Source organism: Homo sapiens, chromosome 1 (genome assembly GCF_000001405.40).
Source record: "Homo sapiens chromosome 1, GRCh38.p14 Primary Assembly".
NCBI lineage: Eukaryota > Metazoa > Chordata > Mammalia > Primates > Hominidae > Homo > Homo sapiens.
The window spans coordinates 238,609,395-238,681,483 of record NC_000001.11 but is presented as its reverse complement, the minus strand read 5'-3'; the positions used below and the strand labels follow the sequence as shown (position 1 = coordinate 238,681,483).

The window sequence follows — 72,089 nt, the reverse complement described above, 5'->3', positions numbered from 1 at the left end:
TCTTCTGGCTTGTAGGGCTTCTTCTGAGAGGCCCACTGTTAGTCTGATGGGCTTTCTTTTGTAGGCGATCTATCCTTTTTCTCTAGCTGCCTTTAACATTTTTTCTTTCATTTCAACCTTGGAGAATCTGATGATTAGGTGTCTTAGGGGTCATCTTCTTGTTAAGTATCTTGAGGGTGTTCTCTGCATTTCCTGAATTTGAATTACGGCCTCTCTAGCTAGGTTGGGGAAGTCCGCATGAATGATATCCTGAAATATGTTTTCCAAGTTGCTTCATTTCCTCCCATCTTTTTCAGGGTCATGAGTGATTCATAGATTTGTTCTCTTTACGTAATCCCATATTCCTCAAAGGTTTTGTTCATTCCTTTTTATTCTTTTTTCTTTATTTTTGTCTGACTGTTTCTCTCATATTGCAGAAAGCCAGTCTTCAACCTCTGAGTTTCTTTCATCGGCTTGGTCCATTCTGCTCTTAATACTTGCAATTGCATTATCAAATTCTTGTAGTGTGTTTTTTAGCTCTACCAGGTTGATTATGTACTTTTCTATTTTATTTTATTTATTTATTTATTTATTTTGTTGCGGGGGACGGAGTCTCCCTCTCTCCAAGGCTGGAGGGCAGTGGCACTATCTCCGCTCACTGCAAGCTCTGCCTCCCAGGTTCATGCCATTCTCCTGCCTCAGCCTCCGGAGTAGCTGGGACTACAGGCACCCGCCACCACGCCCAGCTAATTTTTTTGTATTTTTTTTAGTAGAGACGGGGTTTCACTGTGTTAGCCAGGATGGTCTCGATCTCCTGACCTCATGATCTGCCCGCCTCGGCCTCCCAAAGTGCTGGGATTACAGGCGTGAGCCACCGCACCTGGCCAATTATGTACTTTTCTATACTGGCTTATTTGTTTGTCAGCTCCTGCATTGTTTTATTGTGACGCTTACTTTCTTGGATTAGGTCTCAACATTCTCCTGAATCTCAATTACATTTTTACTTTTAATGTATTTATACAGGTTTCTATTTGTTATTGCAGAATTATTTCAAGTATGAAATAATTATGTATCCTTATTAATGTAACTCTTGTTTTAAATAATACTTGAGCTGTAAAAAAATGACAATTCAAGTATTATTTAAAACAAGACTATTTTAATAATGTTAAAAATCTGAGGTTTCCTTGTGAGTACATTTGTGATGATAAAATAAAATAATTTAGAAAACATGACTTGCCTAAAACATTGGATGATATTTAGTGACTTAAGGATACTCTTAATGGCAAATAGAACTGAGTATAGTCATGACTACTGTTTATAGCTACATTATTTTCATTTTTGACCTAGAAACATTTAAATTTAATAAAATTGGACATACAAATGAGCTAAAAAATTGGACGGTATTGGCATACTTAAAATAATTGTATAATAAGGTTATATTTTACCATGAAATATATATTAAAAAGGCACAAATTTTATATGAAATGCTGAAGAAATAATGAAATTTTGAAAAGATACTCATGGAAGCTACTAAAAGGATATTTTCTATTATCTTCATTAATAATTAATCCAACTGTAATGATCTTAATAGTAAATATATGTATTTAATTAATTTCTTAATATAATATGCATGTATTCTAAAACTCTGGTTATTTCCAGAGACTTTCTTTCTTTCTTTAACACTCAGGCAGCTATCACAATTGCATTCTATTCTATAATTTACTGCAAAACAAAAGTTTCCAAACTGTTCATCAGAAAGTAGAGAAAATGAATCACTCATTTTAAAAGTTTATTCAGTCCTCTTGATTATAAACTTTACTCAAATGAGTCTGTTTTGTTCTGTCCTATTTTTCCACAGAACTGTGAGTACCTCGCTATTTATAGTCCTATTCCCAATTTATTCACCTGCTGTTTGAGCACTTTAAAATTATTCAAATACTAGATTACATTTAGATATAATGCTAAAGATGATTTATGGCAGTTAACACTCAATTATAAACATCTCATCCTCTCAGGCAGACTTTAAAGGCTTAAACACTTTCTCATCTTATTTTAATTGATCCCTAACCCTTCTAAAAGGCAGTTGTTAAGATACTGTTAAAATTTTCTATGTGTATTTATGTGTCTATAAATGTATATATCTCATCCTATATTTTATATTTCTTGTTTTTTCACCTAATAAAATATCTCAGAGATTGAGATCTTGCACTGTCACTAAAAATACCTCTTTCACCATAGGACCAAAGCGAAGGACCAAAATAGGAGATGAGTTAAATATATATAATTGCTATAACCATTTAAAATAATCTTTCCACAATAATTTGTATTCTTTAGTATAAAACAATATTTCAGATGAGCATGATAAATGACTGTTGACATCTATGTAAAAATCTGAAAGTAAGAGGTGTTAGGAGACAAATTGACAGATGCCCAGAATTTTAAAATTAAGGTTTCTTCAAACTGAAAATTAGTATAGCAATCAACAAGAAATATAGGGCACTATTAGAAGAATATTTTGTGCATCTAGCTAAGTGGAGATTACTAGGATCCAGAATGTATTCCAGAACATATTCAATTGTCAGATATTTGATTTTGAATTCATGGTTCTGTATTTAATACATTAAATGCTGAGCCTGGCTAAGCATTTGTTAAATTTCTCATTGGAAAAAAAACCCAAAATGTGGTCTTTTTGACAAAACATTTAACTTAACAGAAAGATTGTGTTCTTATGAATTTCTTTAGAATATTAAAGGATAGATTAATATCAACATGAGGGTATCAAATAAAGAACTTTGTTTTTGACCTTGTTCATTTCAATGACTTAATTAAGAACTGGTTAGACAAGAAGGGCAGGAAACATAGTGACAAGAGGAACCAAAAAAAACAATGAGATCAAGAAGAAATGTACATGAAGGCGATCACATCAGACCGTGATTCACATAATGTCCTTTAATCTTATAAATTTTAGCCTGTTTTGAATAAATTATTTTGTGGCCCTCTCCTTACTTCTGCTAACAGTTTATCTTGTCAATTAAATGTTATTTCAAATAAGACTTTCCACATTAAAACAGCTCATGTTGGCTTGAAATTGTGAAGTAATGTATTATATTTTTCTGTTATTCTTGTGAAATGATTTCCCCAAATTTTGCACACACTATTATATTTCCTTTGAAGTACAGAAATACAGGAATGGTAAAAGTGAAAACTTCTCACTCGCAATTAGCAACTGATAATGCACCATATGATAGCTCAAAACCAATATCCACTGAAAATGGAAATCATCAAAGACCCAGCAATTGCACATTACCTTTCTAGATTTATATCCTATGCAGACTCTTGAAAAGTGCTACAAGTTATATGGATGTGCTCTGACTAACTAAAACACATGAGAACTGTTCTCATAATAGAAAAATATAACCAAACGGACAGAATATTGTATATTCATATAATCAAGTATTCCATAGCAATGGAAATGTAATAACTAAAATTGTATTTTAAAATATAGTTAAATCTGAGAATGGTGATAATGCATGAAAGTATCGGAATGCTTTACATAGATATGTAAGTTTTATATAAAGTTAAAATAAAGCAAAAGTAAACACTATTGTTTTGCTCATACACATGTAAGAGATAACACGTGGTAGTGAATACTATGGTGTATCAGCCAAAGCCCTCCTTTCTCCAGATGCAGGGATTGTTGCCCGTTGTTGGCTCACAGATTAGTCACTGCCCAGGGTTTTCCCTTAGCTGAAGGAGACTGTCTTACCCATGGTTGCGATCCTTCTTTCCAGTGAAGCCTGCATGCAAGGACTGGTTAATACAGAGGTGAAATGGTCTAGTCCCCTTGGGATCTCAACTAACCATTAGTGACAAAACTAACTTAAAATGTCATAATAATAAAATATAGAGGTTCATTTAACTTGTTTGAGATACTGTCTGATGGTTTTCAAATACTTCTTTTTTCAGGCTATAAGATGATTCACAGGATCTGGTTGCAAAGTATATGAACATTGACAAAATGGAACGTGGAATCCAAAACTGAGTGAATGAAGTGACAGTGTATTCATACAGTTCTAAACTTCTCTCATTATTGAGAGATAAATTAGAGAGGAACCAACACTTTCTTAAAATGCTTTCCTATTTAGACATCTGGAGGCTCTACTCTGTAAGCCAAGAATGAAAGTAAGAGATATCCCCATGAAGTTTGCCTCCTAATTTCAATGAGGATGATGGGTTTTGGAAGTAGCAGATATAAGTTGCAGCTCTTAACTGCGAGAGTCAAAGTTTATGTGTTTTCTATCATGGGGTGCAAAGTTGTCCAGAAATCATAATGGTGTGATCCTCAGAGACTTTTGGTGGCTGATGATTAATCATTATTTTCTGAGCACTCCAGGTTTGGGCAACATCCTAAAGTTTTACTTAACCCGTATAAATAAAAATGATTCCAATCTCTTTAATTAAGACTGCATTTGAGATTTATACATTTTCATTCCATTTCCCTATCAGAGCCAGTTTACAGATTTAGAGTGCATTAATGAAAGTAGGGTTTCATACTTATAAGGCAGAAATGTGAAACATTCTATAAGTAAATAAACAATACTCCCCCTAGCCGTCCTTTAAAAGACCAGTGAAAAGATATCACTATAACTCTCAATTTTGGAGATTTACTGGGTACTGACATGGAGGTGTTGTAAATCCCTGAGGATAGAAAGCTTCGCTGTCGTCCACTAATCAGAAATGGCAAAAGAAATTTTGTTCTAGGACTTTTTTACAGTGGGAATAGTGGATTGAAAGTCTCAAGCTTCATTTATTTCCACACAGGTCACTAATTTATAGTTTAGAAGTTTGAATAGAAATACTAAAAAAGGTCTACAGCCATACCACCCTGAACGAGCCCGATCTCATCTGATCTCAGAAATACTAAAAAAGACAAAGAAAAAGAAAAAAAAAGAACAATCTTTCCAATAGCTTCCTGACTAGTGGACGAGGGACTATTAATTTGGGAAAAAACGAGTTGGAAGGCCCTGTTCTATCATTCTCTATCACTCCTTCTCACCAACATGATAGGAGTTCCAATCACATTCCACTTAGCTCTTTTATTCATTTACTTAGTATATGCAGTAACATGGATTTTGGAGAAAAATAGCAGGTTATCATAAACTTATTCAGGTAGTAACTCTAATTGCAGCTTCTGCTTCAAATGAAATCTCTTTAGTGAAGTAAATAAATATAGCCCTCAACATCAGGTATACAGATATTGATTTGATTTTTTTTCTTTCTTTTTGCTGTAGTTATTAGCCAAGATCATCATACGCTGCTTGATTTTTACGTGTTAGGGACAGCAGTACTTCTTCTCCTTATCCCCTCAAGGCTATGCCAAAGCTTCAGTTGCTTGTCATGATCTACTCTGTAAGAATGATTACTATTTTGATATCCTACAGAACATTATGTTCAGCCACCACTTTGATGACATGCCAACGCAGTCTGGTCAAAGGGAGTTAGCAAGTGTGCACAATGCCTTCAAAGGCAACTTGCTTACCAGCTGGTGGGAGATTAAAAAGATAGAGGGGTCTACCTCATCAGTTACCTTTAGGGCATTTATTGATTTGAAACAGAGATCTCTCCCAAATAGCTTTAACGGCTTACTGTATTTTGCCCCTCACATTCCAGAAAAATAAGCAATGCTTGATGGACCTTTTGAGATTCTGGATATAAAAAATACAATGTCTGATTATGAGATGACTTGTGATCAGCATCCTAAGCTGTCAATCAAGACAAATCTGAATTATCAAGCCATACATATGTGGATATAAAGTAATAATCCATCCTTAGGTTTAATATGTGAAAGTTGTCTGAAAGAAATGGAATCACTTGTGTTAAAAACAAGAAGAAACTCTGAAAAATAGTGCTGAGAAAGGCCATGAAGGACTCTCATGCATAAATGACTTAGAATAAAAGCTGTCATAAAGGACTCTACAAAAACCACAACCTTGCACAAAGGTCATTGCAACCTTACACAAAAAATACTTCTCTGAGGACCTCTGCCTAGGAACTGCCTGGGCAACCACTGACTGGCACCACTCCTGTCATTAATCCTTGTAGTCACGGATAATTATCTCAAAGCCATTATGTAGTCCTTCTCATATTTCCTTTAAAAATCTTTGTCTTCCTTTACTTCCTTGAATACAGATACAGTTTACTACAGCATGCATATTGCCATTGCAATGCTCTATTGCTAAATAAATATCTTTTTCTCTTAGCCTCTTTCTGTTTGTTAATTAGGTTGACAAGCAAAATAAATAAGATAAAGTTCAAATAGAGCTAAAAGTGTAATTAAAATTGCATGCTCATCTCCCCTTAGAGATACATTTAAAGCCTCATGATGAGGCCCTTCTGGCCTGCTAAATAAGGAAAAAAATACAGTGGACTCTGGTTTATAGTTGAGTCTACAGTAAACATCACTAGATTTTGGACTGATACAACACAACCCTTCTCAAGATGCCCAGAAGTTACAGTGGAACAAATAAATCCACTGTTTGCAGGATTTTATGCGGTGGAATTGTTTTTTCACCTTGACTGTAAAGGGAGATGGTCTGACTTGAAGAAATACAACAATTAATAGGCAGTGTTTAATGTGTTGGCTGAGTGGTTTTCTTCCTGGGAAGACAAGATAAGAAGGCTGGTGACAGGGAGAAGTGGGGAGGAGGAATACGCAGCTCTAGAGGAATGACAGGGTCTGGAAATATTTTCATCCCAATCTATGGGAATATTTCATGGCCACATCCACTTGAATGTCATATGTAGCACCTTCACCTAAATTCCATTTGCCAGACCTCAGTTCTATGACACCAAACTGAAGGAAGTAATCAGGTAGGCAGTGTGACTAGCTGTGAATGTTAACTTTTTCCCAAGTCAATATAGTGATTGCTCAATGGGCTCATGACAAAATGATCATGGTAGCTGGGTTGAAGATTATATATGTAATCAACAACATGGGTTTTCCCCTCATCATTGTTAATCGTGCTCCTGTCACCATGGAGCACCTAACCTGCCAGTAATAAATCCCAATGTTGAGTCACCTCTACAGCATTTTTGATGGGGGGAGAGATGAAGCCAACCTCTTAGGAGAATAATGAGGTATGAGAATTTCTGTAAATGTAGGTGTGATAAGAATAAATGGATAAGAATAAAATATTAGAGTCAAATTTTAAGAATTTTAAATAGTGTATTATTTGCTAGTGCTGCCCTACTAAAATGCCACAGGCTGGGTGGTTTAAACAACAGAAATTTATTTTCTCACAGCTCTGGAGGCTGGAAGTCCAAAACTAGGGTGCTGGTGGAGTTGGTTTCCTCTGAGGCCTCCGACCTTGACCATAGAAGGCCACCTTCTGGCTGTCTCTTCAAATGGTGTCCTTCCCTGCATGCATACCCTGGTGTCTCTCTGTGTGTTCTAATCCCCTCTTATTAAAAAACAAAAACAAACAAACGAAAAAAACCAGTCAGATTGGAGCACGGCCCAGCCTACTGGCCTCATTTTAACTTGACTCCTTAAAAGCTCTACCTCCAAATACAGTCGTCTTCTGAGGCATTGGGAGTCAGGGCTTCAACACAGGAATTTGGGGGAATGCAATTCAGCTCATCACAAAAGGGAAGCAACTGCGAGTGAAAACAAGAATGAGGGTAGCCACTAGACTGTTTGATTGAAATGAATGAAAATAAAGGGTACCAGAGAAAGGAAGTTTTAAAGGAACTGAAAAACTAGAAAAGTTGCTGTGAAACTCTGGTGAGCATATGTCAACCCGAAGGTTAGTTTTAACATGCATTTAAATCACCTAGCCCTAGAGATTCTGCATTTCAACAAGGGTAACTGGTGGTTCTGAGAAAAGTTTATTATGGAAAAGATATTGAGAAATACTAGGTTATGATGTTAGATGAATCCAAAGAACACTGAAGTCACTTAGGATAACAGCAGACCGGGGTCAAATAGGAAAAGAGTGATCTAGAACCAGGTATTACGTGTTTCCGCTTTTGATTATCTTGCCTGGAAAAATTTCTAATGACTTGAATACTGCCTAAACGATAAGGAGGGAAATTACAGACTTTAGAATTTTGAAAAGTGTGTACTAGCCAGAGCACATTTGCTATATCATGTTCAGATATGGGTTTAATGTGTTACTAGTGGATGAAATTTTTTTAAGTGGCTGAAATCTTGAGAAAACAATAAACCATGGTATATAAATGATAAAGAAATTAGTAATTCTGTTAGCCTAGAAGAGAGATGAGTTCAGGTATGACAATTGTTTCGACTTTCACAGAAATATAAAGTAGAAGTAAATTTCTTTTTTTATTCTTTGTAATTCCAGAGGAGAGAACTAACATTAATGAATACGAATCATAGGGACATAAATTTTGACTCAATACAATAGAACTTTAAGATAAATAGAGCTTTCTGAATATGGAATGAATGACCCAATTTAAGCCCCCTATTTCTATCTCTGAATGTGTTTAGGTAAAATATGAATCATCACATGTTTGAAATAATTTTGAGGAATTTATCCAGGAAGTTAGAGACTGAATTAGATGGCATTTAAGCATCAGTTTATGTCATTTCACAAACTGAAGTTTTGAGAATTTTATTACTTTTTCAATTAAAAAAACACTGCCCTTGAAAAATCCGTAATACATTAAAATCTTAAATTCTTTCTTGCACCTCTTACAAATGCTGTGAACCATTTACTCATAGTTATCTGAAACTGAAAAATTAGTAAAATATGGTTAAAAATTATAATTCCTTAGAATTGAATAAAATGAGCTTTACATAGAAAATTTTAAAATACTTACAAACAATAGACATGGAATTCCAAGGAAATTGACTAGGACTTCTTATGGCAAATGTATTAGGTAAAGGTGGCGGGAGTCTAGCTGCAGTAAACCCTCTAATCCTTTTCCCTGTTGGAGTTTTCTCTGCTATCTTCTCAAGTAATCCCTGCTAACAATCAGACTGACAGGAATGAATATTTGAGCTCTAAATGCTAATCTATCTCACTCCCTTGCCAGGGCCCCACTTATCTCAGCACAGTGAAAAGCAAAATCTCCCCTCAGTCTCTGCCCAGACAGCCAGTGCCAACTTCTCCAGATTTTAATCAGACGTTGGCAGTTGGCCCTTAGTGATTTGGCATCCCGGGAACTTTCTATGCAATGCAAGAGAGTTAATCTAACCCGAGGCATAGTTTATCATAATGTTCTGTTATTGGCTTATACCTGCCTGGGAAGAGTTGTTACTGATAACTCTATTCATAATCATAGATTACTAGAAACTTAAAATGTGTATGAAGTAACAAGAGCCACCTTCTGCCACACCTAATCAAGTGTAAAGAACTCAAAAAAGCCTGCACAATCTTCTTTCTCATGTCTTCACAGAAATACCTGCAAAACAAATAGAGGCTTTCCTTATGTCATAATTTATATTTTCCTTTTATTTTTAGTTGACTGTAATAACTGTACATATTTATGGGATACAGTGATACTTCAACACATTTGTACAATATATAATGACCAAATCAGGGTAATTAGTATATCGATCAGCTCAAACATTGATTTTTTTTTTGTATTTGGAACACTGAAATTTGTCTTTTAATTTTTGAACATATACAATGAATTTTTATTGACTGTGTTGACTCTACAGTGCTGTAGAACGCTAGACCTCATTTCTCCTATCTAGCTGTAATTTTATATCCACAACCTCTGCCTGTTGTCCCCTCCCCACAACCCTTTCCAACCTGTAATAACCATAATTACATTCTCTACTTCTATAAGAGTAGAAATTGATTAAGCTCCCAAATATGAGTGAAATCGTATGGTATTTGCCTCTCCGTGTCTGGCTTACTTCAGTTACCATAATGTTTTCTCCAAGTTCATCCATACTGTCAAAATGACAGGATTTCATCCCTTTTTTATAGCTGAATAGTATTTTTTAGGGTGGTGCAAAAGTAATTGAGGTTTTTACCATTAATTTAAATGACAAAAACTGCAATTAGTTGTGCTCCAACCTAATCTTATGCATATATAATAATTTCTTTATTCATTTATCTGTTGATAGACACACTGATATCATATCTTAGCTATTGTGAATAGTGCTGCAATAGACATGGAGGTGAAGATATCTCTCCAATATACTGATTTGCTTTCTTTTGGATACATATCCAGTTATGGGATTGCCGGATCATGTGGGATAGAAGGAACATACCTCTAAATAATAAAGCCATATATGACAAACCCACAACTAATATTATATGAACAGGAAAAATCTGAAAGCCTTTTCTCCAAGAATTAGAACAAGGATTCCCACTTTCACCACTCTTATTCAACATAATATTGGAAGTCCTAACCAGAGCAATTAGGCAGGAGAAAGAAATAAACGGCATTCAAATTGAAAAAGAGGAAGTCACTTTGTACCTCTTTGCAGACAATATGATCTTATATATAGAAAAACCTAAAAATTCCACCAAAATCCTCTTTGAACTATTAAAAACTTCAATAAAGTTCTTGGATACAAAATCAACCTACAAACATCAGTAGTGTTTCTATAACAATAACAAAACTAGCTGAAAAAGAAATTGAGAAAGCAATTTCATTTATAATAACTACAAAAAATACATAAAATGTCATAGATTACTAAACATTTCAGTTCACATTTTCCTTCTATATTTAGAATGCTATGACAATTCCCTTATAAATGCCTTGCTTGTAAAAAAAAAAAAAAAAAAAAAAAGGATATCTCAAATACTTGCTCTAAGGTTAAAAGAGATATTGCATTTAAAAGGCTCAGTGTGTTTTTATCTACTTTTTTCCCAGAAAAATGTTTAAGGAAGGAAGAGTGAGGCATACGCTAACATTTTACTGTCAACTACTGCATTCAGCTTCAGTGCTTGATTTCCATTGAGAGATAGCAAGTATCCATACAACCAATAATCTTTCTCAAGACAGAAAAATCTATTTGACTAATAGGATATGAAGATGTTTTAGAGGTGCTGATTGCATAAAACTCATACAGTTCAAAATTAAATAACAAGCTAGTACTGAAAGGTATATAAATCTGCAGCAATAGATCCACAATATATCATAATTTTAGAATGAGAATTAGGTTTCATTTTCATTTTATGTGTCCCAGGGCTTTACATATTTTCTGAAAAAATATTTTTAAAAATTCATTTAAAATAAATGAATCCATTCTCCTGTCTGAGAACGAGTGAATTCTCCTGTCTGAGAATGAGTGAATTCTTCTGTCTGAGAATGAGAGAATGCTAAAAACATTTGACAAATAAAACTAAGGAATAATTATTGATAACCCTCAGGTATAGTATTATATATGTTTTCCATAATTTAAGTAGTTGATTAACAGTGTTCTTTATGTGTAGAGGTATATACATATACATGTACATAAATATATATATGCTTTTATGTGTAGATATACAAGCATATGTATATATATACACATACATATATATCTTGATTTAATTTTACTAGTTGAATATTACTAGAAAAACTATAAATACATCGGTTTATATGAACATGTTTTAAATAATAAAAACAGATTTTATTTGTTTCAGTGCTTAAAATTAATTTAAATATTCTATAATTGCATTATTAAATATGCTGCATATTTTATAAAATTCTGAATATATGATGTTCTTAAGAATTATGTTCTCTTTAAAAATGAAGATATAATTTTCTCAAGGATAGTAATAGATCATTTTCAAATGCATTGTTCTCCTTCTAAAATTTTCTTTTTTTTTTTGAGACGGAGTCTTGCTCTGTTGCCCAGGCTGGAGTGCAGTGGCATGATCTCGGCTCACTGCAAGCTCCACCTCCTGGGTTCACGCCATTCTCCCGCCTCAGCCTCCCGAGTAGCTGGGACTACAGGCGCCCGCCACCACGCCCGGCTAATTTTTTGTATTTTTAGTAGAGAAGGAGTTTCGCCTTGTTAGCCAGGATGGTCTTGATCTCCTGACCTCGTGATCCTCCCGCCTCGGCCTCCCAAAGTGCTGGGATTACAGGCGTGAGCCACCACGCCCGGATACATTTTTTAATTAAGTAAATAAAACATTATCAGCTTACCTCACCTATGATTTTAGAGAATGAATACCAAGGCAACTTAAAAGGTTAGTAAGGCTTTGTGACCTTTTTACTTTCCCTTGCCCCAACCCCCTCCCTGGCTCTGTGGTGACCTTGAAGACAAAAGCCTGTGTTCCCAGTATGGGATGCTCCTCCTTGTTCTGGAGATACCAGAGCAGGCCTTATGTGTAATGAATTGTGTTTGTTTTACTCTGGCATTACTTGAATGGGTGACACAAAGAGCTTGTCTCTTTTTGGGCTAACTCCTAACCCTCAAACTTCAGAAAAGAGGTGGACATTTTCCAAAAACACACTAAGACAACCAACTTACAGCTATCTGGGGCAAAATATTGCAGTGAGGCCAAGAATAGAGCACCAAAGCTTGGCTGGAAAACCTAGAAAGAAAGTTTATTTGAGATATAAAAGTACTCATAAGATAAATATACATACATATATAGCTTGATTTAATTTTACTAGGATAACAATATTACTAAGATAAATAAAACTAAGGAATAATGATAACTCTCAGGTATAGTAGTACATATGTTTTCAATAATTTAAGTAGCTAATTAACAGTGTTCTTTATGTGTAGGTGTATATACATATCCATGTACATAAATATATGTATGTTTTTGTGTGTATACATAAAAGCATATGTGTATATATATACATACATATATATCTTGATTTAATTTTACTAATTGAACAATATTACTAGAAAAACTATAAATACAACAGCTTATATGAACATGTTTTAAATAATAAAAACAGATTTTGTTTCGGTGCTTAAAATTAATTTAAATATTCTATAATTGCATTATTAAATATGCTGCATATTTTATAAAATTCTGAATATATGGTAATTTGTCTTTGTTTGTCTTTACTGTGTATACTGGGGAATTTAGAAATCACATGCATATCAAAAGCAGGACACACCAGAAAACAGAGCTTTTAAACAATGGCTGATCTTGGGCACATTAAAAGCACGAATTTAAAGCTAAAGGCAAAGTTGTAAATAGATTGGCTAAAGGTTGAAGGAGTGGTCTAGCACAGAGCCAATTTGCAAGGACTAGAGCGGTTTTTATTTTATTTTCAAAAATTTTTTCTCTATCTCCATTTATTGATCTATTTTTATCATTTTTTTTGGCCTCTCATGTTTAAAAAAATCTTTATCAAAACACTAGCTGAGGCCAGGCACGGTGGCTCACGCCTGTAATCCCAGCACTTTGAGAGGCTGAGGAGGGTGGATCACAAGGTCAGGGGTTCGAGACCAGCCTGGCCAACATAGTGAAACCCTGTCTGTACTGAAAAAACAAAAAATTAGTTGGATGTGGTGGTGGGTGCCTGTAATCCCAGCTACTTGGGAGGCTGAGGCAGGAGAATCGCTTAAACCCATGAGGCGGAGGTTGCAGTGAGCTGAGATCATATCACTGCACTCCAGTCTGGTTGACAGTGCAAGACTGTCTCAAAACAAAACAAAACAAAACAAGAACACTAGTTGAGCACAAGTGTCAACCTGAAGTGATTGAAAGAATAACAATCCGCTGTTATTCACGTAAAAAGCTGGGAATAGCCATTTGGGAGACACAGAATCCAGAGAGATAGGGTCAGTGTTCCAAAATTCAAAGTTAATTTCTTGCTTGTATAGGCAGAAAACAAATACATCTCACAGGATTATGACATTTTCAATACAAAGCTAGTTTAAGAGCAACAACAAATTAACTACAGTTTGTATTTCCTGTACAGCTTATTTTCTCTTCTTTACAGTAATTTTTCATTTCCTTTTCTATTTAAAAGTCTTAAATTATTATTCCATCTTAAAATAATATGATAGCCACGCACAGTCTGTGTGAGAAAGGCAACAAAAAAGTTAATCTATAATGAAGATCAATTGTCAATAGTAAAAATGTCTTCTCTGGCACCTTTCAGTAATTTAACACATCTATAAAACAACTCAGGTAAGGACTAAGGCTAATCTATAATCAGAGAAATAAAGGTTACAGTTGCTTAGGTTACAGCTGCCTATTGTTGACTCAGGCTCTGTATTCACATTGCTTTGAGGCTCAAAATAAATTTCAACAGCTTAGATTTTGAATCACTTAACTTCATATAAGTTAAGGAACATAGAATTGAGAGACTATACATGACAAATAATACAGATTTACAAAAATAGTTTAGAAACAGGCACAGAGCAAAACAAGAAATAAGACAGACTGTGGGGATAATAAATTATCTGCTTTCCAGAATTACCACATTATAATATTCAAAATGTCTGTTTTTCAACAAAAAATTAGGAAGCATGTGAAGAAACAAAAAGTATAGAAATATAGCTCATAAAAAAAAACAGAGACTGTCCCTAGAAAAACAGACATTGTACTTACTAGTCAAACATTTCAAGTCAAATATACACTGAATGACTGAAGGAAGTCATGGGTGAAGAGTTAAAGAAAATTAGGAAAATGAGGCATGAACAAAGAATTTCGTTAAAGAGATAGAAACTATAAAAAGAAACTAAATAAAAAATCTGGAGTTGAAAGTACAAGAACTAAAACGAAAAACTCACTAGAAGTTTTCCAAAAAAGATTTGCATACATTGAAGAAAGAATCCATGAATTTGAAGATAGGTCAGTTGAAATTATATAGTCTGAGGCATAAAAAGAATGAAGAAAAATCAATAGAGTCTAGGAGACCTCTGGAGCACCATTCACATAAAGCAACATACACATAAAAGGAAGCTCAGAAAGAGGGGACAGAGAAAGGACAAACATGAAGTAAAAGTAAGACATTCCAGATAAACAAAAGCTGAGGGAGTCTGCACTCCCAAGAAGAATGATAAAGGAAGTCCTTTAGGAAGAAATGAAAACAAACAAACAAAAAAACACTAGATAGCAATTTGAAGCCATATGAAAAAATAAAGAATTATGATAAAGTTAAATACAGAGATAAATATAAGACTAGTGTTATTGAATTTTTGGTTTATAACTTCTCTTTATATTACCTGTACACTTTTGGAAGATAAAGAAGAGATGGATAGGTTGATCACTCAGCAAGCAAAGTCCTTTTACAAGAAAAGGAAGAACATGCCACAGTTATGGAAAGAACTATTGATAAATTCAAGTTCCTGGACCTTAATTCATGAAACTTTGTTTCATTTGATTTTGGGTGGTGTCTAGGAACTTGAAAGCTTTTTGTCTTTGCGAGATTATGTGGTTCTTATGTGCAGATAATTTCTCTAAGTGATACCTTCTTTAAGAATTAATTTTCATGGGAAAAATACCGAGGTCCAATCCAGGAAGTTTGGGCTTGGTTTTGTTGATGCCTTGCTCACAAGTTTACAAAATGCTAATTCTACACATTCTGGTGATTGAAATAAAAAGAAAGAAAGCAATTTTTATCCCCAACACTTCAAGTTAGCACAGGTGACAATGATGTTTAGATAAAACTCTTTCAGCAAACAAGAAAGACCTAATTCATAAATGAAAAAATAATATATATATATCCATTTATTATCAGAGGAGAAATTTTCTTATATATAACAGAGAAAAAATAATAAAAACAAAGATCAGCGTATTCATCTACTTCCACAGCGTGATTTTGTATTTTAGAAGAACACAAAAAGTTATTGAAAGAAAAAAAATTACATACATTATTACTTAACAGCAGAATTAACTCTCTAGTTCTTCTGAGAGCAATGAGATGCTCACTATAAAGTAAGTATAATATTTTACCATAACCTCATTTCCAAATCTGTTGAGGCAAATGAAAGTGTTAAGGTTCATTGTCAAAGCTAATTGTTGTGAAGTTCTAATAAATGTTTTTCAGATATAATGTATCTAGTTAAAATTTTTTTCCTATAAGTAGGAAAAAAAACTGGTGTCTCATATTTACATATGTATTTGTAATTTATTTTTTATGTTAAATTTCAATTTACTCATAAACATGATTCTTAAGGATGTCTTATATGAAACTTCTTGTAAGACACAGCTTCAATTTAGCAGGACTGCATCCATGGAAGCCCTTTGAAAGGCCAGTGCATATTGGATATGGCCAATGCATTGGCCTCTCCCAGTGTGTTGCACCTCTCCCATTACCACAAGGACATTGGCCATATCCAATATGCATCGGCCTTTCAAACAACTTCCATGGATGGAGTCCTGCTAAATGGAAGCTGTGTCTTACAATAAGTGAGTGACTAGTAGTCATTTACCATGGCTAGACAAAATTTAATAATGAAAGATTATGCTATCTTTAATCTACTTTCAATTGATTCATCAGAAAACAATCCTACAGATGAATACAAAAAGAAATCAGTGTGGTGAAATGTTAACATTTGCACATCTAAATGAGGGATATATATATTATATATATATATATATATATTCTTCTATGCTTGTAACTTTCTGTAGGTGTCATTTTTTAATCACAATTAAAAGTTGGAAAATAAATGAAATAACGTATTAACCCTCCACACATAATCATAATTTTTTAAAAAAAATTTAAATTTTTTGAGACGGGGTCTCACTCTGCCACCTAGGCTGGGAGTGCAGTGGTGTGATCTCAGTTCACAACAGCCTCAACCTCGTGGGCTCAAGTGATCCTCCTACCTCAGTTTCCCAAGCAGCTGGGTCTAGAGGCATGCACCACCATACCCAGCTAATATTTTTTGGCATTTTTTGTAGAGACGGAGATTCCCCTTGTTGCCTAGGGTAGTCTCGAATTCCTGAGTTCAAGGAATCCTCCTGCCTCAGTCTCCCAAAGTGCTGAGATTACAGATGTGAACCACTGCGCCCAGCCAAAAAATTTTTTATATAGCTGGACACATTCCAGTTTTAACATGCCATCATGAGTTAGCACACAGTTTTGGAGTCTGTATCAGTTGTCTTTTGACTGATACAGTTAAAAGGAAAAAACATTTCCTTTTAAGAAACTAAACCAAACCCTCGTGGCATTTAACAAGCAGTGTGTATTGGGCACACTGTTGAGTCAGCTGACAGTTGGCTATGTGAATCTTCCTTGTTGATCTGGCTTACAGATTTGAAGGCTGGATGGCAGATGGCTGATCAAAGCCTTGGACTGCTTTCTTGCAAATCTCCCATTACCACAAGGACATGCCAGAAGTAGCCTGCAAGAGAGCCACAGAGGAAGCAGAAACATCCCATAGATGTCTTAAGTCAGAACTACACATCATCAGTTCCACCGAGTATATTAACTAAAGAAAGCCACAAAACCTGTCCATATTTAAAAGGTAAGGAAATAGACTTGATCCCTTTAGAAGAACTACGGAATAGTCTGGCAAAAATACAGATACAGGGAGAGATAAGAAATTGTGGCCATCTTTGCAAGCTAACAGACTATCTTTCTCAGATCTACTAAAAACATAGAAAAGTCCACACCTTTTTCCTTTAAAGAGGTTTTACTGAGACAGGAAGAATGCAACCCTACACTATCATGAAAACATAAAGTTTAGAGAATTTAGCATTAGCCTACACTATGTGTCCTTGTTCAGAAAACAGTAAATAATAAGCATGTTATTAACTCAACCCCAAAATGCTGTTTTTATACCACAGCATAATACATAATAATAGTAACAGAATAAATAACACTAATATTATTATCAGAGAACATGCCACCTCAATGTAGCCTCCAGTTTATGTTGTAAGAAAAAATTAATCCTCATTTTATGAATAAAGCAATTGGAGTTCATGGAAGTTAAAGAATTTGTTCAAGGCTTCCCTTCTAGAAATGGTAAGACTAGGATTGGGCCAAAGTGTATCTAAATCCAAGGTTTACAGTACAATATCTGAACCTTCCTAATTGAATCAGCTCAACTTATGGGTTTAGAGGATATTGAAAAAGAAAAAGGAAAAAGCTCTTGCTGTTTCCAGTATCTTAATAAATTAGATAATTAGTAAGCAAACATTCTGTTTACTATATTCTCAGTATGGTGATAAGAATTATATAGAGTGAAAAGTCTGAGAGTTTATGGTCTACTTGAAAAATAAATCTATAAGGAACAATAGTGGCAATTTGGGCACATAGTACATCGTTGATTAATTTTAGGTCCTGCTCTTCTTACTCCGGTATTTAAGAATTTGTCTTAAAGTTATCCTATTACTACATGCCAAGATTCTGGTACATGTGTTGTCACTCTAAACTTTTTAACCCCTAACCTGGCACTTGGCACATAGCTCTGATTCTTTTCTTCCCCTAATAAAGTGGCTTGAGCATAGTTGATGCAGTGATTTCAGCCATCTTCATAAAGGAAAACAAAACGGTCTTAGAGTTTCTGGAACAAACGTGAGAATTGTGAACACTTTCCTTTTAAATATATGGTGAGTTGGTTATTTCAATAGTATAAATGCGGTCAGCGTTTCAGAGGGTGCATCTTATAGTAAATTTTTATGTTGCTTTCAAGGGAATCTTCATCATTAGAATGTGAAGTTGATGAGATCCAAAATTTAAAAGATTGGAGTAAGCATTAGGAATTTTAAAAATATAAGACTACAAATACTGATTAAGCTTAAAGGAAAAGGGCCAGAACTGTGAGGGTGGCATTCAATGAAGAAACCTTTAGGACATGTTCGAGCAAATGTAATTATACATTGGGGAAAATTAGCCATAGATCTTCCTAGAATATATTAGTGGGTGAATTTTTAGAGCTTATGTCTTCTACATCTCTATTGGGTAATATTGCCTCCTTTTTACTAATTCTTGAGTATTTTCTTGCATAAAGTATTTAATATTTATATTGTTTTAAATAGCGGTATATCTGCTGTTACTTTAGAATAATTATACTCACATAAAATCAATATGAGAAACTGCAAAAGAAATTGAAGTGCTTAAGAAATCCATAGAAGCTTGATTCTGCTCATTTTAAAATAACCATAAAATTTTCTCTTTTGTACTTGACTGACTTTCCACGATAGGTGCTAGACTTGCATCTTCTTAGGTTACTTTCTGGTAATTTTTTAGATAATTAGCAGTGCCATTAAAGAACCAAAGAAAAATAACCATTATCCAACAGACTAAGTGAAATACATTAGGCTAACTTAGATATCTGCAAAAAGAAATAATTTTACAATATATAAGGAAGTAGGAATTTATATTTATTTATTTATTTATTTATTTATTTATTTATTTATTTATTTATTAAAGACGGAGTCTCACTCTGTCGCCAGGCTGGAGTGCAGTGGCGCGATCTTGGCTCACTGCAACTTCCACCTCCCGAGTTCAAAAGATTCTCCTGCCTCAGCCTCCTGAGTAGCTGGGACTACATGTGTGCGCCACCATGCCCAGCTAATTGTTGTATTTTTAGTAGAGATGGGTTGTTGGCCAGGATGGTCTCAATCTCTTTACCTCGTGATCCGCCTGCCTCGGCCTTCCAAAGTGCTGGGGGAAGTCGGAATTTATATACACAAATCTGCATAAGCATAGTCGAAATTTCAGATTTCAGATAGTGTCCTGATTAAATGGAATGATTAAATATAACCAGTTCAACATAGGGAAGCCTACTATATAGTCTTACAATCAATGTATACTTACGATTGTCTTGAAGAACTAACAGATAAAAAAAACAAGCTAAGCTAAAAACAAAATTCTTCAAACTACAAACATAAAATCACAGATGTGCCTGCAAGAAGAAAAAAACAATCACCATTTGGAGGGGGACTATTGTCTATAAATTCACAGATACTTCCCTTTGGATCACAGATTTTTTTCCACTTGCATACCAAATGCATTACAATTTTCAAGAAGTTCCTGAAAATCTGAACAGTATTTCATTAAAAAATATTTCAATGGGCTTAAAAAAACAAAATTAGGTGTAATTGGAATTTTTAAATTACCTTTAAGTTTGTAGCTGTTATCATTAACTAACTATTAGCTTTGGTCAATGGTGCTTTTAATTCTTTTAGACCGTTCCATAGTGGATACTTGCCATTTCTTTTGTCTAGTGAGCATCTGAATTTACATTTTCCAAATTCCCCTTTTTGTAAGGTGGACCTTGTCTTCCATTGCAAATGTTGAAGAAACCAAATCTCACTTTCCCAGCATTCCTTGATGCTTTATCAATCACACCTATATCATGTGACCTAAGCTTTTTCTATCATATGTTCTTCCTCCAAAATTTGAATGTATACAATGAGGCAGCCACTTCTTGTCATCTTGCATGGTGCCTTCAACTACTTCAGGTTCCCATGAGTGGAAGAGACAGAAATTCTGGAGCAGCTCCCATTAGCTGTGTGAACAGAACCACTGTGGTGTTCCTGGCCAAAGGGGATGCACGTAGTGTTTTCACAGGACAAGTTCTCCAGAATAGAACAGAGTTTAATTTTTGTTTTTCTTGGCTACATGTATATGAACTGTGATTCTCCATTTTCCTGGCTATTTGGAGCAATCAGTGAGGAATGATGAACTCTGACTGATAAGAAGCTTACAGCATCTTGCCTCTGATTAGTAATTATAAAAGCCAGATGGTTTAGTAAAGATGCCTCTGCTTACAAAAACTAAAAAGCAGGTGAAAAAATAAAAATCACATCATTCCTCTTCATCTCCCACTATTATTAAAGCAAGAAGCCTCTTTAAAAAATCCAGTCTGAATAATTATTTTCCACTCTTTCCATATCAGCAATCTTCATCATATTAATCTTCACTTTATCCCTGATTAACCAAAAACTGAGAAAGGGGTTTAGCTTGGAGATTCCACATTCTTAAACTCTAAGTTTGATTAATATTTTTATATTATACAGTGTTTTATATTACAGAAGACATTGTTTTTAAATTTTATATTGGATAGTAGAGTGGAAGATTTATCAAAATATATATTTTACTCATCAATAGTCTATATGTATATGATTAAAGAATCATTCAAAATATTCATTTATTTAATTTATAATAGGGACCTGTAAGAAGAAAGAAGTAGATGATTACCCAACTGAGACAAAATGTTAAGATATTCAAGAACATTGTATTATACATTCTTCTGAATTATCAATTACTTATGCATCAACAGAGCCATGTAAAATCAGCATGTCATTTGGAAAATTAGACGGGAAAAGCAAATGTATTTTTCCCCAAGCAACATGATTAAGGAGATGATTTTCAGTGACTGAAGAAACAGCATTTTTTTTTTTTTTTTTTGCCTTGACATATTACCCTCACCATTTTCTGGAAGCTGCCATTTGTAATGATCTTATAAATTTACTTTGCTTCACAAATCACTTATTCAGCATCACCAATTCTCCCAAAGGAGAAAATTATTTACACCTAAGGAAAAGCAAATGTTTGACATTTTTAAGAAATGGATACATTTCGTGCATTGTGTGAGGAATTATTTTCTCAGGATCCAGGACCATATGTTTACTATTTTCTTTAAGTATTTTATCACAATTTAAAATAGTGTTTACCACGGACATCATGTATTTAAGTAGTTGAAATTCTGTCATGAAATTGCACTTTAAAATAACACAATTTGTATATTTACATTATATTAGAAAAGACAGCTTAGCTTTAAAAAAAGATAGGCCGGGCGAGGCTGCTCACGCCTGTAATCCCAGCACTTTGGCAGGCCTAGGCGGGCAGATCACGAGGTCAGGAGATCGAGACCATCCTGGCTAACATGGTGAAACCTCGTCTCTACTAAAAATACAAAAAAAAAAAAAAAAAAAAAATAGCTGGGCACGGTGGCGGGTGCCTGTAGTCCCAGCTACTCGGGAGGCTGAGGCAGGAGAATGGCGTGAACCCAGGAGGCGGAGCTTGCAGTGAACCAATATTGCGCCACTGCACTCCAGCCTGGGCGACAGAGCGAGACTCCGCCTCAAAAAAAAAAAAAGATGGAGTACTACTTTCTGTAATGACAAAGGGCCTCATTTCAGAAACCATTATAAACTTGGAGAAAAACCATAAAAATCAACCTTATGAAGAGTTAAGAGTGACTAAAAGCAGGCAAGAACGGGAAGGAAGGTACCCCTAAGAGAAAGGAAATATACTAGGTAAGACGTATTTAATTGGTAGTTCCCTTGAGACCTCCGCAAATTTGGTCCATAGAGAGATGAAACTGACACAAAAATCAGCCATCTTATTCCTGAAATTGGTTACTAAGAGAAAAATTTCTGGAAAGAAGGAAGTCACTGTTTGATGTAAACTAAAAATGAAGTCTAAGCTCCCTACTAGCTGAAAATGGACCCCCTCTTGACCAACACAAATCTTGACAACTAAATTTTCAGCCATGATTGTTTAAGGGAGGTTGGACATGCCCCATGATATCCTCTTCTTTTTGGAGTTTAGGCACAACTGACCAGTGCTCATGTAAAACGGAGATTATAACACTGACAAACACACTCCTTATGGCAATGAAATTCCAAATTACAAATAAGACCCAATGCCATGCAAGGCAAAGGTTAAGTCAAGCCTGCTGGCCATCAATCTTGCTACATAGCACTGTTATCTTAAAACATTCCTGTCTGATGACTCCAAGTTTTAGAGAGAGTCTTACTACTTTAACCAACTGCAAATTAAAGAATCTGAATCCACCTAAAACTTGGGGATTCCTGCTTCAAGATATCCTGTCTTTTTGGGCCAAAACAATATATACTTTCCATGTACTTATTTATGTCTTTGCCTGTAACTCTGGCCTCTGTAAAATGTATAAAACCAAACTGTAATCCAAACACTTCGGAGACTACTTACTTAAGGCTTCTTGGGTTTGCGTTTTCCCCAGGCTGCGGTCACTCATAATGGCTCAGAATAAACCTCTGAACTACTTTATAGAGTTTGGATTTTCTCTGAACAGTAGTATAGCAAAATCAGGTAAAAAAATTCCATCACATTCTTAGATGACCTCAAAATGCACATGAAGCTGGATATGGTGGCTTTTTGCCTGTAATTCTGGCACTTTAGGAGGCTGAGGTGGGTGGATCACTTGAGCCCAGGAACTCGAGACCAGCCTGGGCAACATAGCAAGACTCGTCTCCACAAAAATAAAAATAAATTAGCCTTACATGGTAGCTTGCGCCTGTAATCTCAGCTCCTCGGGAGGCTTAAGTGGGCGTGTCATTTGAGCCCACGAGTTTGAGGCTCCAGTGAGCCAAGATGGTGCCACCGCACCAACTCCAGCCTGGGCAACAGAGCAAGACTCTGTCTCTTAAAAAAAAAGAACAAAATGCACATGAGCAAGCTAATATCCCAAAGAAACCAAGGGAAATTAACACTTAGGGAAAGTCTTGAATACTCTCTGTTTACCTCTGCTGTGTTTTCTAGTTTACCTACTGAGGCCTTCACTCTTCTGGGATATGATCTTTGATAGAGGAATCTCAGATCTGAGCCCCAACTCTTTAGTCACCAGCCTTTGTCTTTTGAGTCCCAGATTAGTGTTTAAATCAAGTTTTCTAAGCTATCACAGGTAACATCAGAGTATTCCTGGGTTCTATGCTTATTTACCTCTTCGTCCCTTCCCCCTCCCTTCCTCACCCCTCCTCTTTCCTCCTATCCACTTCCCTTCCCTTCCTTTCTTTCTCTTTCTGGTTTCTAAGAATTGCTTCTATTTTTTTCTTTACCAGTTAAATTATCCATTTAAATAGTTAAACCTATATATATATATATATATAGGTTTTTTTGTTTTTGTTTTTGAGATGGAGTCTCACTCTGTCGCCCAGGCTGGAGTGCAGTGGTGCGATCTCGGCTCACTGCAAGCTTCGCGTCCCGGGTTCAAGCCATTCTCTTGCCTCAGCCTCCCGAGTAGCTGGCACTACAGGCACCTGCCACCACTCCCAGATAATTTTTTTGTATTTTTAGTAGAGACGGGGTTTCACCGTGTTAGCCAGGATGGTATCGATCTCGTGATCCTCCCGCCTCGGCTTCCCAAAGTGCTGGGATTACAGGCGTGAGCCACCGCACCCGGCCAGTTAAATATATTTTTATCTAGAATTCTAGGTAATCATTACTAGAAAGACTTCTTTGAGTAATTCACCTGCTATATTTCTTAAAAGAGAAGGTCATTTCACAGATATAACAAAGTATCGAGAAGTGTATCTTCTTGACTGGAGATCAAATCAATTCTGTCAGATGATTGGGTCAAAGGTTTTATGATTCGATCATTAGATTTTTTTTCTTTGTGAAATACTCATCAAAGGAATTTCACTGTGAAGAAAGTTGACTGATGATGCTACTTATCTTACAACTCAAACTTTAACTTTTCATGACATGTAAAGGAGCCTCAGGCAATCAACCATCTAACACTCAAACTTAATTTTTATTGCTATGATGTTGTCAGGTGCAATTTAACAGTGAATTTGCAAAATCATGAAAAAGACTTAGATAAATTTTATATTAGAGTAAGTCACAGCAGTTGCTTCCCATTTCCTCATAAAAAGCTCCACAAATACTTATGCATGTATAAATCACTGATTAAAAAAAAACTTTATCATGTTTACAAGAACACTGATTTTTTCACATTGTGGAAACCTGAAGTAAATGCCTGAAGGTAAGCTGTTGTAAATGCTGTTAAAACGTATTCATACTTTTCCTCACAGTATTGGTCCAATCTGCAGACATATCCCCATATTATCTTTAAATTGATTGAAAATTGAAATCATTTAAAAAAGTGTTTACCATTGATTTTACATTCAAGCACTCTATATAAGATATATCTTCATTAAGGATCTGTAAAATTGTCTGATCACTAACATAAACTACATAAACTGAAATCTATTATTTTCTTTAATAACCAGTTTTTTAAATATATCTTTGGAATACATTAAAAAACATTCCAATAGCAGCATTCAGTAAAATAATATATGCATTTTAAAATTTTCAAATTTTTGTTTATTACATTTAACATATCTATATCCTGAAGTTTCACCAGCTTTTCTTTTATTGTGGTAACATTATCTAACAAGATGTTTTTATAACCTATCTTGTAGGAAATAACATAAATTTTCCTATTTTATGCTTATTGTATTATTAATAAGTCTCCTTTTTAGCCAGAAAAAAATGGATGCAAAGCCAAATTATCATGTTTTATAAAAAGAATTTGATATTGAGTAACATATTTGAATGATTAAAAAATAATAAAATAGAACTGAAGGGTACAAAAATAAAAATAAAAATGGTATCCCAATACAATTCTCCATCATGACCCTTTAAAAGTAACCACTTTTAAAAACTATTATTTTAAACCTATTGATGAAATTTACATAGCGTACATCTATGCCCATTTTGTAATTACAGATAATATTTATTTATCATTCAGTGACCAGGAATTTAACTCATGAAAACTATTTCCAATTCTTCATTCACTGTTCTCAAATTTTATGTGTTCTGAAATTGTTTAATCTATGTGAGATATTTTATAATTATTTCTCTTTCTGTAAGTATTAGAAATTATATTTTAATTTTCTATTAAGCATGACAATGGAATGTATATGTCTACTGTTTTCCTTCCTCTGCAATCTCCTCTTCACTTCTCAGCTACTGTTTGTAATACTGTTTCAACAACATTGAAAAATTGTATAATGTTTACATTATCATCAGTAACTGCAATTCAATTTTCTCTCTTTTTTCTATAAGTTTATTCTAAAGGGAAAACTACCGAATAACATTTACACTATTGTAATTTTGTAAATATTAATTTATCCTAAAAGGTGAAATTAAAAGAGCAGAAAAGAGGATGTAGCTAAAATATACTTAATCTGTTATTCCAGATTAATGAGTCAGACGGAACTTTTTAAACTGGCATTCATCAATCCAAAATTGTACCATAGTATGTTTGATGTATAATTGAAGGATTATTTAAAGTAAAATTTTATTTTTCTGGAGTTTTCAATTGTTATTCTAATTTTCTTTTTGTCTTAAGCTATGACACCATTTGATTACTAATAGTATCTATCTAATAGAAAAAACATACATAAGTCTATGTTTTTTCTAGGGGTTCCTGACCTTTTCTCATTTCAATTGATTGCATGCATGCTCACCTTGCTACTCAACTGTCAACTTGATGCTTGTTTTTCTTCCCCTCTAGAAAGAAATTGTCGGGGTCTATATCTAATATTACTATTATTTTGGATCTCTTTATTGTTTTGAGGAAATATATTCCTGAGAATATTTTTAAAGTTTGGAAAACAGGTTAACCTTTGAATAATATAGCAATATATATTTTGGCTATTTTTCTTTGGTCTGAAATTGTGTTTTCATAATCATGTGCCCTTAGAAATCTGAGATATTGATCCTTTTGCAGTCAGTATTGTTAATGCAATGTTTGATTCCAATATGATTCCAATTTCTTGTAGCTATCCTGCTCTTGGCTTCTTGAAACTTTAAGCATCCTCTTGTCTTTATTAACTCTCATATGTGCTTCAATTTGGTTATCTTTTATGTGCATTGCAAACATTCACCATTTTGTTTTGTAGTAACTAAGTGCAATTTCAACCTTGATATCATATATGATAAAATGACAATTTTGTAAGTCAGGCTCTAATATTAGAATAAATATACTTGCTCAGTATTTCTTTGCTAAAGAAGGCAAAAAACATGCTAAATAATTAGTCTTGAAGAATGACATGAAGGTGACATATTTAGGTTGTCATACTTCAGGGTTTTTAGCAAAATTGGAACTGGAATTTATTTTCATTTCAATAAATACACAATTAAGGTAAACATTTGAATATGTTTTCTATCAAATATCTTGGTATACTTTGATAATGCTTTTGCATTCCTTGTTGTCAAAGTCTTTAAGAGTTACATCAGGAGCAATTCCATACCTTTCATAGTCTTAATTATTTCTTATCTTTACATTCTCAAATGTCTTGTGCACTTATACTGGCGTCATGAAAGCTTATGCTTCAAACTTATACTTTTAAGATATCTACAAAACAAACTAAAAATAAAAAATATTTACCAATCAAAATGGAGAAAATGGCTTATGATTAGTTTATTTATATGCATGTGTGGCAAAGCATTTGGAGAGTATAAAAATTCAAAATGTTTCTCTAAATATTTGAGTAAAATTAATTTTTCAGCGAAAATCTCCATATTCCATATTGATTTTCTAGTTTCCTGCATATGAATGTAATTCCAGGTACCCTTCTTTCGAGAAGCAGGGAGGCACATGAGTCAGAGGGCCCATGAAACAAAAGTAATCCGATTGCCATGAGTAGCTTTTTTTTTTGATGCTTGGGTTCAAGAGATATTTCTATGGTGATTCATCATTGGAAAAACAGTTATGTAGCATAAATGCAACAAATGTGTTAGGGAGGTTTCTTACTCTATCTCTCATTGTATGCTTATGGCATATGGCCAAAAGGCAATTCTGTAAATTCTGTTGTATTAGGAGGTGGCAAAATTCTGTGGTCTAGGTGGGTGGTACACTTGTACTATGGATTAATTTATGGGTAGCTATTAAGAGCATTCAGAGAATGAGTGCACTGCTTACCTTTCAGAAACTTTTCCATAAATATTGTGCCTCTCAGCTGAGCATTTCATAAATATTGACCAGGAGTAGATTTGAGGTTATATACCCTGACAGCTAATTGAATTGCAACCATTCTATACTGATGATTCAGTACAGAATAACATTCACGATGGTCAGCTGAGCTGGCAAAAAAGAATAAAAATGACTTGTGAAAGCTGAGGTAGCAGAAAGGAAAGATACCACAATAGAAAACAATACTAATGCAGCACTGAGGTTGCCCTAACAATAACCGAAGGACAGGTCTACATTTCTCTGTTTAAGAAAATTACAGAGGAAAGACATCTGTTATCAAGATTGTAATAATCATACCAAAATTTCAATGAGCACAAAACGTTTGCTCCTAGATAAAACACGTTTTGTGTTTTTTATGTTAACATACTGTTTGGGAGTGGGGATAAAACAGAAACACTTAAAACGAGAAAATTTCACAAAAAATCTAAAATGTCTAGCTTTCTTAATATGACAACACTAGATTTGCAATTCTGAATGATAGCATTTAGTTGGAGCTACATATAGGTTGCCTCATTTCTAATTTAGATGGTCCTTGTTACATCGCTGGCCCCTGTAGGTATTCCTACCAAAATTATGCTAATATGTGCAAGCTGGGGAGATTTTTCAATTGTTTAAATTGATGCATAACATGCATACAATAAGTTGCATATATCATAAATCTAGAGTTTCGTGAACTTTTACAAGGTAAATAAAGCCATGTAACCATATAGGACATAATCAATACCCCAGAAGCTTCTCTTATGGATATCAGTTATTAACTTACACACAAAAGTAAATAATATTCTGAGCCCTCACATTATATAGAATAGTGTGTATATATATATATATATAAAATAGAATAGTTTTGCCTGCTTAAATTTCACATACTTTATATAAAGCACATACTCAGTATTACGACCAAATAGCAGTAGTATTAGTTTTCTTCTTCATTGATGTATGGGATTCCATTTTATTAATATATTAAAAGTATTTTTCCATTTTAGTGTTGATACACATTTTAATCAATTCCAGATATTCGTTGTAAATAAGGAAGCCAATACAAACATTCATGTACATGGCTTTTGATGACTTATGGCCGCATGTCTGTTGGGTAGATTCCAGTAAGTGAAACTGTTGAGTCATAGAGTATGCTTTTGTTCAGTTTAGTGAATACTGCGATTTTTTTCCTGCCCAAATTTGTACTTCAGAATATTTGAGAGTATTAGACGCTCATTATTTAGTGTCAATTTATTTTGCATTTATTTTTAGTCTATTCCATTAGGTATAAATGGGTATCTCATTTTGGTTTTCATTTGAAAATTATCGATGACAAATGAGGCAAGCATTTTCTCATAGGATTATTGAGTGTTTTCTCATAGGATTATTGGGTGTTTTCTCATAGGATTCTTGAGTATTTCCTCATCATCTTTAGTCAACTGCCTATTCAAGACTATTTTCCATTTTTCTCCGTTTTCTTTCTTTCCTTTTTTTTTTGTTTTTTTTTTTTTTGAGACAGAGTCTCACTCTATCACCCGGGCTGGAGTGCCATGGCACAGTCTTGGCTCACTGTAACCTCTGCCTCCTGGGTTCAAGGAATTCTCCTGCCTCAGCCTCCCGAGTAGCTGGGATTACAGGCATGCACCACCATACCCAGCTAGTTTTTGTATTTTTAGTAGAGACGGCTTTCATCATGTTGGCCAGGCTGGTCTCAAACTCCTGACCTCAGGCGATGCACCCGCCTCAGCCTCCCAAAGTGCTGGGATTACAGGCGTGAGACACCACGCCTGACCAATTATTTTCCATTTATTTGAGAGGGTTTTCCCTCTTTTCTTATGGATCTGAAGGAATTCTTCATACATTTTGAATGCAAGTCTATTGTTTGATATATGAAAATTATTTGAAAACAAAAGTTCTTAATTTTAAGGAAGCCGAAGTTATAAAAACTGTCATGTCTGCTTAGTGGGCTTTCATTTCCTTCAACAAATCTTTGTTTGCCCCAAGATCATGAAGATAATCTATCGTGTTATCACTAAGCAGTTTTATAGTTTACCCTTCACATTTAGGACAAAACTCTGTCTGGAGCTGCTTCTGTCTTTGTGAGGTACTTTTTAATGTGTTTTTCTCTATATGTATCAAATAAACCTAACGTCTTTTACTGGAAGACTATTGTTTCATTCCCTGTATTTCAGTGACATTTAGGTAAATCAAATAACTATATGTGTTTAAGTGTTTCAGGAACCCATTTTTCTTCCATTGATTGATTCATCTTTACTTTCGCCCACATCAAGTTGTTTTACTTGTTATGGCATTATAGCAAGCCTTGATATCCGGTAGTATATGCTTTCCAAATTTTATCTGTTTAAATATTGTAGAATCAGTTTTCAATTTCAACAAAACTGCTTATTGGAATATTTATTGGGAATATATTAACTCTATAAATGGATTTATGAAGATATAAAATATTTACAAATTGAGTAATTTAAACCTTGAACATGGTATACCTTCCATTTATTGATATCATCAACAATTTGTCTTGGAACCGTGAGGCACTTTTTGGAGTCACTTAAACAATTTTAGTAAATGTTTTCTTGGTATTTGATGTTTTCTGATGTTATTTTCAGTGGTTTCCTTTTAAATTACAGTATTTAATTATTTTTTACTAATATGACCTATTTTGTCCATTTTTTCAGTGGACTTATTAAACTTATGTATTCAATTTAATATATTTATTTCCAGATTTTTGAATATTCTGTATTAAAACAGGAAGTAACAATATTATAATTTCTTCCTTTTAATACTTTTATTTTTTTAAATCCTGTCTTTCTATTATGTGTAGAGCTTTGACCCAATTTCAATAGAAACTGTAATAGCGGATTTTTTTCTCTCATTCTTCTTTTCAGGTGGAAAGCATTCAATATTTTATCAGTAAGTATAAGTTGCTTTGTTGCTTGTTTTTAGATAATATTTATCAGATTAAGAATATCCATTTCTACTTATGCATATTTTGAAAATAGCTATAAATTGTGATGTGTTGTTTTCAGGTGCATTTGCTGGTTTTATTGAGAGGATAACATACATTTTTCTGTTTATTCCATTAATTAAAGAACTTCTTGCAGTCCTGAAATCTGTCACAGTTGGTCAGATTTCCACATTTTAGATTTTCCTATTTTACATATTGCTAGATTCCATTTACTAATTCTGTTTAAATTTTACATATATGTTTATGGGAGAGAGTTCCTTGACATTTATTCCATCAAAGCCTTGTCAGGTATCACTATCAACAGGTATCAGTATCATAATCCTGTGGGCCTCATGAAAGAAATTATAAAGTGCCTTCCATCTTATAATTCCCTGGAGAAAATTTTGTAAGATTAGTATTAAATCTTTTCTAAGTTTACAGAAGTCATTGATGAAGCATATAGGCAGAGATCATTTATTCATTTATTTCGTGAAAGAATCTGACATAAATTTAATTTCTTGACTAGATAAAGGGTATCCAGATTTCCTGTCAGTTTTACATTTTTCATTTCCAAGGAATATGCTTATTGTACCTATGATTTCAAATCTAATTGAATAAAATTGCTTCTATTATCTTCTTTCCTTCTTAATAACTATGGGGACTGTAGTGATGCCCTCTTTTCTTTTCTGATACTGTTATTTGTATTTAGTTTCTCTTGTTCTCTTGCTCTCTTTCCCTTATTAAATTTTTTAGATTATAAATTTTATTCATTTTATGAGAAGAAAATTTTGTCTATTATGCTTATTTTTTCTTTTTTGTATCTGCTTTCTATTTCATTGATTTCTGCTATACATTCTTTTGTTCTTTCACTTTATTCTGGCTGTAATATAATCATTTTGTATGGCTTCTGGAGGTGGGTGCTTAAGTCAGTGACCTTTAGGCATCTATGTATCTAGTTATTTACCTATCTACCTGCATTCAAGGGCATGATTTTCACCTAAGCACTGTTCTAGCTGCATTTTGCATATTATGTCTTTTTTATTACATTCAGTTAAATATTTTTTAAAACTTATAAAAATTATGTTTGTGAGTTATTTTGAAGTGTTTCCTTTAATTAACATTTGGACATTTTGTATTTTTGTGTGTGTGTGTTATTGAATTCAAAAATTCATCTGTGGCGAGAGAATATACTCTGCATGAGTCCAATTATTTGAAATTGGTTGAAGTTTGCTCTCTGGCTCTTATAGAATATGTTTTCACATTCTTTTCATGCATATGTTTTGAAATTGTTTTCATGTATAATTGCAGTTACTGGGTATTCTTGTTAAGCTGAATTTCTTAATATTACAATTCAAATATTCAAATTATTTTTTTATTTTTTGGTTTGCTTGTTCTATGAGTTACTGAAAAATTATGTTAAAAACTACCATTTTTATTTATGAATGTATTTACTTCTCTTTTTTTGTTTTGTTAGCTTTCACTTTCCTTTCCTAGGCAGATAGAGTAAGAGACAGATTGCTTTCTTTTAATCATGTATTGACCCAACCTGAGGTAAGGTTGCACATCTGCTAAGCCTTAGTCTAGCTCTAATTAATCCCCAGTCTTAGGACTTAGCTAACAGGAAAAGTGGTCCAACTGGGAGACTGGTGCAATCAGTAGGGTGTTACCCACTGCAGGGATCTGGACCCTAAGTCTTCAGTGCTGTTATTCAGATAACTTTTGTTTTGTCTCTTAGCTTCATGTCCCAAATAATTTGTGAATTTGACAAATATTTTGAGGGGCAATCTGACAGGCCAGAACTTCAATTAATGACTCTTCGTAGTAGAATTCTGGTCTCTTAATGTGTCATTGTTATAATTATTGTTTTCTTTCTCGTTTATGTAACAACCAAAAGCCCTGCTTCTTTTTTCACCTTCTGTTTCACATGTTTGTCCAAATCATGGGAATCTCAGCCCCCTACTTGTGGTCTGGTTTAAAAAAAAAATAAAAGTGACTGCAGAATGCTGGCTAACCTCGCTTCACGGAAATGCCTTCTCCAGCATTTTGTCCCTTTAATTTGCCGTTTCCCAGCAGTTCTCTGATAACTTCATATGCATAATTTGTGGTTTTATGTAACTTTTTCAGTTATTCTCAGCAGGAATTTTAGTTTGTCATTAGCAATTCCCTGGTATCAAGAAGCTTAAGTAACTCTCAAAATTTTAAATAGATACATGAGGAATTGAATTTTCAAATCCAGGTTATCCTCACTTCCAAATGACCCTTATACGTGCTCCACAAAGAGCAACATATATGTGAATATGTGCCTTCTACATTTGAAACATTGTATAACAAGCTTTCAAATATGTGATCTCATTTAGCAATGGTCATATCACCTTTATTATTATAAATGAGGAAACAGCAAGAGGGGAGTTAACACTGAAAATTAGAATACTAATAAGTGGTAAAATCAAGACTCAATTTGAAACTACCTAACTTCAAAGCACTATGGAGACAGTGACAAAATGAAAATAAAGAAGGTTTATAAAATGACTAACCAAATAATTTACACTCCAACTTCACACCATAGTTATGGTGACCCCACAATTTTAGCAGTGTGATCCTATTTAACACCAATTAGGTGTATTAAAAGTTTGAACTATTAAGACGTAGATCCTAGTTACTTTTTCTGTGTTAATACCTTAAAACAATCATTTATTATCTCTCAGACTTTCTAAGGGTTAGGAACACAGCATGGCTCATAAGGACCATTCAGGTTGAGGAACTCTCATGAACTCTCATTTCAAAGGCTTTTTCACTCCTATTTGAATGCGTGGGCTGGAAAGACTCAAATAGCTCGGATTCCTCAGGCAGCTCCATCTGTATGTGGTTTCCCTATATGGTCTTCTAAGTATGGCAGCGTCAGAATAGCTGAGTTTCTAACCTGATGACTCATGGCTCCAAAAGGCACATGAGCCAAGAGAAAGATTCTAGCCAGTAGTAGGCTTGTTGCCTTTCATGATCTAGCCTCAAAAGTCATGCACTGTCCTTTTCTCTGGATTCTGTTGGTCAAAGCAGTTACACAAGTTCATTCAGTTTCATTGGGAAGAAACATAGATGCCCCTCTCAATAGAGAAATGGGGTTGGAATATGTATTGGTGCAGCCATCTCTGAAAAATATATTTTGCAATATCTATGCTGTCATAGATTAAAAAAATAAAAATATAATGTTTTCTAGTTTCTTGAAGCTAGAAACTATGTTGACTAAGTAGAAAATAACATTTCCATACAAATTAAGTAAAAATTGACTTACCAGTTGAGGATGTATCACTTTAAAATAAAAATAAAAGCAAAAGTTTCCAATCTTAAATTCTAGGGCTTTTATCAAGGTACAGCAACAGTAAGGGATCTGTGGCAGTTGGATTCCCTTTGGCTTTAGGGAGATGGTAATTTATCAAAAAACATATATATAAAATCTCCCTAAGATTATTTATTTACGTGTGTCTCTGAGTCTCTGAATTTTCCCTACTGTCTGAAATAAAATTTCCTCTTGCTGACAAGTAAAAGAAACACTAGCCAGAACTAATCAACCTTAAGTGGACATCTGTGAATAGATCCTAGCTGTAGATTTATACCCTGTCACATGGCCATTAGCACAGTTACATCTTACTATTTATGAAGCATTTTTCACTTAGAAATATCTATCCTCAGCAGCTAGCAGAATATGTGTAAGTCTAGCAAGCCTGTGTGTGTGTGTGTGTGTGTGTGTGTGTGTGTGTGTGTGTGTGTGTGTGTCCAGCTTAAATTGCAGAATCTCATGAATTATTCTCCTTGCTCTAATCAGGATAATGAGAGAGAAACCATCATTGCTTAAGTGAGAATGAAGTTTCCAGAAAACAAGATCTACAAAACAGACATTGCTTCAAATTTGTCTTCTGTTTTCACTCTCTACCTCGCTGCACTTTTCTTCCAGGGTTGCCCTTTTGACTTGCTATTTCGTCCATCTTTAATTCATTTTTCGGTTCTACAAACATCATGTGACACTGTCAGCCTTCATATAATCCTTCCTTTTCTTTTTGTAAAAAACCTTGATGTACTTATTTCCTATAAAAATCAGCGAATGTTATTTTAAACTAATATTATTTTAGGTTAATATTAGAATAAAAACTTCCATCTTTTAGGTTTATTTGTGGCAGGTTTTACTCTAGGTGCTTGTTATATATTATTTCATTTGAGTAAAACCACTCTAAGGGATAGGTATTATTGTGCAAATGGTAAAAATAAAGAATCTAATGCCCAAGTAGGTGAAATTAAGTTTATCTAGCTAGTAGAAGAAGTGGATGAAATCAAATCTAGTATGTCTGTTTAATAAAACCGGCATTTTTTAATGGAAAATCGTCAGAGATTTTTCCAAAACATCTCCGTTTTCTTTTTAGATGTCATCCTTTTCAGTTCTAGAACTTCCATTTAATTAATTTTCATGGATTACAGTTCTCTAGTTAATTTTTGACATCTTTCTACTCCTTTTTCCCCTTTTGTCCTCTGTTTTCTTAATCATCCTTAATTATAATTCTCGTCTGCTAATTCCATTATCTGATCACATGCAGCTTTGCTTCTGTTGTCTGTGGTCTTCCCTCTTGGAATACCTACTGATTTTTTATTGCATATTGGACATTGCGTATAATATGCCTAAAGCTACAGATTAAGTTTTACTTCAGCAGAGTGTGCTTCACCTCCCTTTGCTAGGTAAGTAGAGTAGTGGCTAATTACAAGTTTAATAAAGCTCAGTCCTTCACTACTATTCTAGCAGCATGTATTAATACATCCAATCGGCTCTTAACTAATCGTTTCCTGATCTCAGCTCTGGTTGTAAAGAGATGTCTAGCTTATATATTTTATACTTAAGCCCTATGTAATTTCAGAATTTGGCAGATGTCTTAAAGACAAAACCAACTACATATGATTAGATTGCTTCAAGTCTTCAAATGTGTCTCTTCAGCCACGAGGTCATCCAGTGCCCCAGCAGCAGTCCTCTAGGCAAAGTGCACATTCTCCCAGTCTCCTGCTTTTTGCAGTCAGTAAGCACCCTAAGGAAAAGTGGTTCCAGAAGTTAGCCCGCCTCTTGGAGGCCCTTCCTTTTTGCAATATAAACCCCATTGGTTCTCCATTGCATCAGCACCTTGCTGATGCATTATACAGACAATTTGTATATTTTATCTAATTATTCTGTGCTACAAGCAATTTTGTCCTACTGTATCTATTTTACTTTATTTTTTGTTTTTACTTCATCTAGGTTAGAATCTACTACATTATGTTGCTGTTCTCCCTTCACTATATTATAATTTCCATCTCCTATTTTAATACCCGTCCACCTCCTCAGATATGCATTGCATTTTTTGAGAGAATACAAAGGACACTTTAGTGATAATAAAACCTGTTCTTGACTATAAATAAAATTTAAAACAATAGGACAGAGTCCTGAAACTACATCAGCCAGGAAAATACTTACAGGAAATTGTTTTAAAAGGGCAAAGCAGTAGGCTATGTTCTAGGATGAATTCAACATGATTGGCCCAAGAGGAAAAGCAGTGTTAAAATATATATATATATATATATATATATATACACACACACACACACATATATATACACACCCATATATACATATATACATATGTATGTGTATATATATATGTACACACACACATATATGAGAAAAATACATTGATTTGTTGGGTCCCTTATAAGTATATCTCCTGCTTTGATGTAAAACTTACTAGAAAATAAAATTAATTATCATTTTAGTTCTATATTTGAATGATCTTGTTTCTTTGTGGTCAACATTTGTGAAAAATGAAGAAGAGACACAAAATATCCAACAAAAAGTGCATGCAGCTGAATATAAGAGTGACTCAGAAACAAAGGAAAATTAATGTTGTCTAAAGTCCCCAATTTCAGGGAGAATATGAGACTTAAAAGAACTATTTAGAATTTTACACAAACTGAACACACAAAGGAGGGAACACTAGATAAAATACAAAAAGAAAAACTGGAAACTATAATCTCAGATTGATCTGAGTACACAAACTTGACAGAGCATGTATGAAGTGAGAAATGACATTTTTTGCTATATTATTGGATTGCCAAGAAGCAGTTTTCTAATTTTATTGAAAAAGCAGTTGGTCATATTATATTAACACTGGTGCCACAAGACTAACATAATTATTCTGCATTCCTCCTTACACAGAAAAAGCTACTGTTTTTCATACACATATAGGTTCATATAAGCAACTTCATAGAATAAGAAGACATGAGGCCGGGCACGGTGGCTCACGCCTGTAATCTCAGCATTTTGGGAGGCTGAGGCGGGCGGATCACGAGGTCAGGAGATCGAGACCATCCTGGCTAACACGGTGAAACCCCGTCTCTACTAAAAATACAAAAAATTAGCCGGACATGGTGGCGGGCGCCTGTAGTCCCAGCTACTTGGGAGGCTGAGGCAGGAGAATGGCGTGAACCCAGGAGGCGGAGCTTGCAGTGAGCCGAGAATGCTTCACTGCACTCCAGCCTGGGAGACGACCGAGACTCCGTCTCAAAAAAAAAAGAAAAAAGAAAGAAAATATGAAATGATACGTGCTTATTTAGGGCATTTGTCAATGTTCTGGGACTATGTTCGTTTAAGATACAAAATTTACCCTTGAAATGTTTGCTTAAGGAAAGAATGCCTCCAGAGACTACATCCTAACTTTTTCTGCATATTGGCAATGACAGCAGCAATACTAACAATAAAATATGTATATTATTTTATGAGGGTATGTCTAGATTGTGAGATGAGAAAAATATGAAGAAGGTCGTACAAGATTGATATAAAGAGCAACTTCAAGTATATGTCTTGAAAGAACAATTCCATAAAATTAGAGCTGTCAAATTAAATGACTTGTCCAATAAATGAAAAAAAAGTTGCACACAAAGTATGAATTGGGAAATACACTTCACTAATATTTTTTACAGTTTTAATAGAGCTATCAATTTACATATGTGACATAATATTATACAAAGTAAGTAAAACAGACATGACCATATCTTTGATGTATAATCTGAGACAGAAAATTCATTTATATAATTAATTTCTCTGGATATACTATTTATCTTTTTATATTTATTTTGGATTCATTAGAATATCTTTAATTTTTTATCTGAAATTTAAAATAAGTTACCAATACATTTTGATTGGCAGGTAGGTGTTGATGGTTAGCATTTTGATAACCAAATCTCATTCATCTTCATTTTGCATAATACCTTATTCCACTTCAAGAAACTTTCCCAAGCGTATTATTTTCTTGGTTGATATGTTAGCATAGTGATCTACAACTTTTAACATACAAAATTAATTAAAAGTGCTAATTTAGTTTGATTCAATCCTAAAAAAAAGTTTATGTAAAACTCTAGTTTCTTCTCTCATAATCTGCAGTATTCCTTTTCTTTTTGAACACCGTAAACTGTGAAAACAGTCACATTGTCAAATCATATTCTTAGAAATTAACTGAAATCAGTCATTCACTAAACACATATTTAATTAAATGCGTTATCTTTCTCAGTGCTATTTATAGTCTGGCTCTTGTTTGAAATTTAATATCCTTTTATAAAGGACCCTGGAGAATAAATGAAGGCGTGGAAATCAATTATTATTACTTTGTAATGACAAATCTTATTGTTAAAACTCTCTTGTTTTTTAAAATAATTTCTACCCCCTATCTCTAGTTTCTCTTGTTGGAGTCATGTTAGTTTAGGAAATTTTAAGTTAATTTCTATATAATAGCAGAGGGAAAAAAAAAACAACAGTCATTTATTGTGATAAATAAGCTGAACTCTTGTTTCCCAAAAAATGGCTCAAGACCTGAAATCACAAAGACATATAGAATCCAAACTTCCAGGTAAGTCGTGGGATTAATGATTAACGCTTTCATTCCAGTTTCTATAGCGTCTATAACTGTTCCTTATATATTTCTTCTACCTCTTCTCTTTGTTTCTAACATAGAACAGTCAGAGGAAAATATCTGCATTCTACCATTGCCTCTATTGGCTTCAGTTATTCTTTCTCAATTTGTGAGTGATTTAAGAGTGCAGCCATATCCCAGAAAACAACTTTCAAGTCTGCTTTACGTATTTTTGGTCAATAATAAGCTTCTAAATCCCATTCTTCACAAAAACTCTGAAAGTTGAGCCATAGAAAGTAACTACGGAGTTGCTGGTTTAGAATACTGTTCTGTTTGGCATCGAATTAATGGGGACTTGCTGGGATTAACTGTGGTGATGAAATAATTGTAGCAAAAGAGAAATCTAAGGGAAGGAAAACAAAGGACATTATTAACCTAGCGCCAACCCTCAGGCTTAATTTCTAGTATTATAGAGTTTCGGTTCAATCTGTTAGTAAAAATAAATTAAACTCTTATAAATGAAATTTTAGTTTTTCACTCTTTATCTCCCTGTTAATGTGAGCCATTCCACAGAGTGGAAATAAATCAGTCACTAGAGGACAAACTTAATCTCTTGGCAACCAAACAGGAGCTAAGGGAACGCAGTGCCTCTTGAATGGAAATATTTTTCAAATGAGCAGTGGACCAAAGTAATTCACATGGAATGAATATAAATTTTCTTTTCCATTAGCATACAAAGCTATTTTCCCACCACCCATACAAACCACAAATCACAATTGGTTTTTTAGACTTATCCATATGACACATTGTCCGGTTTTAGTAATATTAATTATATCACAATTAATTGTATTATATAGTAATGTAAGTTAGAATATACTATAATAGTAATATTATATTATATTAGTATTATATACTATTATATTATTATATACATTATGTTAATATTATATTACATTAATATTATATACTATTATATTAATATATTAATATTATATACTATTATATTGATATTATATTATATTAATATTATATACTATTATATTGATATATTATATTATATTATATACTATTATATTGATATATTATATTATATTATATACTATTATATTGATATATTATATTATATTATATACTATTATATTGATATATTATATTAATATTATATATTAATACTATATTATATTAATATACACTATTATATTAATACTATATTATATTAATGTTATACGCTATTATATTAATACTATATTATATTAATGTTATACGCTATTATATTAATACTATATTATATTAATGTTATACACTATTATATTAATACTATAATATAATAATAGTGATATAATTATATTATATTATATAATAATTATATTAACAATATAGTAATAATTGACATATTAATAATATTATTAATAATATAGTAATAATTAATACATTGATAATTATATTATAATCATTGTATAATTGCTATAATGATATTATATTAATATTATTAAATTGTATTATAATTATATTGATATTGTTATTATATATTATATTTCATATTAACATAATATACTATATTATATTTCATATTAACATAATATACTATATTATATTACATATTAACATAATATAATATATTATATTACATATTAATATAATATATTATATTATAATTAATTATATTATATTAATATTAATTTAATATTTGACAATTTGTCAGATGACTACACAGTAGCCCTCATAAATGTGAGCACTCAGCATGGATATAAATTTAAACTTTTGATATAAACTGCATAAAGCTAGCAGACCAATCTCCATGATCCTGCCTACTATATTTCTATTGATATAATTTCATATGTTAACTTGTTTTCAGCTAAGTCAACTTTAACTTTTTAATTTACCTGATCAAACCGTAAGTACCTTTTACACATAGCATGCTGGTTGCTGAATCTATTCCATGATTCCACAGTTCATTTGCTGCACTTAAGTACAAAAATATATATGTATTGCCAAAACTGATTGTCTTATTTACCCCCTTTCTCTAGATTATGAGGGTAATTTTTTAAAAATAAAGAGTGGTCTAAAAGAATACACAGAAAACAAAAATAAATAAAACACCAATATAAGAAAGATAGCCTTGCAGAAAAAGAACAGAGTCATCAAACACATATGGTTAGTGAAATTTGTTTTAGCAATAAGGATGCGATGTATTTTTTAAATGAATGAGATTGTTGACTACTCATTGAGAATGAAATATGCTAATAGTATACCTAGCTCAAAATAATATACATTTCTGATTGAAATGCACAATATCTATTTTAGATTGATTAAATATATGAGCACTAAGAAAATTTAAACGCGTATTGTTCATAAAGTTACAATAGAGAAGGTCTTTCTATGCAGAAAAAGCTTTCTACCAAAAGCAGAAGACATAAAAGTGACAGATGTGACTTCACAAAAATTCACCATAAAGACAAAATTATCACCAAATGATGAACTGGAGGATTTGCAACATAAATGCATTTATGAGATAAATTTCTTTAATGTACAAAAGACCTTACATATTATTACACGGGCAATTGAAGAAAAGAGGGTCCATGTATATTTTACACATATAAAATATATAAAATATGAAATATATATAATATATAAATATATAATATATACTGTAAAATGCTTTAAGTCACTAATGGTAAAAGACATTTAAATTACAAGAAAGAGAGAAATTAAAATATTTAACCTATCTATATGATTGGTATAATTTCCACACTTTCATTTCTGATTTTACTTATTTGAGTCTTCTCTTTTTCTTAGTCAGTCTCGCTAATGGCTTGGCAATTTGGTGATCTCTTTGAAAAACCAACTCCATTTCACTGATTTCTCTATTATTTTCCTATTCTCTATTTTTTCAAGATGTTGGACATTACTCAATAAAAGACAATGATTCATAAATGACAGGAAATAAAGGAAGCAAGCTCTATAATGGCTCCACTGTTCTGCTTTCAGAGAGTGGGGAAGGTCCATATGCTGTGTATCTACTCCTTTGTTGAGCCCTGGTATACACACAGAATTTATACATTAGAATGTATACCTGTGCCCCTGTGAGAAGTGACTTTACCAACTAGACTGTGGTGTTTATGGACTGTGCCTTTTGTTTTCACCTTAAAGTTTTGATTAGAAAACTATTTTCCAAAGTTAGTTTCATCAGTCCCTTTTTGCTCCGACTGCTTTGGTAGGACTCTGCCCCACAGTTGTAGTATAATTAGCTCTGTTGTTATGGCCTGTATTTTATCCTGGGACTCCCTGACTTCTCAGTTGGTAATTTAAATTTGCAAATATTAAAGCTGTCTTTATCAATGCTGCGACGTTCAGTGGATTGTGACAGTCATAGCTTTTCTGAGCTTTCAGTCATAGATTTCCTGGGCTTTCCACCACCACAGTGCCATATACTCCAGTGCCACATCAGCTCCACTGACCTAAAATATCCCGTTCTTCCTCTAGTCAAATACGCTCCTTGCTTCAACCCCCTGGTGATCACTGCACTGTATTCCCATCATCACAGTTTTGCCTTTTACAGGATTTCAAATAAATGGAATCATAGAGTAAGTAGGTTTTTTATCTGGAATATTTCTTATAATGGAACAAAACAGAAAGCCCAAACAAGCATCATCAGTTGATGTTTGACAAAGATTTAAAAGAAATGTAATGGAAAAAAGAAATCTTTTCAACAAATGTTTCTTGAACAATTGATATCTATATGCAAAAAGTGAACCTCAACACATATACCTTATATAATAACAAAAACAAAAGAAGCTCTATGATGTAGATCATATGTTAATATGCTCATATGCTTATTTTCCCTAAATATGTCTTCTTTAATGAGGTGTCTGTTAATTTATTTTGTCTATTTTTAATTGGGCTGTTCATTTTCTTAATTTTGAGTTTTAAATGGTTTCTTTAAATGTATTCCCAATACAAGTCCTTCATCAGATATGTGGTTTGCAAGGATTTCTCCTAACCTTTAACGTCCTTTTTTTGTCTTAACAGTCTCTTTCGCAAAGTAATAGTTTTTAATTTTTCTAAAGTCAAATTTATTAATATTCATTTACGAATGATGTATTTGGTTTTGTATTGAAAAAGTCATCACCAAACTCATTGTTGAATAACGTTTCTTCTGTTTTCTCAAATAAGTTTTATAGTTTTTGTGTTTTTCATGTAGGCCTATGATCCATTTTCTGTTCGTTATTGTATAAGGCATAAAATATGTGTTGAGTTTCATTTTTTTGCATATAGATGTCCAGTTGTTCAAGAACCATTCGTTGAAAGATTTCTTTTCTATATTAAATTTCTTTTAAATCTTTGTCAGAAATAAATTGATTATGCTTGTTTGGGTTTATCTCTAGGCTTTCTGTTTTGTTCCATTGATCTATGTGTCTAAACTTTTGCCAATAAATGGAACATTTTTCACTTTATCCTGATTTTATATCTGGGTTTCAAAACATTTTCACCTCAACAGAGAAAGGCAGAGAATCTCAACTGAACTGTTATTTGTTGCAAAGGAATGGTGATACATGGAATGTGAGTTTTATGAAAGAATTAAATTTAAAGATAAAATAGTATATCTGATATAATATTTTTCTGATGTGTTAATGATTCATAGCTACAGTCTTAACATTATGACTAAGAGATATATTTAGGTGGAAGACATAAGAAAGGTGGAAATCTTTCCTTTTTTAGTATGTTTAATGTCTATAGTAGATTTATATTTTTATTATGTGCATACAAACTAACTTCTGATTTTCATAATAAGGAATTATGAAGAACTTAAAGACTGTCTGAATTTGACTCTTTTTGCAAGAGAAAGGGAGAGATTGAAATATAGAGGATGTAAACCATGGTTAGTTATTTTAACATCAATTTCTTTAATAAATACTATTGGTTTCAGAGGTAACAAAGGCTTTCTGTAAAGTGTATGGACTACACTTAGGTTCAATACCATTCATGAAAACACCCTAATATTTGATTTACCAACTGGAAGATCAACATCCCTGTGAGCCACAAATGTGGGTAATTTAAAAAAATTCTTATAGACATGTGGCTAGTTAAGATTGACCTTATTTTGCCCATTACTTGGTGCTTTCACATATTTAACAAATACTGAGCAAATGTAATAATCCAGGTCTAGACACTGGGGATACAAAGATGTGTATCCACAAGTTTGCTCTTGAGTACTTTCAAACTTAAAATCGAGACAATATTTTCAGTTTTGAAACCAAACATTAAAGAACAACAAACTAAAAGAAAAAAATAAAATCTAAATTTTATAAAAAACATTTTGTCATTACTATATGTTGTGGCCTAGAAGAAATATAGTATGTCTTCAGTTTCATAGCTCTGGAAAAAAGTACACATTTTAATCTCATAGTGAACATGATTGGTACATATGAAATGACAAAACAAACCCTTTTTGTTTCTGAAAATTTTCCATCAAAAAAAGAAATTTTCCATACGATCTTCTTCAATTTTTATTTGACTAGAACAGAATTTGTAGAAGCAACCTCACTGTCATATGAAACAACAAGATCATTATTTCCAAAGAGTCTTCAAAGGTCCTTCAGTTACGGAACTGTGTTCAAAATATCTGACAAACTTCAATTTTGCAAAACCGATATGTATGAACATGTTCTGCTTCTTGCCTCCTGACAGTCAGTTAATTCACTGACTAAGTGTTAATACCTCATTGTTAATACCTCAGTGTTAACTTAGGATTGTTTGATAGTAATCTGTTTGTGTAATATTAACCAATGTACATATCTGTTTTCTCTCTCAATTTCATATTTATAAATTAGGAATAATGATAGGTCTAGCCTTTGGGTTGTATGAAGTAATGAATATATTTATATGAGGATACTTCAAAAAGATCTTGGAAAAATGAGATTCAAAGATAAAAATAAAAGATATTGACTGGGCATGGTGGCTCACGCCTATAATCCCAGCTCTCTGGGAGGCCAAGGTGGGTGGATCACGAGGTCAGGAGATCGAGACCATCCTGGTTAGCACGGTGAACCCGTCTCTACTAAAAATACAAAAAATTAGCTGGGCGTGGTGGCGGGCGCCTGTAGTCCCAGCTACTCTGGAGGCTGAGGCAGGAGAATGGCGTGAACCCGGGAGGCAGAGCTTGCAGTGAGCCGAGGTCGCGCCACTGCACTCCGGCCTGGGCGGCAGTGCGAGACTCTGTCTCAAAAAAAATAAATAAATAAAATAAAAAACAAAAGATATAAACTTTATTTCTCAACATAAGCTCCACCATGCTCAAGACATTTTTGTGATGATGCCAGCTTTTTACTTCATCCCTGAAGAACAAAGAATCCTAGAGTCCTAGGAATTTAACCATAATGACGCAGTCTTTTTTACATTATTACCTGAAGAAAAAATGGGTGCCCGTTACACATATTTTTAAGATTAGGAAACAAAGAGAAGTCAGCAGGCACCAAGTCAGGACTACAAGGTGGATGCCTAAGATTTTCTATCAAAATTCTCAACTAATTGCCCTTGTTTGATGAGAGGAATGAACAGGAGCATTGTTGTGTTGGAGAAGGACTCTTTTGTAAAACTTTCCTGGATGTTTCTCTGCTAAAGCTCTGCCTTAACACTCTCCAAACACTTTTTTTTCTTTGTTTTGTTGTTTTGTTTTTGAGATGGAATTTCACTCTGTCCCCCAGGCTGGAGTGCAGTGGCATGACCTCGGCTCACTGCAACCTCCACCTCCCAGGTTCAAGTGATTCTCCTGCTTCAGCCTCCCGAGTAGCTGGGATTACAGCCACGTGCCACCACACCTGGCTATTTTTTTGTATTTTTAGTAGACACGGGGTTTCACCATGTTGGCCAGGCTGGTCTTGAACTCCTACCTCAGGTAATCCACCCACCCTGGCCTCCCAAAGTGCTGGGATTACAGGTGTAAGCCACCACGCCTGACCCCGAACACTTTCATAATAAGTGGATGTCACCATTCTTTGGCCCGCCACAGAGTCAAGAAGAAGAATGCCTTGAGCCTCCCCAAACACTGTTGCTGTGATTTTTCCTCTTGACCAGTCTGCTTTTGCTTTGACTAGACCACTTCTACTTCTTGGTAGCCATTGTGCTGATGGTGCTTTATCTTCAAGATTGTGCTGGCAAAGCCATGTTCTATTTCCTGTTATAATTTTGCAAATAAATGCTTCAGGATCTTGATCTCACTTTAAAAATTTTCCAGTTCTCCACATCCTCTCCAGCACCTGTTGTTTCCTGACATTTTAATGATCGCCATTCTAACTGGTGTGAGATGGTATCTCATCATCACTGGCCATCAGAGAACTGCAAATCAAAACCACAATGAGATACCGTCTCACACCAGTTAGAATGGCGATCATTAAAAAGTCAGGAAACAACAGGTGCTGGAGAGGATGTGGAGAAACAGGAACACTTTTACACTGTTCCTGTAAATTAGTTCAACCATTATGGAAGACAGTGTGGTGATTCCTCAAGGATCTAGAACTAGAAATACCATTTGACCCAGCCATCCCATTACTGGGTGTATACCCAAAGGATTATAAATCATGCTGCTATAAAGACATATACACATGTATGTTTATTGTGGCACTATTCACAATAGCAAAGACTTGGAACCAACCCAAATGTCCATCAATGATAGACTGGATTAAGAAAATGTGGCACATATACACCATGGAATACTATGCAGCCACAATAAAGGATGAGTTCATGTCCTTTGTAGGGACATGGATGAAGCTGGAAACCATCATTCTCAGCAAACTATCGCAAGGACAAAAAACCAAACACCGCATGTTCTCACTCATAGGTGGGAATTGAACAATGAGAACACTTGGATACAGGAAGGGGAACATCACACACTGGGGCCTGTCATGGGGTGGGGGGAGCGGGGAGGGATAGCATTAGGAGATATACCTAATGTAAATGACGAGTTAATGGGTGCAGCACAGCAACATGGCGCATGTATACATATGTAACAAACCTGCACGTTGTGCACATGTATCCTAGAACTTAAAGTACAATAAAAAAAAAATAATTTCCATTGAAAGCTCTGCTTTTGTCTGCAGCTGACGCGGGTGCAATAGTTTTGGCACCCATCAAGTGGAACGTTTGCCTGTCTTTAATTTTTCAGTTAGAATTGTCTAAGCTGAGCCAGCTGAGAAGTCCACGATGTTGGCTGTTGTTTCTGCGGTTAATTGTCTGTCTCCTTCAATTAGGGCACAAACAAGATTACTTTTTTTTCCTTGCAAACTGATGTGGATGGTCTGCCACTGTGGGCTTCATCTTCAACGTCATCTCTTATATTCTTAAAACGAATTATCCATTTGAAAACCACTGATTTCTTCGGGGCATTGTCCTCATAAGCTATTTTTTTAAGCGACAATGATTTAACCATTCTTCCATCCAAGCTTCACTATAAATTTGATATTTGTTCTTGCTTCAATTTTAGCATAATTCAGGTTGTTCTGTTAGGAATTCTTTTCAAAGTGATTTCTTATCCTTCTTAATGCCTTAAACTAGATCTTGTTCAGACATGTGTAACAACTTAACATGAGCTTGTTTTGGTGCAGAAAAAATTTTAAATTTATGCATAGTTTTTTTCAAAACATAAATTTTTAATGAAAATTTATGAAAGACTCCTTGTATATGTAAAATGCTTATAGTGTGCCTTATATTTACTAATAAACTGATAAATGTAAGAAGTTTTCTATAATCACCATTTTAAATATGATTACTATTACCAAAATCTCTAGTGAATTACTCAATCTTCAACAGCTCATGTTGTTTCTATTCTGAAGCATTGTATATAAATATGCACTTTAAAGTAAAAATGCTAAATTAGACCTAGAGAAAAATTTTCTGCTGATAAATATTACTAAGTATTTGTATGATTGACTAACAAAAATCGTGATATATAAATAATTTTATTTAGAGATGTAAAAATTCAGAGTATATTTTAATCTCTGAAATAATTTGTGACCATCCTTCCATAGTTATTAATTACTTTGATATAATTTAGTGATTCTCTGGGTACTGTAATTCAATAATTTTATATGATTTAAGCATTAAGGCTAATATTTTGAAGCCGCAGCAGCAAAGAAGAGCTTCCAAAATTAGTATTTTGCTATTTGCTTCACATGTCCCAAACTCCCTATAAATACACAATATTTGCTACTAATGAGGTCTATTGTTCAACTTCTATCAAACAGATATTTGTTTAATTGAGAATAGTTATCTTAACATTACATTGTGAGTGAAGATTGACTCCACACTCAAATAGACTAACTATACCCCTAATTAGTTCTTGCTTATTTTCCTAACACCCAGTATAATGCCTCATTTACAATAGATACAATTTCTTGGGTTAGTAAGTAAATGAATGAATGGAGAAGTGAGGACTTCAGCCATGAATTTTATTCACTGTGTTACTTAGTGCAGAAATATTTTTCATAAGTTTATTAAAGTATCTGAGTAAAATAAAATAAGTATACATACGTTGATAGCACTCATTGTCATTGAAAAGAAGATAAAAATAAAGTTGGGAAAATTAGTAACTGGTAAGATGTAAATGGTATAATTATTAATGTTTGTTAATAGTACATTATGTCTTAGGAAAGATACACATTCAGCCCTTGGTATACACAGTTCCATATCTGTAGATTCAACCAACTGCAGATCAAAAATATTTTAAAGATTCTGAAAATGTACAGACTTCTTTACTTATTCTATTAAAGCAGTATAACAACTATTTACATAACATTCACATCATATTAGGTATTCTGTAGTTAATCTAGAGATGATTTAAAGTATACAAGGGGATGTGCATAGTTTATATGCAAATGCTACACCATTTTATATAAAGGACTTGAGCATCACAAATGTTGACATCCACAGGGGGTCCTAGAACTAGTCCTCCAGGATACCAAGGGATGATTGTATATATTTTCCAAGTTTCCATTATATATTCATAAATGTACATTTACAAGGCAAAAAATGAAATTCTAGCTTTTAAATATCCAGAATAAAAATAAGGTCAAATTTTCAGGCAAAAATGAAAATAAAGGAATTATTAGTAATGTGTTAAGTCTAAAGAACAACAAAAGCAAACAGAATTGGGGAATTCATTTCCAAAATATTAAAACACTGATTCAAATAAAACATCAAAATTAATAATGAGGACTTCTATAAAAGATGAAATTACACATGTGCAATAAAATATAGTGACATCCATGAAATCGAGAAAAAAAAATAGACTGGGTGAACATGGCAAATGCACTTACTATATTCAAGTATTTATAGCCAACATTTAGAACTGAATTTGCAAAGCAGTAAACTAAGTGCTTTGATTATATATCTCATTTATTTCTTACCACAACACTATCAGAAGGTGGTATTATAACACAGATTTTAAAGATGATAACGGTTAAGGTTTTTTTTTTTTAATGTCAAAGCTAATTCTTCAAGACCTGCTCTTAGTCAATATTCTCTGCACCTAAGTCAATTTAAAAGGAAGAAAAATAAATAAAGAAGGAAATGAAGAACTAATACATTTTAAATAACCAAGATTATTTAATCTAAGAATTATTCACATAAATATGAATAATTTTAATACAGAGAATATATATTAACAAATGAGATATACAAACAGAAAACATCTGTTTATAGAAAAATTATGAAACTTTCAATTAAGACAAAACTATACCCCTCTAAACTAATTAATTTGCACATCATAACAACAACAAACATATATATATATATAGGAAAATTTACTTAAGCAGCAGTGAAAAACTGAAAAAAACTGACTTGCAAAGTTACCTCTCCCAAACATATACATGTAAACAACTGAGATTTCTCTTGGTATATAAATTTTAACAACAGAAAAATGTGATATTATCCTATTTATTTTCTTTAAATCTATCATTTACATTGTAGAGGGGAGCAGTTAAAAATAATAAAACGATAGACCAAACTCAGTAACATAAGCTAAATATTAGCATACTGAATCTACCAGGATAATCAAAGACTATCATACTGTGAAAAACAAGTGATTATTACAATTGTGAAAATGACCATACTGCCAAAAGCAATCTGCAAATTCAATGTAATTCCTATCAAAATACCACCATCGTTCTTCACAGAACCAGAAAAAACAATCCTAAAATTCATATGGAACCAAAAAGGAGCCCACATAGCCAACACAAGACTCAGTAAAAAGAACTAATCTGGGGACCTCACATTACCTGACTTAAAACTATACTACAAGGCCATAGTCATCAAAACACCATGGTACTGGTATGAAAATAGGCACATAGACCAGTAAAACAGGATAGAGAACCCAGAAATAAAGCCGAATTCTCACAGCCAACTGACCTTCAACAAAGCAAACCAAAACATAAAGGGGGGAAAGGACACCCTATTCAACAAATGGTGCTGGACTACTTGGCTAGCCACATGTAGAAGAATGAAATTGGATCATCATCTCTCAGCTTATACAAAAATAAACTCAAGATGAATCAAAGACTTAAATCTAAGACCTGAAACCATAAAGATTCTAGAAGATAACATTGGAAAATCCCTTCTAGACATTGGCTTCGGCAAAAACTTCATGACCGAGAACCCAAAAGCAAATGCAACACAAAGATAAATAGATGGGACTTAATTAAACTAAAAAGCTTCTGTACAGCAGAAGAAATAGCAGAGTTAGCAAACAACCCACAGAGTGGTAGAAAATATTCACAATCTATATATCCAACAAAGGACTAATACCAAGAATCCACAAGGAACTCAAACAAATCAGCAAGAAAAAAACAAACAATTCCATCAAAAAGTGGACTAAGGACATAAATAGACAATTCTCAAAAGAAGGCATACAAATGGCCAACAAGCATATGGAAAAATGCTCAGTATCACTAATTATCAAGGAAATGCAAATCAAAACCACATTGCAATACCATCTTATTTCTACTAGAATGGCCATAATCAAAAAAATAAAACAATAATTAATGTTGGCAGGAATACAATGAAAAGGGAACTTTTACACTGTTGGTGGGAATATAAACTAGTACAACCACTATGGAAAACAGTATGAACAGTCCGTAAAGAACTAAAAGTAGATCTACTGCTTGATCCAGCAATCCCACTATTATGTATCTATCCAGAGGAAAAGAAGTCATTATACAAAAAAAAAATACCTTCACACACGTTTATAGCAGCACAATTGGCAATTTCAAAAATATGGAACCAGCCCAAATGCCCATCAGTCAATGAGTGGATAAAGAAAATGTGACATATATATATATAAATGTGTATATATATATATATATATATATATGTGTATATATATATATGTATATATATACACATACATACATATCACACTAGTCCATTACATTGATGACCTTACGTTAATTGAACCTACTGAACAAGAAGTAACGACTATTGTAGACTTATTGGTAAGACGTTTGCATGTCAGAGGGAGGGAAATATATCTGACTATAATCCAGGAACCTATATCTCCGTGAAATTTCTGGGGGTTCAGTGGTGCATGTCCAGATATCCCTTTAAAATGAAAAAGAGGCCAGGCACGGTGGCTCACGCCTGTAATCCCAGAACTTTGGGAAGCCAAGGGGGTCGGATCACCTGAGGTCAGGAGTTTGAAACCAGCCCAGCCAACATGGTGAAACCATTTCCGTCTTTACTAAAATACGAAAATTAGCCGGGCATGGTGGCATGCGCCTGTAATCCCAGCTACTCGGGAGGCTGAAGCAGGAGAATTGCTTGAACCTAGGAGGTGGAGGTTGCAGTGAGCCGATTTCGTGCCATTGCACTCCAGCCTGGGTGACAGAGCGAGACTCTGTCTCCAAAACAAAAACAAAAACAAAAAAAGTGAAAAATGATGTGTTGCATCTGCCCCCCTCCAAAAACCAAGAAAGATGCCCATCTAGTAGTTTTATTTGCATTTTGGAGTCACCATATATTCTAATTTTGGTGTGTTACTCCAGCCCATTAATCAAATGACCTGAAAAGCTGCTAGTTTTCAGTGGAGTCCAAAGCAACAGAAAGGTCTGTAACAGCTCCAAGCCATTGTGCAAGCTGCTCTGCCACTTGGGCCATGTGAGCCAGTAGATCCAATGGTGCCTGAGGTGTCAGTAGCAGATAGGAATGCTATATGAAGCCTATGTCAGGCTCCAGTAGGTGAATCACAGTTCAAGCTTTTAGGATGTTGAAGAAAAGCCCCGCCATCATCTGGGCTTGCTACTGGGCCTTAGTAAAACCTGAATGCTTGACACATGGGTCACCAAGTTCTCATACAGCAGCCTGAGGTGTTCCTCATGAACTGGGTGTTATCTGACCCACAAAGCCCTAAGGTTGAATGTGCACAGAAACACTATCCTTAAATGAAAGTGGTATACATGTGATAGGGCTTGAGCAGACTCTGAAGGCACAAGGAAGTTACATGAAGAAGTGGCTCCCATGCCCATGGTCCCCACTCCGGCTATGCTGCCCTCTCTCTACAACCCTGCACATACGACCTCATGAAAAGTTCCTTACAATCACTCGGCATAGGAATAGGAGACTTGGTTCTTGATTTCAGATGGTTCTGCATGGTAGGCAGGCGCCACTCAAAAGTGGACAGCTGCAGCACTACAGCCCCTCTCTGGGATACCCATAAAGGACATTGGTAAAGGGAACTCCTTTCAGTGGGCAGAACTTCAGACGGTGCACCTGGTTTCGTACTTCATTTAGAAGAAGAAATGGCCAGATATGCAATTACATACCAAAACAAGCCAATGGTTTGGTTGAATAATCAGAGACTCCCAAGAAACATGATTGGGAAATCGGTGACAAAGAAATTTGGGAAAGAAGTATGCGGATAGACCTCCGTGAGTAGATAAAAAGCCTGAAAGTATTTGTGTCACAGGTGGATGTTTGCTAAAGGTGGACCTCAGCAGAGAAGGGTTTTAATAATTAAGTGAATAAGATGATCTGTTCTATGGATATCAGTCTCTTTCCTCAGTCATCCTTGTTATCACCCTATGGACTCTTGAACAAAGTGGCCATGGTGACAGGGATGGAGGATTTGCATGGGCTCAGCAACATGGACCTCCACTGACCAAGGCTAACATGGGTATGCCCACCAGTGAATGCTCAATATTCCAGCAGAAGAAACCGACCCTAAGCCCCTGATATGGTACCATTCCTCCAGGTAGCTGGGGGGATCAGCCAGCTACCTGGTGGCAGGTTGATTACATTGGACCACTTCCATCATGCAAAGGGCAGTGTTTTGTCCTTACTGGAATAGACACTTAAAATGGATATAGTCTTACCTTCCCTGAACACAATGATTTTGCCAAAACTACTTCTGTGGATTTACAGAATGCCTTATCCACCATTATGGTAATCCATAAAGCATTGCTTCTGATCAAGGAACCCACTTAGCAGCAAAAGAAGTGCTACTGTGGGCCCATGTTCATGAAACTCACTGGTCTTCCATGTTCCTCACCATTCTGACGTAGCTTGCTTGATAGAACAGTATAACATCCTTTTGAAGACTCAGTTACAGCCCCAGCTAGGTGGCAATACTTTGCAGAGCTTGGACAAGGTTCTCCAGAAGGTTGTATATGCTCTCAATGTGGTATTGTTTTTCTTATAGCCAGTATTCACAGTTCCAGGAATCAAGGAACATAAATGGGAGTGGTACCACACACTGTTTCCTCTAATGACTCACCAACAAAACGTTTTCTTACTATTCCTACAACTTTATCCTCTGCTGGCCTAGAGGTCTTAGTTCCAGAGGGAAGAATGCTTCCACCAGGAGACACAACAATGTTTCATTGAACTGGAAGTTAAGACTTTCACCCAGCTATGTTGGGCTCCTTATGCCGCTGAATCAACAAGTAAAGAAGGGAGTTATTCTGCAGGCTGTGATTTATCTTGACTGCTAAGGGTAAATTAGACTACCACTCCACAATGGAAGTAAGGAAGAGTATGTTTAGAAAACATAAGATCCCTTAGCGTATCTTTAAATCACACATGCTTATGATTAAGAGCATTGTAAAACTGCAACAACTCAATCCAGGCAGAACAACTAATGGCCTAGGCTCTTCAGGAATGAAGGTTTGGGTCAACCCACCAAATAAAGAACCATAACCATCTGAGGTGCTTGCTAACGCCAAAGAGAATACAGAATGGGTAGTGGAAGAAGGTAACGATCAGCTATGACCACATGACCAGTTACAGCAACAGAACTGTAATTGTCAAGAGCATTTTCTCCTTCATTTGTTATGAATAGATTTATGTATATAAATATATATTATATATAAATATATATTTTATATATAATATACATATATGTATATACTATATATAGTCTATGTATATATGTATATGTATATATAAATATATATATTATATATATATATATAAATATATATTTATTATATAGTATATATACTATATATAGTATATATATATATACTATATATACTATATATAGTATATATATATATATATATACTATATATAGTATATATATATATATATATACTATATATAGTATATGTATATACATATATAAAAACTATATATAAAATATGTGTGTATATTAAGCAAGTTTTTCTGTTTTCTTTCCTCTCTTATTTCTTTATCACATAACATAAGATGTATTGACTCTATATCAGTAATTAACTACTGTGAATTTTACTTCATATTATTTAAGTTATGAAATATCAAGAAGAAGAGTGACCATTCCTCAAAGAATGTACCTCCTCTCCTGAGGAAGGGGTTAGTGCATTTTTGGTTGTATGCAGGATAGTTATATTATGTTGGGTGGAATTTTGACCTTGTTATTTTCCTTATTTAGACATTGAGCATGACTTAAAGAGATGCATGTGAATGCCCAGATTTCCAAGGAATGGACTTGTGACTGGTCTAAGGGATGCCCAAAGAGCTGGTATTAAAATATTGTTTCTGAGTATGACTGTAAGGTTGTCACCAATCTGGGCCCTGCAATCCATTGAGGGCCTGGATCGAACAAAAATGTAGAGGAAGGCTCAATTTCCTCTCTCTGTTTGAGCTGAGACATCCATTTTCCCTTGCCCTTGGACATTGGCATTTCTGGTTCTCAAGCTTTCAGATTCAGACCAGGACTTACACCATCTGCTCCTCTTGCTATCTGGTTCTCAGACTTGGACTGAATTATATCACCAGCTTTCCTGGCTCTCCAGCTTGCAGACAGCAGAGATCATGGGACTTCTTGGCCCCCACAATGGTATGAGCCAGTTCCCATAATGAGTCTCCTGATATATACATATTCATTCTATTGGTTCCATTTCTCTGGAAAGCCCTGACAAATACACGTGTGAAACTGAAAAGGCATCATGGTCAGGTGGCATCCAGCTCAGTAGTTATTTTTAAATCCCACTGCTGTTTTTTAAAATATTTCTTCTACTGTTCTAAGTTCATCCCTTTTCTTGTTACAAGCCACAGCAGAGGAAAATGAATTATGAGTGCACACTTCCCTTTGAAATAAAATATTATTGTACCTACATCACTTTGAGCTCAGTTTCTGAGTAATAAAAGATACTTTACTCCTGAGGAGATAAAGACCACTAACATATACCAGGAAAAAATAATCAAAATAAAAATGATTTACAAAGATATGAAGTCTTTGGATAATATAGATTCTTTATTGTACTATATTTTTCAATTTGGGCACATTTTAAAGTTATAAAATGAGTCAAATATAATTTTGATACAATCTAGAAATAGGTATATTTTTTCAATTATTCTTTGTAAATCAACTAATATAATACTAAGAACCACGAAGGTCATTACTATGCCCTATGTTTCTTTTGACTCTCAATATAGGGATTCTGAGGTCCACCAGGAGAAAATGGTAACATAATAACATTTCCTAAGAGAGAAAGCTGAATTTGGTTGAATTCTCTTTTTTTAGAGAGATAAATTTTTCTCTGGTGTTTATTGCCAAGGCGAAGTAAGTTTATTGTAGTTGACGGCCGGGCACGGTGGCTCACACCCGTAATCCCAGCACTTTAGGAAGCTGAGGCAGGCAGATCACCTGAGATCAAGTTGGCCAGGCAGCCCGGCCAACATGGTGAAACCCCGTCTCCACTAAAAATACAAAAAAAATTAGCTGGGTGTGGTGGTGGGTACCTGTAATCCCAGCTAATCGGGAGGCTGAGGCACGAGAATGGCTTGAACCTGGGAGGTAGAGGTTGCAATGAGCCAAGATCGCGCCACTGCACTCCAGCCTGGGGGACAGAGGGAGACTCTGTCTCAATAATAAAGAAAAAGTTTATTGTAGTTTTAAATAATTTTTAAATCGTATCAATTTCCTGATAGGATTAATGTGTATAATTCTATCATGATGCTTTGCCCAAACAACTATATAATATTCTAACATAATAAACCAACAGACATTGTAGATCATTCCTATATAACCACAAATTAAAAGAAAAAACTACTGGTATCAGAAGACTCTGATAACCACAACTACCCCACAACCATGTCTATGCCACATTTTACCCCTCCCCATCATCCTATTACTTCCTCTGTAAGCAAGGTCCGGTATTAGCATCTATTATAGGTTTGTTATTAAGAGTAAATGAGATTATCTATGGAAGGCACTCAACATAGATTTGATGCCTACTGAGTACTGAATATTAATGATTATTTCTTCTTCAGAAGACATGATCATTGCTACCTCATTTATTCTGCAAGTATTTATCGAATTCCTAAAATACAATCAGTGCTCCAGGTGCTGATATTTCAGACAATCTCATTGCTCTCCTGGAGCTTACATTGCAGTATAGGAAAAAATAGACAGTCATAAATAGCATAAGCTGGAAAGTAAGTAGAACTAGAGACAAAGAAAAAAAGAAAGTAAAGAAGGGAAATAGAAGGGGTGTAGGCGTGGGGGTGAAGTTTTCCAGTAAAAGGCAGAAAATATAAACATTTCATACATGTCAAAGGAAGTGAAGAGGAATGACTCACACAGACTCAAAGAGCATTTAATGCAGGAAGAACAGGTGCAGAAGCCCTGGGGGAGCAAATGATGGGTTGAATTGAGGCTGTTTTCTGGAAGGCTGATCATGAGAGGCTTTCAAGAGCAAGAGGAAGGACATTAGCTTGACGGAGAGCCATTGGAGGGATGTCCACGGAGGGGCAGGGTCCGACTTGAATTCTCACAGAATCTTCCTGGCTGCCAAGTAGAAAATAGATGGGCAGGAGTCAAAGTACAAAGAGACAGCAGTTTAGAGGCACCTGTTTTCATTTTATTTCAGATGTCTCTGAAATGCTTCACTGCATCTGCATTGCTTTTCTGAATCAGTCATCTCCCTTCTAATTCATATCAGCTTTAAAGGAATTTTATTTCTTGCCTTTATTATGCTTCCACACAATCCCTTCTTTTTATACTCTGTATTAAAACATCTTTCCACTCTCTTTTTGTTTCTTTCATATCTTCAGAGGTTCCATCTGGCCAGAACCACGGTTTATAAGTCAGGGTTCCCAAACAGAGCACTCTTAAATAGCAAAAGAAAACACGCAGAATTGTTGTGTATGGCCATCTTCATGACAGCTTGTTAGAGCGTCACCACTGATGGTCTATTACAAACGTAGGAAATATCTTATTAAATTTTTCCCCAATAATCTCTAAGAGAATTGTTAGTATAACAAAATCATGTGTTGCTTAACACCAGGGATACGTCCTGATAAATGTTAGGTGATTCCATCATTGTGTGAACATCATAGAGTGTACAAATTTAGATATCATAGTCTACCACACACCTAGCCTATATAGTATAGCCTATTGCTCCTGGGCTACAAACCTGTGTAGCATGTTACTATACTATATACTGTAGGCAGTTATAACACAACAGTAAGTATGTGTCTATCTAAACATAGAAAAGGCGCAGTAAAAAAAGTATAAAAGATTTTTTTTTTTACTTTCTTTATTATACTTTAAGTTCTGGGATACATGTGCAGAACGTGCAGGTTTGTTACATAGGTATACACGTGCCATGGTGGTTTGCTGCACCCATTAACCCGTCATCTACATTAGGTATTTCTTCTAATGCTATCCCTCCCCTAGCCCCCCACCCCACGACAGGCCCCAGTGTGTGATATTCCCCTCCTTGTGTCCATGCGTTCTCATTGTGCAACTCCCATTTATGAGTGAGAACATGCGGTGTTTGGTTTTCTGTTCCTGTGTTAGTTTGCTGAGAATGATGGTTTCCAGCCATGGGACACCTGTACAGTGCACTTACCATGAATGGAGCTTGCAGGACTGGAAGTTGCTCTGGGTGAGTCAGAGTGAATGGGGAGTGTATGTGAAGGCCTAGGATATTACTATACACTACTATAGACTTTATGAGCATTTACAAATCAGACAATACTAAACTTGTTAATTTTTTCTTCAATAATAAATTAACCTTAGCATACTGTAACTTTTTTAATTAATAATTTTTTAAGTTTTTAAGGCTTTTTGACTCTTTAGTAATAACGTAGTTTAAAACATATCGCAGAGCTGTACAAAACATATTCTTTATATCCTTATTCAATAAGCTTTTTCCCAATTTTTTAACTTTTAAAACTTTGGTAAAAATTAAGACACAGACACATACATTAGCCTAGGCCTGCACAAGTCAGGATCATCAATATCACTGTTTTCCACCTCCACCTCTTGTCCCACTGGAAGGTATTCAGGGGCAATAACAAGCATAGAGGTGTCATCTCCTATGATAACAATACCTTCTTCTGGATGCCTCGTGAAGACAGCCTGAGGCTGTATTATAGTTAACTTGTTTGATTTTTTTTAATAAGTCGGGGTACACTCTAAAATAACAGTAAAAATATAGTATTGTAAATACGAGGCAATAGGAATTTTCCAGCTCCATTATAATCTTATGGGACCACTGAAATGTCATTATACAGCATGTGACTTTACATAGGAAATATGTACTTTGAAGTTTTATATTCTATACAATATTGTAAAATAGTCTTCAAACCTATGTTGCTAAAAAGAGAAATACAAAAACTTTAAGCACAATGGAAATGAACGTTGCTGAATTTTAAAAGAATGGCATCTCTGGTAACTCTATTGCAGTTTTCAGTCCTTATATTTTGTTGAATCAAGACCTTTTAGAAGGAGTCTGTGCTCCATAAATTTGCTTTTTTATAATAAAAGCAGCTCTTTAATTTATACTTGAAATTAGCTAAATAAACCACCATATCATAGAACCCTAGCCTGTGTCCAAATTTTGTGTTTTCTAGAATTCTGATATCCCTAGAAATGTTTCTTTAATGTCAGCTGTTAAAAGCCATTTGAATATTCTCATTATAATTTACTAGACTATAGAAACTTAGACTGATGATGAAAGCTATAGTTATTTCGTTGATAATTCAATAAATCCAATTACTTAAAGATGCAAAATGAATAAAATATATTTAAATGGGATTTTTATTTGATACGCATTCCAACTAGCATGCACTAGAGCTCAGAAAGGGTGGTTGCCCTAACATGTTTTATTTTGTCATTGTGACTATGGAAGAGGCATTTGCATTGGGAAAAATTCCCCGTAATCACAGTTGAGGGCTCCTTGAGCCTCACAGGGAAACTCCTCTGTGCACACAGAAGCCTTGTGGCTACAGCCACCATTGCTCTGTCTCTGAAGGGAGCAAGATCATCTGTGAACAACAGCAGAAATGACAACATGGAAGGAGAAAGGTAGCTCTTGAGATGGAAGGGTAGGAAAATGTCTGTCATTCTCAGTAACTACTAAGGCAGCTAGATCTTCAAAACCTGGGATTATATTGTATGTCATGGAATGTTTTATTGACTCTGATGCCAAAAATCTTATAAAAATTTGGGACATTTACTGCCTTCTTATTTTCAACTTTTTTTCTGACTCTGTAACACCCACCTCCTCCTTTCCTCCCACCAAAATAATAGAACAAAATAAAATAAACAGACAAAAAAACAAACAAAAACACCCACCTTTATCCATATAGCACTTTGAAAACAAATGATTAGGGGCATAATCTATAAACATTAGCAAAATTGCACTTACTTTCAAAGTTACAGGTACACAGTGGTTCCTCAACCTTTCAGAGATCCCTGTATGGCAGACATAGATCTGAGTGACTGGGCTGGTCAGGAAATTCTGGGAATCTGCAGGACACTTGGACCCAAGAAACCCTTATTATGTATAAGAAACTCCAAAAGCCTTCTGCTGGCTTCTTCTGATAGACCCCTAGAGCAATGGTTGTGGGTTAATATCCACTGGTATATTAATTTCCCATTGCTGCTATAACAAACTACTACAGGCATAGTGCCTTGAAAAAACACAAATGATAATATTTGTGTTATCAGTGTTGTGTAGGCTGGAAGGTTAACATGAGTCACACTGGGATAAATTCAGGGTGTCTACAGAGCTGCATTCTTTTCTGGAGACTGTAGGAGAAAATCTAGTTCCTTAACTTTTCCAGTTTTTAGAGGTTACCTTCATTCCTTGGTTGGAGTCCCCATTAACCTATTTTTAAAGCCAGCAACAGTAAGTGGGTGGAGATCTTGTGATGTTGTATCTCTCGGGCCCTTCTTCTGTCATCAAGTCTCCATCTTCAGTTGGGAAACATTTCTCACTTGTAAAAGTCATGTGATTACATTGGATTCACCTGAATTACCCAGGACAATCTCCCCCATTTCAAGACTTTTAACATTAATCACACCTGCAATGTCACTTTTGCCACAAAAGGCAGCATATTCACAGGTTCCAAGGATTAGAATGTGGACAATTTCAGGGGACCATTATTCTGTCTTCCTTACCCAGGAAGTTCTGAAAATACATTGTTACCAGGTTCTGTTGCACCACACAATTTCTAACTTTTTTTGTCCAGTATAGGACCCAGGAATCAGATTTTATTCAAGTTTCCCAGGTGGTAATAAAGAACAGTCAAACATTTCAATCACTTTAGATCATGGTATCAGTGTTTTGCAAACTTTAATGTGCCAAGATTCACCCACTAGTCTTGGTAAAAAATGCAGCTTTGGATTCCAAAGGACTGGTGTGGGGGTGCTTGGTTATTCAAAACGGGGACCCTGGTTCGGCATCTCCTAGGACCTTGTTATGAAAAAACTCAGACCCCTCTTCAGGTCTACGAAGGTGGAATCTACATTTTAATAAATTCCTTAGGTGATCTGTGGGAATAGTAAACTCAAAAAATAATGCCTTACCTTTGAGTATGGGTAATACTAATAACAGGACACATGTAATCACAATTAGCAAGTATCATTCAACTTAAAACACACCATACTTTTACATTATTTTGACTTAATAATTTGCAAACAATGGTATTTTTCAGAAACAATTCAATATATCTTGTTCATTTGGAAATACACTCAGTCATGATAACAGAGTTATAAAACATCTTACCCTTCATAAATTGGGGCAATAATACCTACCCAACCTACAAACAACTCTGACACAAGACTAGATGAGGAAGCGAATTTGATGAAGAAGCCCAAGATATTCCCATTATCATAGCTCTAAAATTTTTCACATTGCCATTGAGCCCACCTCCTGTGGACATGCATCTCAGTCTTCCAGTTCCCAGTGATAGACACCTAAAGGAAAAGGCTCATAACTGGCCTAGGAGAGCTTATGGTTATGAATATTATTCCTTTCATCTCTCATTCTCTTGATGGCTTGTATGTAATTTTGTTAAGTAAAAACTCTCCTGAGATAGAGATCTCTGGCAAAACAATAATAAATTATCTAGCCATTTCTAAAAGGTTGATATCCTTCCTCCAGAATAAAGATTTAAAATACCGTGAGAGCAGAGGTTCTTAAAGGTTAGCAGGCATCAGTGAAACCTACAGAGCTTGTTAATGCACAAATTTTAAGCACCTCCAGAGTTTCCGATTTAGGGGGCAGAAATTTGTACTTTAGGGGTGAATTCTGCACTCACATTTTGTATATGGATTAATACCAAATATTTATGTAATAGCATTCACTTCATTATTTCCTGCCACAGCAATGTCATTAGTATAAAGGCAAAGAATACCTTTTAGGTTTTAGCTAGAGCTTAACATACTATATAGCAATAGCTACTAGACACTTTTCCATCAACCAGTAAATATACAATTAACTGGACAATTTGCAATGAGTCAGATTAGGACAATTGCAGTGAGTCAGATTAGGGCAGGCAATGAAACAAAAAATGGAATAAAAAATCATTGATTGAATCAGTCCCTGAATACAACACATTTGTATAGGCAAAACAAGATCATATTAGCATGTAATCAATATAAGGTTATTAATGAGATATTTTGCATACTTTTATCATACTATTTTTTTTCCATTTTGATATGCATTTTATGCTTAGAGCCTATCTGAGTTTGGACTTCCCGCATTTCAGGCACTTATTTTCTAGTAACATGTGGCTATTGGCTCCATATTGGACAGTGCAGGTCCCTGGGTTCCTTTCAGGTATAATTTGTCTTTAGTGTTCTTAACAGGTCCTGCAGGAGCACTAAATAGCAAGCTTGTGAAACCCAGAACTTCATGCTTACTTAAGTAGCTATTGATGGAGGAAAAAATGTCAAGTGTTCTTCCTGCTGTTCACTACTGTCTCAAACTTCTGCTTCCTCGCTTGTGCTTCTAGGACTTTTATTAATCATTCTTCACATCTCTCCCATCCCTTCATGGCACACAGAGTTATAGGTCTTACAGAACAATAGCCCATGGGCCTGGACGACCCTCCCCATACTCCTCGTGAACAGAATACAAATTCTAGTAATATATTATGAATGATCACTTATAATCCTATTATTTAATTTTTTTTTTACCAGCCAGTGAAGCCTTTCCTAATGAAATTTAGCTTGTAAGTCTGTCTGTAGGCAGTATTGATTGCTTCCCATTGATATTAGCCATTTCCACAATGAAGGAATGTGGGGTCCTAAGTAGATGTCACACCCTCAATTATGTCTTACGATTTTCTCTACAAGGGTTTTCTTTGGACGACCTTTTCTAGTCACTGAGCCTCCTGTGATGTTACCTTTTCTTATGAGCTTTCCCCTTATTGGGCCATTGTTTACTAATTGCCTTACCAGTCAAAAATACAAGTAGTCCATCTGTTCAGTCCCGAAGTATATGCCAGGTTCAGAAATCCAGCATAAACTGAGATAAAAGTGGATAATCTGCATAAGCACTCAATGTGATAACACACAGATGAATTCATACTCCTGTCACCCAGACTCTTCCTGCTGAACATTGTCACCCTTTGTAGTGAGTGAGTTCATAGACTGTATCCAATAACAGTGGATCTTTGAGTATACTATTCCCTATATATTTTTAATGCCTAAGTTCATTTCTGAATACAAAAATCTTTCTGAAGATAAAAGTCAAAAAGTTGTTGAATTAAAATTAGGATAGAGAGAGCATATTCCTCTATGCCCCATTTTTAATATACAATGTTCAAGTACAAGAAGTATCTCTTCTTTTTTGTCATTGAAAGAATGTAGTCAACAGTTTTTGAAATTCATTACTAACTGGATTACAGGTAACTCTATCTAACCATGTGGGTTTCAATGGTCTTCAATTTCCCTAAAACTCATACTTCATCTTTAAAAACTTAATGCATACAAGAATACAACTACTATCTTTTGAGACAGTTGATTATTTGTCATGCATGATACAATCTTACCGTTATATCAACATTAGCAAACTAACGTGGTATTTAGATTTAGGAATGCAGTCACAGAAATAAAGCATTCTGTATTTCTGGCTACCCCAGTACCGTGGTGATCCTCTACTAGACCAGGGCTCTCCAGTAGTATTTGCTGAGATGAACAAAGACTTCTTTTTGTATCTGCACTGTCAGGATGGTAGCCATTAACCACAGGTGGCATTTGAGCACTGAAAATGTAGCTAGTAAGACTGAGGAATAGGATTTTTAATGTCATTAATTATAATTAATATTAATATGAATCTAAATTTAAACAGATGCATGTAGCTGGTGGCTATACTATATTAGCCATCAAGAGCTAGACCGTGCAGTCAGATCTGGAGTGTCTTAGCTAATCCAAAAGTCTATAATCAATCACAGTATGAAGAGTCCTTAATAAAACTAAAGTCACTAATTTCTTCCTATATTCAGTGAGACAATTAATACCTATCAATTAACAAAAATAGGGCATTTCTGAACACATCTGGATTAATGTAAGGCCGGGTGCAGTGGCTCACGCCTGTAATCCCAGCACTTTGGGAGGCCGAGGCTGGCGGATCGTGAGGTCAGGAGATCGAGACCATCCTGGCAAACACAGTGAAACCCCGTCTCTACTAAAAATAAACACACAAAAAAAATTAGCCGGATGTGGTCGTGGGTGCCTGTAGTCCCAGCTACTCGGGAGGCTGAGGCAGGAGAATGGCGTGAACCTGAGAGGCAGAGTTTGCAGTGAGCGGAGATCGCGCCACTGCACTCCAGCCTGGGCGACAGAGCGAGACTCCGTCTCAAAAAAAAGAAATATCATTTATAGAAATTATGGTTTTACCTTAAGATGACTCCTGCCGCTAAGAGTTTAAGAGTTTTAGAATTTGAGCATCAACTCCGCATGAATCATTCCTACTCCATACAGCATATATTAAAACACTTTTTCATCACCTTCTTCTGAGCGCAATCTCTTTGTCATCAAACTCTTAGTAGTTTACTACAAAGATAAAGCATTTTCAAACTCATTGAGGCTCATATATTTTTCTCTGAAATGTCAATAACATTTTCTTCACATTCATTAACCGACGGCTGATGATTCATTTGTCAACTTACCAATATCTTAACACCACCCTCAAGCATTTTAATCTTCTATTGTATAAATCTGAAAAAAAAAAGAAAGAAAGAAGTTGTGGATTAATCAGCTTCTGTGTTTCCGTACTTAGTAAGCTGAATACTGTTGAAAAAAAATTGCATTCATTTTAAATTCATTGATTTATTCATTCATTCATCCACTCATTCATTTAAAATGTGTGTGTATGTGTGTGTGTGTGTGTGTGTGTGTGTTTAATTGAGTGGCTACTAGATCCAGGTGCTGCACTTGTGTTAAGGCAAGGAAATGGCAGTGAAGAAAGCCAAGGCCCTACTGTGATAGAGTCTATATTCTAGTAGGAATGGATGGCAATTAAAAAAAGAAACAGCTAAATCAATAGGTGCCAGTCAGAAATAAATGAAAAAAATCAAAGTATATTAAGAGGCACAGAGTAGCTATGGTGTGTGTACCGATTCATGCATTGTGAAGAAGGAAAGCTAAGTGATATCTGAACACACAGCTGAATGCAGTAGTGAATGGAGCCATAGGATGTCTAAAGGAACGCATCACTGGCAGTAGGTAGGCTCTGTGGTAGAAGTATGCTTGGTATGTTGGAAGAAGATTAAATTGCAGAGCAAATGAAGTTGATCTACAACAATAAAAGCTAAAATAAGAATGAGAGTTTGTGGAGAGATTTGCAGGCCATAGCAGGGAATTTTTATTTTCTTCTGAAAGAAATGGGAGCCATTGGAGGCCCTGGAGTGAAGGAGTGATATACTATGGCTTCCATCTGTGTGAAGAACACGGTAGGAGACTGAGAGGGAAAGGCTGTTATGATAATATAGAGGGAAGGCATTAGAAACTTAGATTACGCTGGTGGCTGTGTAGATTATAAAATGTGGTCAATGTGCAGACACATTTGAAAGTTATAACCAATAGAACTTGTTGATTGATTAAATATAAAATGTGAGACAAAGATAGGAGTCAAAGATAACTCCAAGCTTTTGGCTTAAGTGAGTAGACTAATTATATAATCACGAATATCATTTTAGATATATATCGCAAGTGTATGGTTTCCAACCTTAACTGGGCACAAATTCTTCTTCACATCCATTCCTATTTTCTAGAATGATGAATTCAAAAGTCTATGACCCTGCCCAAACTTCCTTATGTTCAGAAAACAAGCTTTGGTACTTCAGACCAATCCTCAGGATTCTCATCTGAAAAACTTATATAATAACAGTAGTAATTGTAGTTGGCAGATTAAATGTTACTCTCATTGGATGTAATTGACATGGTCAGGAATCTGTTTCTACTTTTTTAACAGCATCTTAAAGTGCTGGGAATGTTATATGATACATACTGATGCTCAATTATTTTTGGTGTGTTAATGAATTTTTTATTTGTAACAATTGACACACTGTATATCATTTAATATTTATTATAAATGTTTAAGGTAGGCCAAATATTTATAGATGAGAAAACTGAAGAAAAAAAAGACTAAGCAATATCCCAAGTTTGCATAGTTAGAAGCAGTAAAGTTAGGATTGGACCCAGATAATCTGATTCCTGAATTCATGCAAGTAATCACTGTGTGATATTATCTTCCAGGCACTTTGTGAGGTTGGAATGAGATAGTGTGATCGTGATGTTTAGCACGGTACTTGGTGAACAGTAAGTACCAACACATGTTGGCCATTTTGTTGTTATTTCTACGGTAATAGAAACATTCCTATCTTAGCCTATCTGTAAGATTCATTGTTGTCAAATCCCTCTCTGCAAACACTTTTAGATGAGCACCTTCTTCTTTATCCATACTAGTGCTACCATAGCTTGACCCAGTTTCAGGTCCCTGTCAGAAAAAAAAGTCATACTTTCACTGTTCTTTCTTTTCTGTCTTCCAATTAGTAGCACCTGCAATTTAATTGTTGAAGCATCATCTCTCTACCTCCATTCCCAAGGACACATGGATAATAAGTAAAGGTTCATGGATAGATAGGGTGGAGTCAGAGATGGGGTGAGAATGGTCAGGGAGCTGGAATATTATCAAGTATGCAATTAGACACGTGGATAGGATTGGCATCATGTGTGACATATGAATTCTGGATAAAGTAGGGAAAATTTTAAATATTACTTGATAAAGTTTTTAAATTTAAAGACAGTCTTACTTGGCCACCCAGACTGAAGTGCAGTCATAGTTCACTGTAATCTTGAAATCCTAGTCTCAAGAGATCCTCCTGCCTCAGCCTCCATAGTAGTTGGGACTATAGGCATGAGTCAAAAAATTAAAAACAAAATTTGTAGAAATTGTGTCTTACTATGTTGTTCAGGGTGTTCTTGAACATCTGGCTTCAGTGATCTTCTGCCTTGGTCTCCCAAAATGCTGGGATTATGGGCATGAGCCACCCTGCTCAGCCTAAAGCTGAGGTATTTAATGTGTGTCTGAGTGTGTATGTGCACATGCCATGCAATCTCTATAGCCTCAAAACAGTTATGTTTTTAGGTAGAAAGGGAGAACATCTTTATAAGTAATGATAATAATTTGCTGTATATTTTAAAATAGCACTTTTATTGATGATAGTTGCAATAGTGATGACATTAGAAAACTCTAAATTTTAACTTTTAAAAATGGTTTTTATACAAAAAACATTTCACTCAATATCAATAATAAGAGTACTCGTTTTTGAATTATATTTTAGTTGACTATTTTATGAGCATACTACTATTAATGTTCTTAATACAGATATATATTAATATATGTCATTTTATGTATAGTCTTCCATCTTAAGTTTTGTCTTACTAAACATATAAGATTTTCGTTTGATCCAAATATAGAAATAGAATATGTTTAATTCTGAACTCAAAACAACTTTAGATAAACATATTCTTCTCAAAGTACAATAATATAAAAGTTACTTATAATTATCATAATATCAGTATGCAAATATGTACCAACAACAACTGTATGTATCAAAAGTCTTTCCATATTGGGTCATTTCATTCTCAGGATGTCAGAAACATTGCTATTTCATTGGAGTAACACTTCATTTGGTCTTATCTAGATACATATGTAAATATTACATCAAATATAATTAGATTTGTTTCCCCCTCTAGAAGGAGACAAACAATGAATATGTCTGATTAACATTAATGATGATATATTGAATAAATAAGGGTTACATAATTAAAATTCTAGTTTGAACAGTGACTAAACTACCAGATTCAACACTTTATACCTCTTTCTTAAAAAGCAGTTGCTGTTGAATTACTGCTTTACTCACTCAGCTGTCAGTTTGACAGTCATTTTAAAGTTTGACAATGAAAGAATGTTTTAATGTGACAAATAAAATTCAGGTAGTTAAGCCATTCTGACCAGTAAAATATCACATACAATCTATGTAGTTTCATCATCTTCTCACTCCAGGCTTAGACAATGTTGTGGTTTGAATATTTGTCCCGTCTGAACCTCATGTTGAAATTAAATTGCCATATTAAAAGGTGAGTCCATCAAGTTACTAGGTTATGGGGGCTCCACCCTCATGAATGGATTAATGCTATGATTGTGAAAGTGGGTTAGTTATTGTGAAAGTGGGTTGTTATATGGGGAGCATGGCCCATCCTGTTTTCTCTTTTTGCACATAATTCTTGCCTTCTTGCCTTCCTCCATGGGAAGTAACACAGCAAGAAGACCCTTACCAGATGTTGATTCCATGTTCTACGACTTCCCAGCCTCCAGAACTGTGAACCAAATAAACGTATTTTCTTTATCAATTACCCAGTCTGTGGTTATTCTGTTACAGCAGCAGACAAAGAACTAGGACAGACAATAGATATTTTGTAGATTTATAAAATGAACTCACAAAACTGCACACATCTTTCCCCTATAGTGGAAGATTATGAATTGAGAATAGGAAGTGAAGGAGAGAGAGTATAAGAAAGAAAACGTTTTTTTGTATTCTCATCTAAACCTTGAAAGTGTTATATTTTGCACAAATGAAGAAAGCCAACAGATTGTTTCTGGGAGAGTATCATTGGAGGTCAGTAATTTGGGGGTGTTATCACAATTCAAACATGGGCATGTTTTCATTTGTGCATCAGTAATAGAAAAACACTGGAGAATTAATTACTATTGAATGAATAACAAGAGTATTATTTTATCTATTTACGCTAACAACAGTTATAGTTTTTAAAGGAGTTGGCATACTCGTTAGCTGGTCAGCACTCTCACCACCTAATAGAAAAATTTATTTTGAAGATCAGATAAGATAAATCTATTTTGAAAATCAGTAAGATAAACTATTATTTAATATAAAGTAAGAATGATGAGACTTCTTGAATGCCCTTACGGAATGCTGTTAAACATTTCAACAGTCTGGTTGATCAATCTCAACCATAAAGACTTCAATGCCAAATGGGCAAAATTAGTGTTGCTTTTGAATTAGAATTTTATATCTCTTCAGCCCTTAGAAACACAATTGGCAAAGCCTCTATTGTATATAAAATATTAATATTTTATATACAAAAGTATATAAAATCAAAGTTTTAATCAAAGCTCTTGTCTTTACATTGCACATGTTAAAGTGCTCTTAATATTTAAAAATATTACTAAACATCTATTTTTCTGTATATTAATACTAATCTTGACAATTCGATTTTTTTCAGCTACTCTTATGACTCATCACTCTATCATGGTATTTCATTGGAATAAAGTGGCTAAGAGCTATTTTTCATCCATTCAATTTATCATTCATCTGAAATCTGCCCTATTTCAGAACATGGCATTTCTAGCCTGTCTCTAAGCTTTGGGTCTCCACCCTTCTGGGGCGCTGCTATTTCCAAAGCACAGCTTTTCCTTATCTAATAATATGACCACCAAGAGATTCTAAGATAAACACAAAGATGGGGAGAAAAAGCAAAGTATTCCCCAGAACTTAGTTGAAAGTATCTTTTAGATTAGGACTACTCTTCCACTTGGGGCAAAAGCAGATAGTCCTTACTGAATTAACCCACTGAACAAATTTTTAAAAATGTAGTTCTTGAATATTCTTCAAAAATATTCAATCAAGCTAGCTCGTAAGTGTACCTCACCCAGTAATCATAAATATGTATAGTAAATTGTAGAAATCAGACTTTGAGGGCAGGAAGTTACTTTAGAAACCAAATTCCCAGAGGGCTCTAAAAAGTTGAACAAAGTCATGAAACTAGTGTTACAGACAAGATTATAATCTATAGATTCTGATTCAGAGACAACTGCTTTGGCAATGTGGTTCTTTTCTGACTATCCTTCGGTTATATTTTTAATACATCTCCTGACATAACTCAGAGTATGATTAATTATAATAAAAAAACTTCAAACATTTTGACGGATTATATCTTATAATTGAACTTCAGTTACTACCTTTTGGCAATGTGATGAAAACAATGATTCATCACTGACAGTGGAGGCAGCACTTTGTAAAGGAAAGAACAGGTAATTTGGAATCAGTCAAACCTAGGGTCCGAAGCCCTATTACTCCACTTACTAGCTGCATGTCTTTGTCCTAAGTATTGACTTCCATGAAACCCCAGTTTTCTGATCTTATCACGGTGTGTTATGGCATTGAAGCTTAACATTTTTATGTCTTGCACAATGCCTGATACACAGTAGGACCCAAAATAAGTGTTTTCATCTCCCTAAGAATACAACTCATGACAAAATGAGGACAATATGACCTCATATTTTTACAGTAAGTAATTACAAATATTTATCAACGTGAGGAACTCTGTAAAACATCTCATCTTTGTGAATTTAGAACTAAGCACAATGAAGACGACCAAGGATTTTTAAAGTGACAATTAAATTTTATACTTTATTAACAATATGATCCCTTTATGATATGCAAACTAGAATAAAAAAATCATAAATTACAAGTTTTAAAAAAATTTAATTGGCGATAAAAGAGCAAAGAGATAGATATTAAAGCTACTTATGCCATTTCTTAATTGTTAGTACTGCTCCATAGACATAGGTAATCACAATATTTAGAACCCTGAAGGGGTTCCAATTGTGTCTTTCACTAAGACTCCAAGCTATGGAAGATCTAGACTATGTTAAGATAGCCTACAATTGTTTCACCACTGTGTTTTTCTTAAAAATGCCAAGTAAAGTCATGCACAATTAAATAAGCCATAATTTATATGCCTCTTCATAAATTACTAATTTTTTTTTTTTGAAATGGAGTCTCGCTCTGTCACCCAGGCCAGAGTGCAATGGGGCGATCTCAGCTCACTGCAACCTCCGCGGTGAGCACAGTTCAAGCAATTCTTCTGCCTCAGCCTCCTGAGTAGCTGGTACTACAGGTGTGTGCCACCACACCCGGCTAATTTTTATATTTTTAGTAGAGACAGGGTTTCACCATCTCGAACTGGTCTCGAACTCCTGACCTCATGATCCGCCCACCTCAGCCTCCCAAAGTGCTAGAAGTTACTAATTTCATTTGACTTTTTCATTTATTCCACTTATTACCCTGAATTGTATTATGCTTCCTATTGTTTCTTTCCACTCTCATTCTCCTTTAGAACAGAACAGTCACGTGGAACACGCTGAAATATGAAAACTGTCCTTATTTGATTGCAGTAAATAAACTCCCAGGTTAGCAGTTTGGGAGTACTACTATTCAACATCAGACACAGTTTTACAAACTGGGGAAATTAATTAGCATGTCTGGACATAGAGAAAACAAGGACCAGATAAATCAAGGCCCATAATTCAAGACCCACTCTTCATTCAGACCTACAAAAGGAAGGCACCATTTTACCTACTATCCCATTTAATGTACCACATTTAATAGCCCACATTTTCCAGTGATAACACCTAGTAAAAGGGAATGGTACCTAATACTGGATTATCACATTGTTAATACCATGATTTATCTGATTAAAGCCCCCAAACCTAATATTACTGAAATTACCTACTACTATGGATTTGAATAATATATTTTATATTTGCCTATTTCAATAGCCGCTTAGCAGTTTTCCTTTACCTTCAATGCAACACACGTCCCTTTTACCTGGATACCCATATAGCATCCCCACAATCTTCCCATATCACACAATCTTTGCAGGCAAGATCTCGATCACATCCACCTTTATCCAAGATTACCTGAGTAAGATAGATTGATGGCATCAATGGGAATGATACATCATGGATATGGTACATTGGTGAGATTCTTCTCTGAGCAGATTCATTCTGTGCACTTAGTCAAGATACAAACATTCACAAAGCAACTGATAAAAAGGGATGAGCCATTACCATACACATAGTACAAGGTCCCACCACCTCACTTAAATTTCTGGGCATTATTTGGTCAGTCAAAAACTGCCATCAAGGAATAACTTTTTCCCTATTAGAACCCTCAATTTTGAAACAAGCTCAACATGTTTTTGGCATTTTTGGTTCTTGAAGCAATGAATTCTTCATTTACAAATTTCACTTAAATCCATTTTATAGTTATCTTCAAATTGGTCCGCTTTAAATGGTGTCTCCAACAACAAAAGGTCCAGTCTTTACAAAATGTAAAAAAAAAAAAAAGAGAGAGAGAGAGACTACCTTCATCACACCTCAGACACTTTTTCACTCCAGAGGACCCAAGAACTTCCTCTCATGCATCCTGGAATCTCTGGAATACACATGTTGGCTATAGGTTGCTCATAGGCTTCTGGTGCCAAAAAACGGTCTTCTTTGGCCACCAGATATATTTCATCAGTATAACCACTGTAGGCTGAATATTGAACCTTTTGGAAAATGATGCTAACTTGTCTCAAAGGTGGGCCTTAGGA

The 72,089-nt window shown here is 34.5% G+C and overlaps 1 long non-coding RNA gene across 1 annotated transcript in view, besides 1 other annotated feature; it reads right to left on the bottom strand.

Moving 5' to 3' along the window:
• Window positions 33,009-33,596: an enhancer, noted in NCBI's record as "OCT4-NANOG hESC enhancer chr1:238811188-238811775 (GRCh37/hg19 assembly coordinates)". NCBI's record gives its function as "activates a minimal SCP1, AML or CMV promoter by ChIP-STARR-seq in primed H9 embryonic stem cells {active_cell/tissue: H9 hESC(primed)}" and the evidence as "EXISTENCE:reporter gene assay evidence [ECO:0000049][PMID:30033119]".
• The window catches only part of LOC124904565 (uncharacterized), a 91,837-nt gene continuing 75,946 nt past the window's right edge, over window positions 56,199-72,089 (bottom strand). The window contains exons 2-4 of the long non-coding RNA XR_007066966.1: window positions 64,295-64,343; window positions 59,542-64,178; window positions 56,199-56,672 (exon numbers count right to left, since the gene is read on the bottom strand). This is a non-coding gene — a long non-coding RNA (uncharacterized LOC124904565). The remainder of the gene's footprint in view (window positions 56,673-59,541; window positions 64,179-64,294; window positions 64,344-72,089) is intronic.